This window comes from Lagenorhynchus albirostris, unplaced genomic scaffold (assembly GCF_949774975.1).
Source record: "Lagenorhynchus albirostris unplaced genomic scaffold, mLagAlb1.1 scaffold_241, whole genome shotgun sequence".
NCBI lineage: Eukaryota > Metazoa > Chordata > Mammalia > Artiodactyla > Delphinidae > Lagenorhynchus > Lagenorhynchus albirostris.
In genome coordinates, this window is record NW_026783374.1 from 67,157 (window position 1) to 139,245 (window position 72,089).

The 72,089-nt window shown below is 42.9% G+C and overlaps 1 protein-coding gene and 1 pseudogene across 9 annotated transcripts; both read left to right on the forward strand.

Moving 5' to 3' along the window:
- Window positions 1-11,391: 11,391 nt before the first annotated feature.
- On the forward strand, window positions 11,392-52,315 carry LOC132514313 (uncharacterized). Of its 9 annotated transcripts, none has more exons than XR_009538739.1 (4): window positions 11,420-11,639; window positions 31,721-31,857; window positions 38,016-38,490; window positions 40,038-40,906. XR_009538739.1 is itself a non-coding variant. In XM_060138929.1 (3 exons), the coding sequence occupies exons 1-3, from the start codon at window positions 11,484-11,486 to the stop codon at window positions 51,790-51,792; spliced, it is 375 nt and encodes a 124-aa protein (XP_059994912.1). In that variant the 5' UTR covers window positions 11,421-11,483; the 3' UTR covers window positions 51,793-52,315. The 9 variants fall into 9 exon arrangements, 5 of the variants coding, with proteins under 5 accessions (XP_059994910.1, XP_059994912.1, XP_059994911.1 ...); XR_009538740.1 differs by having other exon boundaries at window positions 38,016-38,473; window positions 40,063-40,906; XR_009538738.1 differs by lacking the exons at window positions 31,721-31,857; window positions 38,016-38,490; window positions 40,038-40,906 and adding exons at window positions 11,938-12,044; window positions 12,398-12,879 and having other exon boundaries at window positions 11,421-11,639.
- On the forward strand, window positions 34,253-34,975 carry LOC132514314 (NOP protein chaperone 1-like; annotated as a pseudogene).
- Window positions 52,316-72,089: the final 19,774 nt, after the last annotated feature.

A 72,089-nucleotide genomic window follows, 5' to 3' on the forward strand; every position in this document is an offset into this window, starting at 1 on the left:
TCATTTTTATTTTATCTGCACATTGCACAAGAACTTTTAACCGTGTACATCACTGCTTTTTAGAAGACAAATTTCTTTCATTATAGGATCCCTTTTTTTAATAAATAAATTTATTTATTTTATTCATATTTTTAAGAAAAGAATAATTTATTGATAGAAAACTATCAGGAGTTAATGATTTCTAATTTACACTTGGGAGTAAAGCAAACTCTAAAAATGGTCACATTGATGAAATAATAAATACATAATTTAATATGCTACTGAAAACTTAAGAAAAATAACCAAAGTCTAGAACTACATAATTTTCGGTTATTAAATACAAAAGCATTTTCATGCAACTTCCAGAGATTCTTGCATGTCATATAACATTTCTTTCTTAAAAGTGCATTCTTGCATAATAATAACAGAAAAAATACATTTTGTTTTTTCATTATGTATTTATCAATACATTTCATTTCAAATTTATCAATAATGTATATAGCTTATAGCACATTTCAGGAAATGTCTATATGACAATACTGTGTTATTTGGGAGTTTTGGATTCTCTAAAATTAAGCTAAGAGAAAATTAGGAGCCCAAAATAATGATTTAAATAGAGATCCTCTTGTACAGTATTCTTGAAAATGATGCCCCATGGATGTTCAAATAAAATGGCAGATAAATGAATTTTAAGGCACATGTGCAGCAGAGTTTCTATTCTAATAAAAGCCATTATTGATTTTCAAAACTTTATTTTCGAATCCAAACAATTAATTTAAAAAAATACTTATTTCATGATCCAGTAAACAGGAAACCTGGCTCTTAGGAAAAGAAATCTAGCTTTACTCTTTCTAAATCTTGCAGTGCAACTTTACAGAAGTTCAGAATATTAGACAGTATTTTTAATAACCCAGCCTTTCTGAAAATATACAGCCTAGTCAAGGATCCAGAACTGACAATGTTTTAAATGTCAACTTTACTTTGTAAAGTGCCAACTTTTCTTTGTAAACTAGTAGCAAAATTTTGGAATTATACAATGGGTAAACCCTTATTTACATTTAATTTTTAATATCAGTAGTTTTATTTTGCAGGGTAATTTAATTTACTGTATTAAGAAGAAGTGTATGAAAGTAAGGCCATAGTATTATTTACCTTTCAATCCTCATACCAGTTCAAATTCTGAAATATTGGAGGGTCTCAGAAAATAGTTGTTAATAAATGAAAATTTGATTAAGGAATGAATAAGGTGATTTAGATGATCTTTCTCCTGAATGACACATTTATGTGGTTGATTCCAGAGTCATATTTTCCCATAGGATCAGATGGATGCTATAGTCTCTCCTGTGTGTTTGTGTGTGTATGCTTTAATTTTTATTTTTAGCACCAGTGGAAGTCCTACAACTTGCTATTTCCATTGAACAGTCCATCATCGACATCTTTCCAAGTCAACATCTTTACACCTATAGATTTACTTCATGTAAAAATATCAAAAACTAAATACAAATTAGTAATATTGCATTGTGTAGACATACTAGAATTTCCTTACCTGATCCCTCTTAATGGCTATGTTTACTGAATGTTCCGTTTTTATATTAAATAATTCTGATATCAGTAATCTTATTACACATGTATTTGCACAAATGTTGCTCACACACCGGTTTCTTATCATTGGACTTTGCTTGTGGAATATGTAAAGATGAATTTGTGGTCAAGTTTATCATTCATTTCTTGGATGATTTTTGGACTTCTAAAAAACATGCAAAAAAAATGCTTTACAAGGACTCCATTTTGAAACCACAGAATAAAAATCATTCATACATATTTTCTACGTGTACTTTCATGGTTTCAGTTTTAGAGTCCACGCAGCCCAAGTCCCCGCAAAATCCCTAAGTGCTCCCAGGAGCAGGGACCCGCCCTAGCGCTGTGGGCCACTAGTACGCCAGCCCGGCCGGGAATCGCGTGGGGAGCTCTTCTCCGCGGCAGCCTCCCGGCGACCTCTTCCCAGTCCCCCGCCCTCTTCTTCTGTGGCCGGGGTCGCTTCCCGCGGTACTGATACAGGAGCTAGCGCCGAGACGGACGCCCCGGGACGAACTCGGGCATTTGGGCGGCCTGCGCTGTACCCTCGCCGTCCGGCAATCGGGCTACATGCCTCAGACTTTCCCGCCGCTTGTCGGGCGCCAAGTGGCGGCCACTTTGAGACCGTCCCTTCCATCCGGAGCTTCAGTGCCCATTGCGAGGGCTGGGACTCAGCCGCCGTGCCCGAGGCAGAGTTCCGGGAGTCCGGCGACGCTGGCGGCGACTGTTCCGGTGGCGCCGGGACGTGGGCGGTTCATGTTGTCGCCGGAGATTGGTCTAGCAGGTCTATAGCTTCTGAGGCTGGCGCTGAGCTGTAGGGAGGTTTGGGTATACTGGATGGGTCGACCAGCACGCCGTGGTTCCCCTCGGGTAACGGGGACCACGGGGCTGTTTTGTGTGACCAGGAGAGTGTGTCTGTGCCTGGCGTCCTCCTCCGTGTGTCCCGTTGGTCGTACATTCTCATATTTTCCAACTCGCCTGGAGGTTGGGAGCAACACGGATGTACGTAGACATCACCAACACTAACCCTAACCCTAACCCTAACCCTAACCCTCACCCTCCCTTTTTGACCTTCAATGAGCCTTTCTGCATGTGTGTATTTGGGAAGGTTTCCTTGACTTCGAGAATGAGGAATATGTGCTCTTTTATCTCTTATCTGGGCAGGGCCCAGCCTCCTCTCTCCTGTTATTTTGGAGTATCTGTCCACAGGGGAGAAACTCCAACTGTTCACCCTGGGACCCATCTATCCCCTCCCTCATAGGGATGGTGCAGGGGTTTAGACCACAGACTTCAATCCTGAAATCTGTTACATTGGAAGTGGCAGTTCCAGGACTCTGGAGAGGTACTCTGCTGGACCTCCAATGGCAGACCCTGGTCACTTTCATACAGTGCTACACCACCCAGGCCCTCTCTTGGGCCATCATGCCCAGGTCTCTGAGGCAGGTGGTGATGACGCACTTGGCCACACTGTTGAACTGGGTGACAGTGGCATGGATGGTTGGTGCCATGTGCTCATTTCCAAATGTGTTTTCTGGGACCAGATGGAGCCCAGGCACTGAGCGGGAGCCACCTTCTTGAACACGTCCTGGGGAGCAGGGGGAACGTCACATGGGTCTGACACACCCCGTCTTTGCATGCCCGGCAGGGGCATCACTGACAGTGGGAGTTCAGAAGTGGAGAATGTAGCCAAGCCTTCCCATCTCCACTAACTGCCAGCTCCACAAGGCAGCTCAATTCTGCTCAACCCAAGGGATCATCTTCCACCCACCCCGGTCACCCTTCTGCTCTAATTCCTTGTTCAAATGCACATTCCTCTGTGCAGCTACAACCAGGGGCTTTGTCTGTTTCTGTCCCTTGAGGTTAAGTGCACTTCAGATGTGTAATAGGTGCTGAGGCTGCTGAGTCTCTGGGCAGATTGGGGGGTGACCCGGTTACCTGGCTGTACACAGTGATCTCTCCTCCCACAAGCAATGAACCAGGCTCTGCCTGATGTTCTCTCTGTTCTACCTCTTTTAATCTGCACAGCCACTGTGTGGGAAGTCCTCTCATTGTCCATCTCTACTGATCTCAGGTGGACAGTGAACTTGCCCAGGTTATGTGGTTGATAAGTGGTGGAGCTGGGGATCTGCACCCTGATCATAGGAGTCCAGGCCATGGAAAGGCAGGTGTGGGGCCCCAGGCCCACCATGAGGGCCCACATACTCTGCACGCCCATCGGAAACAACGGTCCTGGTGCAGCTGTCTCTAGCACTGCGTTGACCCTTCTTCTGACCCTTCAGCAAGCAAGAACATTGGAGCTCGCACTAGAGCAGGATAAAGAGAAAGGTTCACCCACATAACTGACTTTCCCTGTGCCTTCCCCCAAACAGAAACATCTACTGTCTTTAAAAGGAATACCCACCCCCTAAACCCTAATGCAGAGGATCTTCCCTGCCTGCAGTCCCGCTTACCCTCTGGCTTTGCCTCAGTGGACTCTAAAATCTCCTTCTGGACCAGGAAAATGGGGCATGGTGTTTCATGTCTGAGGCAGGCAAATTGACCTGCATGTATGCCAACTTTAGCCTAAAAAAGGGGCAGAGCAGGGGCTGCCAGGTAAGCTGCAGGTACTAACACAACCAGGTGCCTAGGATGAGAGACAGAGCGTGGGGGGAGTCACGTGTATAACAGAGCTGGATGCCTGGCCTCACTCAATGCTGTGCACCCGAAGCACCCTCCTTTGGCTCTTGGACCCAGATGATGGCCTCAGCCCACTTCCAACCCCACTGTGGTTATCCTTGTACTGGAAGGCCTGAGCCCAACAGAGATTGTGTGAGTCTGGTCTTCTTACTGACACTCTTCTCTCCAAGGTCATGGACACAGCATACTCCATCATCCATGCACATGAGCAACAGGACTGAGCTTGAGACAGCTTTGTGAACATGTTGCTCGCCTCACCTCCTCTTCTGGTCCCCAGTTATGGGTGCCAGAGGAGGTAGATGTAGGGAGGGCAGGTGGAGTGAGATGGGGCTATGGAGGGGATGAGTATCTCAGGGACTAACCCAACCCCTCTGATTCCAGGGAGGCTGGGACCCTATCCACAGCTTTCTGACTCATTTGCTTCTTCGGGGGAAACCCCCAGACATAAGCGTTCCCATGGGAACTGAAAGGTGTGTGGGCTCCAGTGTTCTGCCTGTCCTTGCCCAGCACAGCCTCCAGACTCCCACTCTGTGCTGAGGCCTAGCACAGTGGTATTTGAGTCGACAGAGGAGCCTGTGAGCCCAAGACCACTCAGAGTTTTAGTTGGTCCTGTGGTTCATATTTGTGTTGTAATATGGGAGGAGCACCCGTATCCAGAGGCAGCCATGAGGGCATCACTTCTCATGCACTCTGGACATGACTACTTAAGATGTCTAGAGAGATGATCTGAAACTCAGTTTATAATTTAGCCCCAGGGATTGTGTCTGTTTTATTCTTTAAATTTAGTGTCTAGGAAAATGCCTGCATGTACTGGGTACTTTATATTGCTGAATGAGTGAATGTCAACCATAACCATCCCAGGTATCTGGGTGGACCTTGAGCTCCTCTGCCTGCTCCCAGAAATTCCTAATCTGTCCACACCAAGGACTAGGTCCAGAACAAGCTGGATGCAAACACAAAGCTTCTTTGCAAATAGGAAATCAGAGTGATTTTCATATGCTTTTCCAAACTCACAAAGACCACAGACCGGTGCTGGATGAGGCAGAGAGTTTCTTCACTGGGGAGAGAGAAATATATATGTGAAGACACACAGCATGGCCAGCAGCCTTCTCTTCAGAGCCAGCCACCAGGCAAGCATCTACCGTGACTTGCTACAGTAACACTAGGAGGTTCATACTTTTATCCACCTACTTGTGAGAAGAGCAAAGTGAATCTCAGAGAGGTGCGGTGACATTCCAAAGACACACAGATAAATGTGGGGCACTCCCCACCATGCTGTGGCTGGGCCAGCCCTCGCCTATGAAACTGATCATGTAGGACCTGCTGGGCAGTAGTGAAGGCCTGATCGGAGCACAGGAACAGCGTGGTGTAGGTGATGTTTCTACCTGGGAAAGCTGGTACCAGGGACTCTCTCTGATTCTTCCTTGTGCCTGTTTTGAGGGGCAGCATTATTCAGGCATCATCTGGGGACAGGGTTGTCTCTTTTCACACCGTGTAGACAAGGAAGGACATATACACAATGGCAACACCATAAATCACCAGTAGGATAAGGATCTGGAGTTTAGACCAGAAACTCCTAGTATCTCAGGAACTGGTGCAAGAGGAGGAGCTGAGTGCCCACCCCGAAAAAGGTTCTATGTTTAAAAGTACAATTTAAGTGGAGGTGGGTAATAGACCGTTGACGCCTTCAAGGCATTCTATTATCTGAGGAACACCAGCACCTCCCTGTTTTAACTGCATCATCCCAGTTAGTCATCAGTAAACACCATTGTAGACTTGAGAAAATAGAGGGTTAGGAATTACAAACAAGTACTCAAGATCATGCAGGTCAAACAGGGAACTGCCCAAAGCACGGGCTGCATGACATTCCCTCTAAGGTGCCTGAGGCTTGGTCTGCTCTTGATGTGGAACTGAAGGCCCTGGAAAACCACATTCCTCAGAGGACCCCAGGCACTTGCCAGATTCATGTTTGGGTTCTAGGCCAACTCTGATCACCTGTAAGTCTTGGGATTTGAGACTCCTCTGCACCTGTTCTCACTGAAGACCAGAATTTGATGTTGTTGGCGGCCTGCCCCTTGCCTCGAAACGTGGAAGAGTTGAACCCATTGACAAGCTCCACAAAGATCTCTGGGTGGAACTCTGCAAAGAACTGTCTGGTAGGTGGGCCAGGATTGATCAGGAGCCTACCTGAACATTGCCACAGGGAGAGTCCCCATGAGAATTTCTGTTCCTCAGTTCAGGAACAGAGAGGCATCTGTCAAGTCCCCCAGCCAGGGGGGAGAGCAGATGAAAGCTCTACGGATCAGGTTTAACATGTGCGCAGATGATCTTGGTCTCGAGCTCTCACCTCTCATCCTGCCAGCCACGAACTGGGGTTTGGGCATGACAGACACCCCAGGCTTCCGACACTTGACAACACGCTCCTGCCCAGGAAGGACGTACCCCTCATCCCCTGGCCCCACCACCCCCTTCACACACAAACAATGCTGGGCTGCCCTCTGTTACCTTTTGGTGCCTCCTGCCAAATGGCCAGAGGTATCGGTGATGAGGGCTGAGCAATGTCCACAGCAACCAAAAAGTCCCTCAGCCCAGAGCCTCTGAAAAGTGGGGAACAACAGGAGAATAGATTGTTCTCTTGAGAGTGTCCAGTCGAGTGAGCTCTTGGGGGGCTCTCCCTATAATGTGGTTTCCTTGTTACCAGTGTTTAAGTTCTGTTGGGGCCACTCACCAAGGAAGTGAGGTCACTTATTCAAGATTTTATTACCTGGGATCCTCCCTTCAGTCAAATCTACCCAAATCCGCTTCTATGCTGTTAACTGCTCCACCCCCCCATGTCATCCTCTTTTTTGTACACGATGAGGTGACACAACCCTGGCCACAGCTGTCTGGAAATGTAACTAGGGTCCTAACTTTCAGGAGATAGAGCTGAAATCACTCCCTTTTCTCACCAGTTCTGTGTCCTGGAAAACACCCTGCTCCTCTCTGCTGTTCCTCAGTCTTCCAACCTGCACAGTGGAGATCAGGCTAGAATGTCCTTTCTAGGAGCATCACCATGTGCATTGAGATAATATCTATAACAGCTGTGGCTAGTGTCACGTGTGTCTAAGGCACAAAGGAGAGACTGGAAAATTACAAGAAGGGGTGGGACACAGCATAAAATAACTCAAAAGACATCTGAGTTTCAGGAAGGTGATATTGGAACTGTCACTTCCTCTCTTGGCCTCATTTTTAGGTCAGCGGCATGAGGGGGTTGAAATTAATGGAAATTCACACGTTGTCACCCTTTGGAGTAAAACTGTTCAGTTGTTTCCTGTTGTAATTTGAATGAGACCCAAGTGACTCAAATTGGCCTGTGTGGTGGACAGGCTCCACATGGCACCCAGTGACCCCACCTTTCCTATACATAGCCCTGTGTAACTACTAAGCGGTTAGCAAATACCCCAATCAGTAGATTTTAGCCGAAGTGATGGAATGTCATGTGTACGCTTTAATTTCAAAAATCGCTCACCTTCCTTTTATTCACTCTTTAATTTTCCACTTCCCTTTCTCTTATCCCTGAATTGAGGAATCAAACACAGATGTTTTGAGCTGTCATATAAAGAGCCCCACAAAGGAGAGAATCGAGGCATTGCCCAAGTCAACACACAGAAAGAAACTCAAACTCCAAATCCAACCTGCATCCTGAACCCTGTGAGTAAAGTTGGGACCAAATTCTCTGTCACTTGAGTCTCAGTTGAGGCTGCAATCCCAGCCTGTGAGACACCTTGATGCAGAGGAGTCCATTAAGCTCTGCCCGTATTTATTACCCACAAAAATTGCGAGCTATTAAATATATGTAATTTTAAATGCAAGGTTTGGAGTAAATGTTGTTAGAAAGAAACAGATACCTAACAGTCTAGCAGACCCCAGGATATGGCCCTGACTTCCTGACTCCCCCTAACCCCCACAGTTTTTTCTCCAGTTCTACTCATCACTTTCTAACATCTCTGACCCACTCATCTCTGCACACAGGTGCCTGCAACAGTGGTGACTTCTCCCTGACATGTTGCTCCCAGATGTGTGAGGGTTGGTTCGCTGTTGTCATTCTGGTCCCCGTAACTGTCACTCCAGTGAGGCCTCTGAGACCCTCCTACCCAGGCACTCCCCAAACCTCCCTCAGAGCACAGTCTTTATTTCCAGTCTCACACTTGCTCTTTTCTTTCATATGTCTTGCTCTTGTACTTTTGGCCATCTCTGCTCCAGGCTGTGAGCTCCTGGAAACTAGGGAACTCTTGGTCATTTTGTGCCCCACACAAGGGCACCTGGCAGAGAAGGAGTGCATGGTGCATAGTTGCTGAAGGAATATGTGTGACTGTCATGGCGCCCTCCTCCCTTTTAAGCAGCTGGACTGTGGAGGTGAATGCTACTGACAAGAGTTTAAAGTTGTATGTGTAACAGGGGGGACCACAAAGCCCTCTATGTGGCCCTCAGTGGGCATCAGTGATGCAAAAGCCTGTCTGCTCCTAGGTGACCAGCACTACAACTGTGGTCCTGGGCCTGCATACCCCTCAAAAACTGGTACCTTTATTTGGGTGTCCTCAACACAGAAGCTCTTCAGAGTCACAGGGGCATAGAGTAGAACATACAGGCTCCAGGGCAGCGCAGTGAAAGTGGCCCCAGAAGCTTCCTTTTCCCCACCGTTTTGTCCATCACTGTGGTGTCTCTTTGCTTGTGAGGGATGACCTCAGCCAAAACAATGATATCCCCACTTCCAAATGAGGACAACGAGGTCCCAACTAAGACTGGTCTTCTTCCTAGAACCCTGTCTCTGGGTCTGAGGCTCTGCCCGCTTGTGCTCACAAAGCCTCGTTTCCCCAGCTAATCCCTCCTCTGCGGGACCTCCGTGAAGTGGAAAGCATTTTGCCAAACTCTCAGAACACAGTGGTCAGTGGTGGAGAACCAAGCTTCTCAGCAGTCTTTCCAAGCATGCAGAACACTTGCAATCTGCCACGGCACTCACACAATTTGTAGGGAAAGAAAGCCCTTCTCCCCTGCAGCACTGTCTACACTGGGGCATGGAGTGTGTGCTCAGCCTGGGTCTAGAAGATCAGAATGGTAAGACCCGAGGCCCTGTCCGCTGGAGAACACTACGGAGATGGCCCACGCCCAGGCAGGACTATGGGAACTTGGAGAATCCCCCTCATTCTTTCGACCTCTGGACACACTGCCAGGGAGGTGGACGCCCTTGCTCCATGGCAGAGCTGTCTCCAACATTTTCTTGCTCTCCTCAACACTTACATATTGTTTTCTCTTCCTTAACCAACTTTGCATCATCCCCAGCTGTTAACCCTATTTCTATTTGTACATACATGTGTCTGCATGGAGATGCGGAGAGAGTAATGGCCCAAACTGCGCCGGTTTGGCAGGAATTCACCAGGATCTTAAGGACTCTTATTTCAAAACCAAACATGATGGGAGGAACTGAGTACTGGCTTAGGGAGCTGGATTCCTCACTTTTATTCTGACCTCTGCTCACATATGGTGTCCTAGACAAGTCCCTGCCTCTTTCTGGGCGTCAGTTTTCAAATTATATAAAGAGGGCTTCGATGCAGAGATGCATAGGCATGTGCACAGCCAGAAAGGTTCTCAGGCTCCAGCAACAGTAGATGGGTTGTTGGCGTGAGTGAGCTCAGGCAGGCACAGGTACACAGGCCTCCTAACTTGGGCAGATGCAGGCGGACATGTAGCAGGACTGACCAGGATACGTGTCGATGTCCTAGCACAAGCAAGAGACAGGGCGCCTGTACCCCACTTCCCTGCACCAACATGACCACTGGAAGAAGGGCTCTCCTCAAAGGTGAGCTCTGTCTGATGCCCCCACCTGCTTTGTCTAAAAGGTCCACATTCTCTGGAGCCGTAAGGACGAAGATCATTCACAGTGGAGTGGTTCCCAGCAAGTAAATTGGGGATGGAAGTGATATTTTCTTTGTAGAGGCTCTGGCCCTGGAAACACGCTCCCTGATTTGCCATACATTTTCCCTTTACAACTGAGTGGAATAAACCCAAGGAACATACCCGTAGTTGAAAGCACATGTTGTTGTTGAACAATCCACAAATCGAAGGTTGCTGGGTCCCTGAATCTCTTACTGGAAGAAAATCAACAAGCAGAATCATTTGCTATTTCAAAGCCTTTGTTGAGCTGTTATATGATGTGAGTGTAAGTTTATGAAAGGTTCAAACAACTGATATTTTCATGTATGTCTGCTAAGCAGCTAACTTTAAAGTCTGTAACAAAAGTATGTTCTGAAGACATTTTTTCAAGAAAAATTACATTCCAAAGTCTGAAAACAGAAAATCTCACATGAAGTTCTGAAAGGATAAGTTTTAAAATGTAATTCATGAGTTTGTTTATTTAAGAAACTGATTATGAATTTTGTAAATAATTTTGGATATTAGAAATGTGTATCTTAAATACATTATCATTTTTTTCCCTGATATTTTATATTTAACGTATTTTACATTACTTTCTTGTGCATAAAAATATAATTGAATAAAGGTGGTCATAAGTAGAATGTTTTTTCTTGTTTCCTTAATTTTTGAGAGGATTTGCTAAATGAGGGAAAACACAGTTTGATTCCCTCCCTGACAAGCTCCAAGGTATGTCAGCTGTATTCCACTGCTTCAGATAGCTAACGATTTCTTGGAATTAACTGTGGACTCCTATTCTCAAATGAGGAAAAGTCCATAGATTTTCTACTCTCATCTTCTGTTTCAGTTATTTGTGTTTGTGATCAACTCTGTATATTACTATAGAGAATTTTATTCCAAGCAGAGCAGCTGTCCTCTGTGTCTAACAGGTTGAAGATCCAGTGGAGAATCTGATGGTGGAAATTGGTGGCTCTTTTCTAGGGACCTGAAATAGATACTGTCATTGTGGCATAGAATAGAGGTTATTATCATTTTTGGGGGGATGACCTAAAAACCAGATGGCATGGCTCCAAAGAGTGGGGCACACCCCAGGCAAGAGAGCGGGCATGGCTGGATCAGAGCATCACCAGTGCCATCAGCACAGAGGCTGGGGCACTGAGATTTTGAGTAACTTAGCATCCTGGCTGGGAGGGGCCCCATGTTCTCCAGTGAGTTCGAGCATCCTACACTTCCCCCAAGGGTCTGCAGGGGGGGCACGAAGCCACTATGTCACAGGCGATAGGGCGCATGCGCAACTGCAACCGCACTTGATGGGCGGTCTTCCCTGAGGACGGAGTGGAGGCGCCATGGCGGTTGCGGGCCAGCGTGTGGGGCTGGCTGGTCTGCGGGAGGAAGACGTTTCCCGCCCGCGCCCCGGCCGGTGCAAAGGGGCTGTGCTCTCTCCTCGAGGTTCCGCGTCTTCCTTTCCGGCCGCCCCGCACGGTGTATCCCCACCTTCTCAGGTAACGTTCGATGTCGCTTGTTGTCCCTCGGATCCGGTCTCCGAGGGGCCGGCGGCGTGGAGGCTGTTCCCGGCGGGGCGTCTGTTCCGGACGCGGGGCGGTTGGCGGGAGGAGCTCCGCCCGAGTCGGAGCGCGGGAAGCGCGTGTCCTCGTGGGAGGCGCGGCTGGGCCCCAGACCCTCGGGCCGCGGGGAAGGAGCTGGGGCGCGGCCGACCGGGAGAGTTCACCGTCGCGGAGTGACTCTGCTGCGTTTCCTCAGACGCTCCCGGAAGGTTGTAAAAATGTCCCTTTTTTTTAGTGGCCAAGAGAAATGTTTCCGCCCCTTGTCCTCAACCGCACGGAATTATCCACTTATTCCTTTGTTCAAAGACCTTAACTAACAGACTATACACGGATGATGTGCAGGTAACGTGGATCTAGTTGAAAACGTATTGAAAGACTAAAAAAACAGGGCTTCTCTGGTGGCGCAGTGGTTGAGACTCTGCCTGCCGATGCAGGGGACACGTGTTCGTGCCCCGGTCCGGGAAGATCCCACGTGCCGCGGAGCGGCTGGGCCCGTGAGCCATGGCCCTGAGCCTGCGCGTCCGGAGCCTGTGCTCCGCAAATGGAGAGGCCACAAACGTGAGAGGCCCGCATAGCGCAAAAAAAAAAAAAAAAAAGTAAAAAAGAACAGTGTAGTAAAACACACTATGTTAAGTTTTATAGTTTAAACATGTCAGAATCAGAATTTATTGTACTTTTACTTTTCCGTCTTAAAGGAATAAAATTATTTGGAGCGTATTGTCAGCTATGGATCGGCACTTGCTGTCTACCTCGACAAGGATTAAATCAGGTGCTGGTGCAGCTGCTGCAGCCGCTGACCTTCAACACCCCCTGAACGGAGTTCAGGGTGGAGAGCGGAAATGACGTGCTCTGTGCTCGGGGGAATCTGGCAGGACAGCTCTTCAGAGAGTTAGATACTTTCAGGAGCTGATTTTATGAGCCCAGTTCTTGTATCTCCTCGTGTCTAGAGAAGCATTGAAATCCTTCATGGTGACGTCAGTAGCCGGAGCCTGCATGAGACGAGCAGAAACCTTCTGCAAAAATTATATATGCTCGATTGCGTGTACTCCCCCTTCACCAAAATTACATATACACTGACCTTCCCCATGCTTCTTTGGAACAGTTTCTTGGAGCTATCTGAGATTCTGTCTCCCAGGATATAGTCTTTATTTTTCCCCCAATAAAACTTAACTCACAACTTTCATGTTGTGCTATTTTCTTTACGTCACCAATATTTATTATTTATTTATTTTTACCAATAATTCTTTTTTAAATTTATTTAATTTATTTGATTTTTGACTTCATTGGGTCTTCGTTGTTGCATGGGCTTTCTCTAGTTGTGGCGAGCGGGGGCTACTCTTTGTTGTGGCGTGCGGCTTCTCATTGCGGTGGCTTCTCTTGTTGCAGAGCACGGACTCTAGGTGCGTGGGCTTCAGTAGTTGTGACTCGCAGGCTGTAGAGCGCAGGCTCAGTAGTTGTGGCTCACAGGCATAGTTGTTCCGCTGTATGTGGGATCTACCCGGACCCGGGCTCAAACCCGTGTCCTCTGCATTGGGGGGTGGGTTCTTAACCACTGCACCACCAGGGAAGCCCCACAATGAGCAATATTTAAGATGTAGTTCTTAGCTTTTTTCTCATTTTCAAGTCAAAATATTGCTGTGTTTGAAATTTTCTCATAATACAGTGACAGTCTTAAATATTTATACACATAAGCTCATTGAAAAATCTTCTGCAATATTCCAATGTGACTCATATTATTAAAAATCATAATATTCATGTCAATACCAAAGTTTTATAAGAATGTAATTTAAAAAATCGTGAATCACTTTTAGAAGTTCCAGGCACAGTGACGATTTTAAAATACCAACCATTGCATACTTCATAAGACCATTTAAGATGAAATATATTAAAACTTAAAACTTCAACAGAATACTTAAAAGGTAAGACAAGGGCTGCTTTTTGTAAATTAAATAGATTCATAGCAAAAAATTTTCTGCTAATAGAGAATATGAAGGTTTTTAGCTTAATGTATAGCTCCATTCAAAAGGTGAAATTAGGATATCTATAATCTCCTTATTACTTATTTTAAGCCTCTTTCCCATAAGAATTGATATTTCTATCTGTAGAATCTTCGTAGCTTATTCATTTTGGTTTATTTTCTACAACAGAAAGAGTATTCCTATGTCTTGTTAAAGTTTTTATTCTCCTAACCTAGTTCAAGGTTACTTTCTAACATTGGTTGTAAACAAGGAGAGAGACCTTATAATAAGCATGCGATTTTTCCTATAGTCAAGATGTTTTTCTTGGACGACTTTCTTTACAATCTCCACTTTGGTCACAATATTATCCCATTGTGACAACTGCATAAAAATTTGTAATCTATTTATACCTAGATGCTTCTTATTTCACCACAGTGCATTTGTTAATATGATTTTACATTAAATATTAATATAACATAGTTGATTTTATTCATACATGCTAACATGTTTTATATAGGTGCACACATGTATGAATATTTGCTACATGCCATTCATTTGCATAGAATGATAGCTGATTGTATCTGATCTTTCTGACTGACAATTGGATAGACTTATGTGTGTTTAAAGTACTACTTAGAACAGACATTAAAATATCACATCGCCTCATTATACAGTATTTTAAAGGTCATATTTTAAATTGTGGGAGCAGAAATTTTGTCCATTATGGTTAAGAAATGATCAGGTCACAATTTTGGCATCGTCACGCTCAGTGGAGGAACATGGCTTCTACGTCTTCGTACATGTGCCACAGTTACACCTGTATAATATCTGTGAGCATGAGCAATTTTATGTCAGCATTACCTTTTCCCAATATACTCATAATTACCTGAGGTATATCATATCTAGTTTCTCCTTTTACTTCAGTACAATCAATAAAGCTTTCTTTTGCAGTGATGGCATTTTTTCTTTTTTCACATGAAGGTACCTTGTCATCTGACATATTTGTACATGATGAGCTACTGCTCTTGTACAAAGCAAAGAACTTTCATTTCATATTTTCATCTGTATTCCAGATCTAACCTGATTTCTTAGGAGCATTATATACTTTTTTAAACTGTACTAAACACATAAGAACAGATCACTTTTTATCTTTACCTACCTCATGAGCTAAATGGATATAGACATTATAATAACATGTAAGTCTGACAAGATTGGGAAGCATTCCAGGCTTTGAGCTTCAAGTAATGTTATGGAATCTTCTAAGAGGTGATTTATTTCTGGCACATTGTATGGCAACATCTACAATCACTTGCAATTTGTGTGCCATTTGGGCTTTCTGATACTGTCACTTTCAGCTATCCCCTAGGAAGGGAGTTTCAATTTTTTTTTTTCTTTTTGCGGTACGCGGGCCTCTCACGTTTGTGGCCTCTCCCGTTGCGGAGTACAGCCTCCGGAAGAGCATGCTCAGCGGCCATGGCTCTCGGGTCCAGCCGCTCCGTGGCATGTGGGATCCTCCCGGACCGGGGCACGAACACGTGTCCCCTGCATCGGCAGGCAGACTCTCAACCACTGCGCCACCAGGGAAGCCCTGAATATTTTAAAAAACACTTCTGATTAGAAAATATCAGGATGAAACATTGAATTTTTGTGGTCACAACTCAGTTCTCATTATTCTAATGTAATATTTGAGTTGGCACATAATTTGATTTTGTTCCATTAGTAGGAAATGTAAGCATGGAAACAAAATTTTTTAAAAGCATTCTTGGAATAAATGAACCAGTCACAATGAATTATTAGTTATTTTCTTTTTATTTTATAAATGGGCTGTTTGAATATGTTCAGCCATGAAGTGACATGTAGACTCACTTCTGAGTCCTGACAGACATCTCTGGTGAGTGACTTCTTAGAAAGTGACTCAGGATAGAGCCATACCAGTAAAATGACTGCAGCCAAAAGAAAAAAAAACAAAAACTCCCAAATAACATAATATATAATAAATGATTATACACATATGCATTCTTAATTTAACATAAAATATGTAAAATTGGTGTTATTGGAAATTTTCTACTATCATGGGTAATTTACTTCTCTCTGTTATAAATTCTATTTAACAAGATGAAACAGTACAACTAGGTGACAGGGGAAATTAATAGTAATTACTGGTAGGACAATTTAAAAATAATATGTGTTAGAAAAAAATAAAAATTTGTTTAATACATTTTCATTTTAAAATTTTTTCAGATTTATAGAAAATTTGCAAGAATAGTGCAGGATTTCACAAATAGCCCAGACTCAGTTTCCTCTCTTATTACAGTTTCATGTCATTAGGGTACATTTTTACAGTTAATGAACTAGTGTTGACACCTGATTATTAACTATAACCCACACTTTTTTCAAATTTTCTTAGACTTACCTTTTTCTCTTCTAGGATTGCATTCAGGATATCTCATCCTCATTCCATTTAGCTGCCATTTCTCTTTAGGACACTGTTAGTTGTTATAGTTTCTGAGACATTTCTTGTTTTTGATGACCTTGACAGTCTCGAATTGGGATTTACCTGCTGTTTCCCTCGTGATTAGCCTGGGGTTATGTGTTTCACTTCGTATCAAGGGCACATGCTCTGCAGATGACTTACTACTGTTGATGTTGCCCTTGATCACCTGGCTGAGGTGGAGTTTGTCAAGTTCCTCACTGTAACATCAAACTTTTCTCCCTTCCATTCAGTGTGTACCGTTTAGAAGGATGTCACTGCGTGCAGGACACATTTAGGGAGTTGGGAAGTTATGCTCCACCTTTCTGATAATTAAACATCTGTATCTATTATTTGGGATTTTGCCTGAGCGATTCCTACACTCCCATATTTATGTATCTGTTTTTTCCAGAAAAAATAACCAGTAAGTTTATGAAATGATGCTCCATCTCAGAAGGATCAGAGAGATGCTGGGTCCAAACATCTGTGCCTTGAATACTGTCCAGCACATAGTCTTGCTCAGTAAATACCTGTGAATAAGACTTAAAAGATATGAGGGAGGGCATACATAGTGTGCATAGGTGGCAAAAGCAGATTCCAGGCAGAGGGGAGAGCAAGGTAAAATGCTGTAAAGAAGGAACATGGCTGGCATGTTTGAGGAAAGTTGGGAATGCTGGGTGGTTGAAGTTAAGTGAGCAAGGGATAGAGCCCTTGGTGTTGTCAACAGATTGTCGGCCATTTAAAGGACATTGGCTTTTACTCTGTGTGAAATAAAGGACCAGTGATTGGTTGTAAGCAGAGGAGGGCTATCATCTGACTTACTCTGGCTGCTGTCCTACCAAATGACTGAAGGGGCAAAAGCAGAATTGGGGCGCCAATTAGGAGACTGCTGTAGTAACCAAGGTGGGAGCTCAGGCACGTTGTTAGCCCTGGTGATGGGGACCAGTGGTCAGATTTTCCTTGTGGTTTTGCAGGTAGAACTGGGGCCAGCTACATGGATATGACACAAGGTTCTTCACTCAGAAACGCTCATGCTTGGTTTCATGCTCTTGTGTCCATCTTGAAATTCTTATTTTTTTTTCTCCTCTAGACTTATTGAGACATAATTGATATACAGCACTGTGTAAGTTTAAGATGTACAGTGTGGTGATTTGATACAGATATATAATGTGAAATGATTACCGCAATAAGGATTCTTCCATAAACTCACATCATTAACTTTTTTGTGTGGTAAAATTTTTGAGATCTACTCCCTTAGTAACTTTCAAATATATAATACAGCGTTGTTAGCTATGGCCACCATAATGTATGTTAAAGTTCCCAGAACTTACTCATCTTAAAACTGAAAGTTTATACTCTTTGATGCAACGTATGATTTGTAGATATTGTCTCCTAATCTGTATGTAGACTATATATATATATGTATGTATATATATATATATATATATATATATATATATAAAGCTTTTTAGTTTGATATAATCCCATCTGTTGGTTTTTACTTTTCTGGCTTATGCTTTTGGGATCATATCCTCAAATTATTGCCCAAACCAGTGTTAAGTAGATTCTTCTTTATGTTTTCTTTTGGAGTTTTATAGTATCTGGTCTTATGTTTCAGTCTTCAAATTAATATTTGTGAGTGGTAGAAGATAGGTGTCCAGTTTCATTTTTCTGTATGTGGTTTTCCAGTTTTGCCAACAGAATTTGGTGAAGACACTATCCTTTCCCCATTCAAAATTGCATTAAAATGAATAAATATTTAGAAATAAACTTAACGAAGGAAATGAAAAATTTGTCCTTTGAAAACTACAAGACTTTGATCAAAACAAATTGAAGAAGACAAAACAAATGGAAAGATATACAGTACTGTGTTCTGTGATCAGAAGAATTATTGTTGTTAAAATGTCCGTACTACCCAAAGGCATCTATAGGTTCAATGCAATCTCTATCAGAATTCCAACAGCATCGTTTACAGATATAGAGAAATCAATTTTAAAATTTTGTACGTGACCACAGGAGACCGCAAATAACCAGAGCAATCCTGAGAAGAAAAAATTGGGAGTCATCACACTTCCTGATTTAAAATTATATTACAGGGTCTTCCCTGGTGGTGCAGTGGTTAGGAATCCGCCTGCCAATACAGGGGACACAATTTCAAGCCCTGGTCTGGGAGGATCCCACATACCACGGAGCAACTAAGCCAGTGCACCACAATTACTGAGACTGTGCTCTAGACACCACGAACCACAACTACTTAACCCACGTGCCACAACTACTGAAGCCCGCGTGCCTAGACCCCATGCTCTGCAACAAGAGAAGCCACCACAATGAGAAGCCCGTACACCACACTGAAGAGTAGTCCCCACTCGCTGAAACTAGAGAAAGCCTGCGCGAAACAGCAAAGGCCCAGCACAACCAAAAATAAGTGAATAAATAAATAAATTTATTTTAAACAAAAAGAAACAATATTAAAATCCTGTAGTTACACGACACTATGATATTGGCACTAAAATACACACATAGACTAAAGGAACAGAATAGAGAGCCCAGAAGTAAACCCCAGTGTATAAGTAACTAATATTTGAGATGGGAATAAATCACACTCACTGGGCAGGATAGTCTCTTCAACAAATGGTACTGGAACAACTGGATACTACTTATAATTTTGGGGGTAACCTCCATACTCTTTTTCATAGTGGCTGTATTAATTTACATCTCTAGCAACAATGCACAAGGATTTTCTTTTCTCCATGTTCTTTCAAACACTTGTAATCTCTTGTGTTTTGGCTGTAGCCATTCTAACAGGAGTGAGATGATCTCGTGATTTTGATTTTCATTTCCCTGATGATTAAAGACATTGAACACTTTTTCATATATCTGTTGGACATTTGTATGTCTTCTTTGGAAAATACATCTATTCAGATCCTTTCTACATTTTTAACCAGTTGTTTTTTGTTTTGTTTTGCTTTTGTGTGTGGTTTTATTTTTTTCTATACAGAAGGTTTTTTAGGTTTTCTTAGTCCCAGTTTATTTTTGCTTTTGCTTTGTTGCCTGTCCTTTGGGGTCATAACCAGAAAATCACTATTCCCAAGACCAAGGTCAAGGAGATTTTCCCCAGGATTTTTTTAGGTGTTTTATGGTTTCAAGTCATACATGTTTGTCTTTAATCTCTTTTGAGTTAATTTTTGTGAGTAGTGTGAGATAGGGGTCCAATTGAATTCTTTTACATTCATTAGACTGTACCAGTTTACATTTCCACCAAATATGCACACAAGTTGCGTTTTCTTCACATTCTCACAAACATTTGTTTTTTCTTCTCATTTTTAGAATAGCCATTCTAACAGGTGTGAGCTGATGTATCATTGTGGTTTTGATGATTATTGATGTTGAGCATCTGTTCATGTACCTGTTGGCCATCTGTATGTCTTTTTTGGGGAAAAATGTCTTTCAAGTCCTTTAGCCCATTTTTTATTTAATTTTTGACTGCTATTATTTTATGTTACTTCTTTATATTTTGAATATTAGCCCCTTATCAAAAAAATGGTTTGCACATATGTTCTCCAGTTCTATAGATGCTTTTTAGTTTGCTGATTGTTCATTTTGCTATGCAAAGATTTTCGTTTGTTTGCTGTTCCACTTTTTTTTCTTTTTTTTTTTTTTTTTTTTTTTTTGCTTTTGTGGCTCTCACATTTGGTATTATATCCGAAAAATATTTGCCAAAACTATATTGAGGAACTTGTTCTTTATGCTTTCTTCAAGTAGTTTTACAGCTTTAGGTCTTATATTTAAGCCTTCAGTCCACTTTGAGTTAATTTTTGTGAGTGGTACAAGAAAGGGATCCAATTGTATTCTTCTGTAGGTTGTTATCCAGTTTTTTTCCAGCACCATTTATCGAAGAGACTGTATTTCCCCTACTGCATCTCCTTGGCTCCCTTGTCAAATATTTGTTAACAGTAAATGACTAGTTTTATTTCAGTGCTCTTGATTCTGTTTCATTGGATTAAGTCTCTATTTTTTGCCAGAATCTATTGTTTTGATTACTATAGCTTTGTAATAAAGTTTGAAGTTAGGAATTGTGATGCCATTAGATTTGTTCTTCTTTGACCAGGTTGATTTGGCTATTAGTGGTGTTTTGTGGTTCCATACAAATTTTAGGGTTGTTTTCTCTTTCTGTGAAAAAATCATTGGAATATTGACAGAGATTGCACTGAATTTATAGACAGCTTTGGGTAGTATAGATATTTTTACAATATTCTTCTGTTTCATAACCATGGAAATGTTCTTCATTTATTTGTAGCTTCAGTTTTTTCATCAGTGTTTTGTCATTTTCAGTGTATGGATATTTTATCTACTTGCTTTAATTTATTCCTAAATGTTTTATTTATTTCTGATGCCATTTTAAATATGATTGCTTTTTACATTTCTTTTTCAAATTGTTGTTAGTATATAGAAGTACAATTGCTCTTCACATGTTGATTTTGTATCTTGCAACTTGACTGAATTTGTCTATAATTAGTAATACATTTGTTTGGAATCTTTGGGATTTTCTCTATATAAGATTATATTAAATGCAAACAGAAATAGCTTTACTTCATCCTTTTCAATTTGTATTTCTTTTATTTATTTTTCTTGCCTAATTGCTCTGGCTATGAATTCCAGTATTATGCCAAAAAGGAGTGGTGAGAGTGCACAAAACTTATTTTGTTTATATTTTTAGCAGAAAACCTTTCAAACTTTCACCATTGATTTTAATGTCTGCTGTGAATTTGTTCAATATGACTTTTATTGTGCTGAGGTACATTCTACGTATAGCAATTTGTTGAGTATTTTTTATCATGGAAGGTTCTTTAATTATTTCACATTCTCTTTCTGTATCTATTGAGATAACCATATGATTTTCATATTTCATTCTCTTAATGTGGTGCATCACATGTTTGAATTACATAGGTTGAATTACCCCTGCATTCTAGGGATAAATTCCACTTGATCATGGTGTATGATCCTTTCAATATACTGTTGAATTTTGTTTGCTAGTATTTCACTGAGAATTTTTGCATCTATATTAGTAATACTTGACAATTGTTTTTTTTTTTTCTTGTAATGTTCTTATCTAGCTTTGGTATCAGGATAATGCTGGACTCATCAAATGAGTTTGGGAATGTACCTCAAAGTTTTTTTAGAAAACTTTGACATGGAGTTGTTTTAATTCGATTTAAATGTTTGGTTGAATTTCCCAATGGAAATTGGAAATTTTCCATCTGGTCCTAGCTTGGTTTTTTTTTGTTTTTTGTTTTTTTTTTTTTTTGTAAATCTTTTATTACTGATACAATCTTTTCACTCATCATTGGTCTGTTTGGTTTGTCTATTTCCTCATGATTCAGTTTTGGTAGTTTTTATGTTGCTAGGAATTCATTTCTTCTAGGGTATCAAACTTGATGGTATATATGTGTTGATGGTCACCTCTCATGAGCTGTTGTATTTTTGTTGCATCAGTTGTAATGTCTCCTTTTTCATTTCTGATTTTATTTGAGTATTCTCTTTTATTCTTCATTAGTATAGCTAAAAGGTTAATTTTGTTTTCATTTCAAAAACCACCTCTTGCATTGATGTTTTCTATTGTTTGCATGGTCTCTGTTTTATTTCTGTTCTCATATCTCTTATTTCATTGCTCTGCTACTTGTGAGCTTAGTGGTTTTTCCTTTGTCTGCTAGTCCCGTGAGAAGTAAGGTTGTTTACTTGTGATCTTTCTTTTTTCTTATTGTAGGCATTTGTTTCAATAAACTCTCTTATCACTGTTTTTCTTGCAGCCCATAAGTTTTAGCAAGTTGTGTTTCAATTTCCTTTTAAGATTCTTTTTAAATTTCAAAGACATTATTGTAAAGCTGTTGTAATTTTCCCTCCAGTTTTATTGAGATATAATTGAACACAGTACTATTTAAGTTGAAAATGCACATTATAATGATATCACTTCCATATATTGTGAAATTGTTATTGCAGTAAGATTAGTTAACATACGTCGTCTCATATAGATGCAAGAAAAGAAAAATAAGGAAAATATATTTTCCTGTGATGAGAACTCTTAAGATCTACTTGCTTAACAATGTTCAAATATACCATATGGCAGTGTTAACTCTATTCATCATGTTGTATATAATATTCTCAATACTTATTTATCTTATAACTGCAAGTTGGTACTTTTGAACTTCATCAAATTCTGCCTCTTCTCACCTCCCTCCTCTGGTAACCAAAAATCTGACCTTTTTCTATGAGTTTTGTGTGTGTGTGTGTGTGTGTGTGTGTGTGTGTGTTTTTCACATATAAGCTTGGTCTGACTTCTCTCACTTAGTATAACGCCCTCAAGGTCCATCCATATTGTCACCAATGGCGGGATTTCCTTCTTTCTTATGGCTGAATATTACTCCTTTTTCTAAATATATCACAAGGTTTATATCCACTCATCTGTTGATAGACACACGTTTTTTCCATGTCTTGGCTATTGTAAACACTGCTGCTATGAACATGGAGGTGCAGATATCTCTTCAACATAGTGTTTGTAATTCTTTTAATATATTCCCATAGTTTAAAATGCTGGACCATATGGTAGCCCTATTAAATTTTGAGGGTCTTCTCTAGTGTTTTCCATAGAGGCTGAACCAATTTATAAGACAACCAAAAGCACACAAATCATCCATTTTCTCCACATCTTTGCTAGCATTTGCTAGCAGATCTCTTGTCTCTTTGATGAATTCCATTCTAACAGTCCTGAGGTGATATCTCATTGTGGTTTTGATTTAATTTCCCTGATGTGTAGTGACGTTGAACACATTTTCATGTATTTGTTGTACATTCACATATCTTCTTTGGAAAAATGTCTGTTGGGGTCTTTGGCACAGGTTTTAATTGGCTTAATTATTTTGTGCTACTGAGTTCTATGATGTATTTTGGATATCAACTCCTTATTTGTTGTAAGGTTTGCAAATATTATTTTTGATTACATAGGCTCTTTTCATCTTGTTGATTATTTATTTTGCTGTGTAGCAGACTTTTAGTTTGATATAGTTCCACTTGTTAATTTTTTAAATTGTTGCTTGTGCTTAAGGTATCATCAAAAATAATATTAAAGACCTGTGTTAAAAAGATTTTTACTGTTTTCCTCCAGGAAGAAAAGCCTCCCATCTTACAGTTGTCTTTACCTTATCTTATTTCTATTAAATTGTCATGAGTGGTGTTAGACAGGAGTCTAGATTTATTCTTTTGCATATAACTATGCAGTTTTCCAAGCACTGTTTAATGAATAGATTTTCTCTCCACCGAGTGTTCCTGACTGTCTTATCAAATATTAGTTGAACTTATATGCATGGGTTTATATCTGGATTCTCAGTTCTATTCCATTGTTGTGTATGCCTTTCTACATGACAATACCATACTATTTACATTACTATAGCTTTATAATACAGTTTGATATCATGCAATGTGATACCTCCAGGTTTGCTGTTCTTTCTCATAGTCGCATTTCATATACAAGTTCTTTTGTGATTCCTCATACATTTCTCTGTTGATTTTTTCTACTTTAAAAAATGCCATTGGGTTTTGATAGGAATTGCATTATATCCATAGATGGCTTTGGGTGGTATGGACATTTTTAAAATATTAATTCTTCCAATCATGAACAAGGGATAACTTTACGTTTATTTCTGTCTTCTCTAATTTTTTTCATCAGTGTATTGTAGCTTGTATTGTAGATACCTTTCATCTCCTTAGATAAATTTACTCATTATTTTATTAGTTTGGATGCTCTTATAAATAGAATGGTTTTCTTTTTTCAGATCATTGTTCGTATATAGAAATATGACTGATTTTTGAATTTTAAGTTTTTATTCTGCAACTTTACTCATTATGTTGATTAGTTTTAACAGGATTTTGGTGAAGTTTTTCAGAGTTTCTATATATAAAATCATGTTATCTTAAAATAGACACATTTTTACCTCTTAATTTCCAGTTCTGATGCCTTTATTTCTCTTCCTTGACTGATTGCCCTGGCTAGGACTTCCATTTCTATGCTGAATGAGTGGTGAGAGTGGACTCCCTTGTTTTGTTTCTGATATTAGAGAAAAAGTTTCACACTTTCACTCTTGAGTGTGCTTTGAACTGTGACTTGTCATATTTGGCCTTTTAAAAATATTATTTACTTTTGGTTACATTGGGTCTTTGTTGCTGCATGCGGGCTTTCTCTAATTGCAGTAGGTGGGGGCTACTCTTCGTTGTGGTGCGTGGGCTTCTCATTGCAGTGGCTTCTCTTGTTGCAGAGCATGCACTCTAGGCATATGGGCTTCAGTAGTTGTGGCACACAGGCTCAGTATTTGTGGCTCATGGGCTCTAGAGCACAGGCTTAGTAGTTGTGGTGCACAGGCTTAGTTCTCCTTGGCATGTGGGATCTCCCTGGACCAGGGCTTGAACCCATGTCCCCTGCATTTCCTGGCAGATTCTTAACCACTGCGCCACCAGGGAAGTCCCAATATTTAGCCTTTATTATGTTGAGTTACATTCATTTTATACCTAAGTTATTAAATGCTTTTTCTGTGCCTATTGATATTATATTTTCCTTTTGTTCTATTAATATGATGCATCCCATTTATTTGATTTGCTAGTATTTATTCAGAATTTTTAAACCTATATTCATCAGTGTTATTGGCCTGTAATTGGCAGTGTCCATTTCAGATTATTATATCAAAGTAATGCTGGCCTTTTAAAATGAGTTTGGGAGATACTCCTCCTCATTCATTTTTTCTCTTTCTTTTTTGAAGACTTTTCGGATTGGCATTAATGCATTAAATATTTGGTAAAATTTACCAATGAAGCCATTTGATCTTAAGTTTTTCTTCATTTGAAGAGTTTTGATTACTGATTTAATTTCCATACTACTAATTGCTTCATTTAGATTTTCTCTTTCTTCCTAATTCACTTTTGGTAGGTTGTATGTTTCTAAGAATTTTTTCCATTTATCTAGGTTGCCCAGCTTGTTAGCATGTAGTTGTTCAAAGTAACATGTTATCCTTCTTATTGCTGCAGTAGAGTTGTAATGTTTTCTCTTTTATTTATAATTTTGTTGATTTGGGTCTTCTCTCCTTTTCCTTGGTTAGTCTAGCAAAAGGTTCGAAATTTTATCTTTTAATGAACCAACTCTTAGTATCACTAATCTTTTCTGTTGTTTTCCTCTTCTCTATGACATTGATTTCTGCTGTAATCTTTAAAATTTTCTTGCTTTGCTAATTTTGGGCTCAGTTTGTTCTTTTTCCAGGTCCTTGAACAGAAGAGTTAGGTGTTTTATTCGAGATATTTCTTAACTCGTAAGGTAGGCATTTGTTGCAATAAACCTTTCTCTTAACGCTCCTTTTGCTGCATCCCATAGCCTTTAGTATACTGTGTTTCCATTTCACTTTGTCTCAAAATACTGTCTTGTTTCTTCTTAAATTTATTCTTTGATAAATTAGTTGGTCAGGAGAGTGTTGATTAATTTTTTGTATTCATTAGTGTTCCAGTTTTCATCCTGTTATTGATTTCTAGTTTAATAATATGCTCAGACAATATACTTGGTATAATTTAAGTCTTCCTGAGTTTTCTAAGATTTGATATGTGGTCTATCATGTGGTCTTTTCTAGAAAATATTTTTTCTGCACTTGAGAAGACTGTGTATTCAGCATATGTTGGATAGAATGCTCTCTATATGACTCTTAGGATCATTTGGCCTTTAGTGTTGTTCACATCAACTGATTTTTTTTAATTGAAATATAGTTGAGTTACAATGTTGTATTAATTTTTGCTGTATAGCAAAGTGTCTCAGTTATACACATATATACATCTGTTTTATATTCTTGTCCATTATGGTTGATCTCAGGATATTGAATATCCTGTTCCCTGTGCTATACAGTAGGACATTGTTTTTTATCCATTCTATATGCAATAGTTTGCAGCTACTATCCCCAAACTCTCAGTCCATCCTTCCCCAACCCCCTCCCGCTTGGTAACCACAAGTCTGTTCTCCATCTCTGTGAGTCTGTTTTGTTTCGTAGATAGGTTCATTTGTGTCATATTTTAGATTTCACATATAAGTAATACCATATAGCATTTGTCTTTCTCTTTATGGCTTACTTCACTTACTATGCTAATCTCTAGTTGCATCCATGTTGCTGCAAATGGCATTATTTCATTCTGTTTTATGGCTGAGTAATATTCCATTGTATATATGTACCACATCTTCTGTATCCATTCATCTGTTGATGGACATTTATGTTGCTTCTATGTCTTAGCTATTATAAATAGTGCTACTACGAACATTGGGGTGCATGTATCTTTTCGAATTATGGTTCTCTCTGGATATAAGCCCAGGAGTGGGATTGCAGGATCATATGACAACTCTATTTTTAGCAACCTCCATACTGTTCTCCATAGTGGCTGTGTCAATTTATATTCCCACCAACAGTGTAGGAGGGTTCCCTTTTCTCCACACCCCCTCCTGCATTTGTTATTTGCCGACTTTTGATGATGGCCATTCTGACTGGTGTGAGGTGGTACCTCATTGTAGTTTTAATTTGCATTTCTCTAATAATTAATGATGATGGGCAACCTTTCGTGTGCCTATTGGCCATCTGTATGTCTTCTTGGGAGAAATGTCTGTTTCAGTCTTCTGCCCATTTTTTGATTGGTTTGTTCGGTTTTTTGTTATTGAGTTGTATGAGCTGTTTGTATATTTTGGAAATTAAGCCCTTGTTGGTTGCATCATTTGGAAATATTTTCTCCTAGTCGGTATGTTGTCTTTTCATTTTGTTTATGGTTTCTTTTGCTGTGAGAAAACTTATAAGTTTGAGTGGGTCCCGTTTATTTATTTTTGCTTTTATTTCTATTGCCTTGGGAGACTGACCTAAGAAAACACTGGTACAGTTTATATCAGAGAATGTTTTGCCTATGTTCCCTTTTAGGAGTTTTATGGTGTTATGTGTTATATTTAAGCCATTTTGAGTTTATTTTTGTGTATGGTGGGAGAGTGTTCTAACTTTATTGATTTGCATGAACCAACTTTTCCACCACCTCTTGCTGAAGAGACCATCTTTTCCCCCATTCTCTATTCTTCATCAGAGATGAATTGACCATGGGTCTGTGGATTTATTTCTGGGCTCTCTATTCTGTTCCATTGACCCATATGTCTGTTTTTGTTCCAATACCAGGCTGTTTTGATTAGCATTGTAGCATCGTCTGAAGTCTGGGAGGGTTATGCCTCCTGCTTTGTGCTTTTTCCTCAGGATTGCTTTGGCAATTCTGGGTCTTTTATGGTTCCATATACATTTTAGGGTTATCTCTTCTACTTCTGTGAAAAAATGTCGTGTGTAATTTGATAGTGATCACATTAAACCTGTAGACTGCTTTGGGTAGTACGGACACTGTCACTTTAAACAACTGCAGCCTGTTCTCACTGTCAGTGGAACCAGCTCCCCTCTGGAAGCAGGTGTCCATGCAGGGCTCTTAGAAATAAGACAGACTACACCACCCACATGGACTCTTCATACACACCTCTGACCACTGTGCCTTTGCTTTCTAGAAGTAACCTCCTTAATCAAGTGGGTGGCATCTGGGGATGCGGCAGCTATCACCCTCCAGGAATAGTCGGTGCCCCTCCTACCACTGAGGAATGAGTGGTCCTGTGCCTCATTCACACCAAGGGTTCCAGTTTCAGGAGTTTGGGGAGCTTTTGTTTTGCTGCTTTAGTGGTTGAAAAATGACACATAACCCGTTGTCTTCTTTTCACTTCTCTTCTGATGATTGAGGCTGGACTTTTGTCACTTTCAGTTATTTCCAGAATGCAGCCACTTTTCCCAGTTCTGGGGGAGACCACTGAACATGCCTTCCTGGGTGTTCCCAGCCACAGACTGTGATCCACATGCAGAGAGGAAACGCCACTCTTTGTGTAAGTACTAAGTAGCTAGTGACTTGCTGCTGACCAACAGAATATAACAAATCAGGGGAGGTCAGTGTTAAGATTCATTGACAGAACCTCTGTCACTTACATCTCACTTGCTGCATCCTGTGTTCTCTCTCTGTTTCTGTCTGTCTCTCTCTTTTATCCCTGGACCTGGGGAAGCCTGCATGGCTGTTACTATCTGCCATATGGAGAGGCCCACATAGGAGAGAACACAGGGAGGTCCCAGGCCTCCAGACAGAGGCACTAGGCTCTCGGCTCAGACTGCATTCTGCCAGTACCCATCTGAGTGAGTCTGGGAGAAAATCCTCCCCTGTGGCGCGACAGCTGAGACCTCAGCCTCAGCTTCATAGAGACCTTGAGTCGAGGGCACCCAGCTAAGTGCTGTGGGAGCTCAGGAGTAACTAGGTGTATGTATTTTGTATGTTGGGAAACCCTCCATAATGATCTGCAGTAAATCAGACAATCTTTAGCATAGAGCAGGTCTACTCAATGTTACGTAAAAACAACCACAAAGACAATGCATATTAATAAAGGTAATAAAATGGACTAAAAAGAATAATAGTGAGAATTATGATGATATTACCATTACTACTGTTAAAGAGAAAAATAAACATAGAAAGATGGCAGATTTGCGTACAGACTCCTCTAAGTAAATTTCAGGATACCTATATCAGATGTCCTCTGGGATATTTTAGAGTCAGAATGCTAGGTTTGTACAAAGAAATGTGTTCTGAGAGGAGAAAACAAGCAGGTGATCCTGAGTCAGCAGGGAGGATGATATGTTGGCACAAAGAGTGCAGGGCCTTCCTGGGGGACTTAGAAAAAGAAATGGTTACTTGAACAGGCACGTCACCATCTCTATGTCTGCCAGTGCTGCACCAGCTTTTCCTGGACCCCTGAGTGAATTTAAAACATGTCCCCACGTTCAGGCATGCCAAGGATACTCTCCTTACTTCTCACTTGTCACAATGTCAGCTCCTGGGCTGACTTTTCTCATTCGGAGGACTGGACTCCAGGAGCGACACCTTCTCCAGCCTTCCCAGGAGACATGATATTAGTTCCTGGCACAGAGTTGAGGTGGAAAATCCTGTGCTGAGTCTGGCAGGACAAGGGTGTCTTCCAGGGCTCTTGCACTGGCACCACTTTCTGGTCACTTAAGAGGACTTAAACATTGTTCTAGAGGCTCAATAATGTCGAGTGTCCTCCCTGGGGTTCACTTACCAGTAACAGCTGTCTCTTCCTCCACTGGGTAAGTCTGAATATCTCAGGAGGCTCTCTGACCCACAAGTACCCATAAGTACAGCAGGAACCAGGAAGCACCATGTGTATGTAAGTCTGTTGAAAACCCTCCACAATACTCTTCAGTAAATTGGATACATTCATGAGCAGAGAAACTTAATAAGAAATGCAATAACAGCAACAGTGATAAATAATAATATCAATAGTGATTACAATCATAAAGATATTAATTGTACTAGTACCAATCATAATACTAATAAACTTAAGGACTGAGGGATTATAGACTTTCCTAATTGAATGACAAGTTTCCTGGGGTATTTTGGAGTCAGAGTCCTAGGTTAGCAGCCAAAGTTGTAGGTTTGCATAGTGAAGGTATAAATAGAGCAAAACTAAATAGCAGCAGGTAACAGAAATCCATGGGAGGGCGTGGGCTGACTTAAGTCTCATATTCCAAGCCCAGAGGAGAGAACTATGTAGAAGAGCAAAGTTGATCCTGGGCTTTCCTGACACATGGAGCCAGCAAAGCTCATGAGTTCTGACGACTGGTGTCTGCGGCTCTAACCCGGGAAAGAAAAGCAGGACTCCAGATACACGTTCAATACGTGAAAAAAACACGTAAAATGTACATGGAGCTTCAGCTCTATCTCTACCCCCACTGCCTGACAATTGAAAAAGTGGCAGATCAGGGCTATTGATTGCCTTTTGATGCACCTACAGACTTACTTGGAATTGGGAGGAGAATATTACTTATGAATTTGCATGTAAAATTTTTATAATAACCTATCTGGAAGTTGAATTACCACTTTCTTGGGAAATTGATAGGTTATTTTACACAACACCTCATATGTTTCCTTTAGTAACATTTCTTCACAGTATATATTTTTCTGAATATGTATGAACGGCACATGCCATATCAGCCCAGAGGAGCCATTGACAGGGCTTTAGAGATCAGTGACCTTTGAGAACGTGTTTGTAGAACTCACTCATAAAGAGTAGGAACTGCTGGACATATTGCAGACAAAGATGTACACAGATGTGGTGCTGGAGGACGCCCGTTGTTTCATCTTCTGGGTGCGTCTCTCAATACTTATTTACTTCCTTATGCATGTCTTCTTGAGATAGGCTCTGCAGCTTCCACATATGCTGCTGCACTCTTGTCCCTGACTCATGATCTGTAGCACTTAGAGCAACCTGGAACGAATGTGTTCCTTTACTTATCACAGCACATTTGTCCCTGCATGGAGATAAAATCTCCATTACCACAATCTCACGTATACATTACTAGTCTGCCACCAGCACGCAGAATAATACTGGACACAGATGAGGGCTATTTTATCTAACAGACAAGTGACTTTATGTTGCTAAGTAATTCTTCTGCTCGGGGGACTACTATGAGGTTTGAACACAGCAAAAAACACATAACAGCTTGTATCGCCCTTTCTACATGAACTCCAAGTAATAATCTCATGGGTCCTATGTTTACTGGATTGTGTTAGGAAACAGTGTTAACCACATTATGAAAACGTTGCTTCCTTCCTGGCTGAGACGTCTAGGCAGCCTGCATCCTGTCTTTCCTCTTGGGCAAGAAGAGCAGCAACCAGAGATTTTACTGTCTTTGAGTGAAGTGTCGGGTGACAACCTTCAGTGTTTCCCCCCTTCAGTGTGCTCGAACTTGGGCTGCCATTGATGCCCGCACACTTGAACCTTGGCATGTTGTCCTGCACTTGCATTGCATGCACTGTTCTCAGCACAGAACTTTAAATCCATCTAGCATTTCCCACACGTACCAGGGCATCCGCCCTGCAAACCAGATGTAATTTCCCAGTTGGAGCAAGAAGAGTAGGTGTGGAGGGAAGAGGAGGGTTTCCCCAGGCTGGGGTCCAAGTCAGCTCCAGACACATGTGCTCTGTGTGGGGAGGGAGCAGGACACTTGGAATGTCAACTGGAGGTTGGCTCGACTAATGGATATTTTTAGAAATGTATGTGAAGCCATTGAGTCAAATTATCCAGATTCTGTCATTATGCATCACACATCAATTTCTCTTCACGTTTCCCCCTGTACTTTTCACCTCAGAGAAGCAAAATTCCTGTCCACGTGGGAGTTAAAATTTCATGCTTTTGTCTTTGCCACCATCTCTTTAATAATTTTTCCTCTTATATTCCCTGTAGCGTCTGAATTTATTTTATTTTTCTTTTACCTAAACACTGAACATCTTATTAACATTTTTCTAAACCATGTTTCTATTCACTGGTGTATTCCTCAAATTCATGTTCTTTCCCCTGTAATGTACTTTTCAACAATTTAATCCCCCAATGTCACATGTGTCATTTCTTATTTATTTATTTAATTTAATTATTATTTTTGTCTTATTTCAAGCAAAAACTGTGACCATTAAAAGCAAGAAATGATATCCAGGCAAGTTATTTTCCTGGTGGAACAATGTAGCTGTAAGAAAATAGTAAATTTCTTCAGGTGTGAACCCTGGTCATCCACATGTGAAACCTGGGAATGAGGTAAGTTAGGAATTCAGCAGACTCATAGAACTCAGTTACAGTGCAGTGTAAACACCACACCAGCATAAAGTGTTCACTTTATGGACTAAATTAGACTGAATTTTGATGATAGCTACTAGAAATGCTACAAAGGGGGGATGTCCATGCAGAAGATTTACATACTATGTGTATGTAACTGACATGGAGATCATTTTAACTGGAGAATATCATTCAATAGACTTACATACACATGAGTTTTCACAGCATAGAAAACACTTTTACTGTAATGAATGAAGGAGAGCCCTGAGGGATTTTTAATTCCTTAGTCAACATTGAATTCTCACACTGGATCTATCAATGCTAAAATCAACCTGAAAAGCCGGAGTTCATATCAAAATTCTCAGACATGGAAAAACTCTTATCAAGAATGTTTTACCACACATTTCAGCTATGAATTCATAATTTTGGCTAATAACCTCTTATTTTATAAATAAGTAGAATAAAAATATAGATTTGTTAAGTAATCTTAGAATGATAAATACAAAATTTTGAAACAATAAGTACTTTTGTAAATAGGTTAGCATTAAGAAATATATATAAACAAAGTTATATGTGACAATTATTATGACCCACTTAATTGTGATTGTCAGTAAGATTATCAGTTGCTTTCTCATCAGAAATTTTGCAGGCCAGAAGAGAGTGAAATGGTATGCTTAAAGCATGGCGGGAACTACCTACCAACAATTCTATATCTTACAATATTATTCTTCAAAAATGAGGAACATGAGAGACAGTCTCAGACAAAAGCTGAAGGAGTTCAGTACCATAATATCTATCCTTCAAGAAATGCTAAAGGGAGTACTTCAAGTTCAAATGAAAGGACACCAGTAACTTGAGGCCATATGAAAATATATATGTCTCTGATAAAGGAAAATAAATGGACAAATAGAGAAAACACTATAATTTTGACTTTTGGCTATACCTTTTATTATTCTAGGATATTTTTTAAACCAAAATATTAAAATAATTATAAATTTATTGCTATTGCGTGATTTTTTCCCCCAAAATTCATATGTTAAAAATACAACCTCCAAATGTGTTGGTATTAGGATGTAGGGTCTTTGGGGGGTGCTTAGGTTATGAGGACAGAGCCACCATGAATATAATGTGTGTGCTTCTATTTATTTTAAAATATGTATGTATTTACTTATCTGGCTACATTCACTCTTAGTTGCAGCACGTGGGATCTTTGTTGTGATGCACAGGCTTCATATCTAGCTGTGATATGGGGGCTTGGTAAGTGCAGCACACAGGCTCTCTAGTTGTGGCAGACAGGCTGTAGAGCCAGCATACAGGCTCAATAGTTGTGGTGCATGGGCTTAGTTGCCCTTTGGCATGTGTGATCTTAGTTCTCTGACCAAAGATCGAACTCATGTCCCCTGCATTGGAAGACGGATTCTTAACCACTGGCCTACCAGGGAAGTCTCTTGTGTGCTTTTAAAAGAGACCTCAGAGAACTCTCTAGCCCCTTCCTCCAGGTGATGATATAATGAAAAGTCTATGACTCAGAAAAAGACCTTTACCTAACCACCTTGATCTCACACTTCAGCCTCCAGAACCATGAGAAATAAACTTCTGTTTATAAGCTACCCAAGCTGTGGCATTTTGTTATAGCATCCCCAAATAACGAATTCTTACATCTACATTAACAGAAAACAATGTATACATATGTGACTTGTGACATTAATAACGTAATTAATGTGTAAATATGTGATTTGTGACATTAATAACATGTAATTAATGTGTGATGTAATTGGAGATGTAATAGAGATTTTGCGTGTGATTAAAATTATGTTGATATCAGTTTAAGCTAGTTTGATAGGATTTTATATGTAACCTCCATGGTATCCACAAATTCATTATCTATAGAATATACACAGAAGGAAATTAAAAGTAAGTCAAGTCAGGGGACTTCCCTGGTGGTCCAGTGGCGAAGACTCCACGCTCTCAATGCAGAGGGCCTGGGCTCAATCCCTGGTCAGGGAACTAGATCCCACATGCCACAACTAAGAGTTCGCATGCTGCAAAGAAGGTCAAAGGCCCCCCATGCCACAACTAAGACCTGGCACAGCCAAAGAAATTAATTTTGAAAATGAGTACAAAAAGTAAGAACAAAGGGCGTCAGTATGTGAGAAAATGTGGGACAGAAAAGCTATATGACATTACAGAAAACAAATTGGCAATTAAATATCATTCCATATCAGTAATTTATATATATATATATATATATATAATATATATATATATATATATATGGTTTAAACTCATCAGTTAAAAAACAAAGATGTCCCCAGCCTTTTTCCGGCATCTGGGCCTGGAGGGGCTGCTCTGAAAACGGGCGAGCAGCAGGGAGGCCCATGGCAAATCCCAGCCCAATGCGAGCTGTTCGTCGTTTTCCCGGGAGAGCTCCAGGGTCTTGGTGTCCAGAGAGCTGCTGATGGAGGGCAGGGGCGGCCGCGGAGGTATATGGGACAGGTTGCTCATCAACTCCAAGCGTAATTCCAGAAAGAATTCCACTCTTCAAACAGGATAGAGAGGAGTCCCCTATTGGACCAAGTACAGAGCTTTCTCCCACAGATGGCTCAGGCAGACGAAAAGCTAAGGAAAGAAATGGCAGCTGCACCACCTGGTCATTTCAATATTGAAAATATTGACACTCTCGGAAAAGTTATGCAAATGGATATGACCTTGTTTGAGATGAATCAGTCTGATTCAAAAGAAGATGACAGTTCACAAGAGAATTCACAAGACAGTTCAGAGGACAGTTCAGAATTTGAGGATGAAGATGATAGCACCTCTTTTGAAGGTGAAGTCACCATCGATACAATTAAGCTTCCTCATTCAGAAGATGGAAAAGGCAAAATAGAGGTTCTGGACCGTCCTGCCAGTGAAAAAAAAGAAAACAGGGACATAAACAATCTGAGAAACAGGTGATAGTTCCCATTAATTCTGTGAAAAAGAATGTGGCTTGCTGGTTATTTTGCATTTCAGATACCTATAGTGTTTGTTTGCAAAAATGAATGTCTTTTGCTTCTTGGAGAAACAGAAGCTAGCTTTTAAAGAGTTGGAAGAGATAGCATTTGGGGAATCTTCTAAGAGCAGACTGTTTTTGATCTCATGCTAAAGAGATTTAGTTTAGAAAGCTTAACTTTATGTACGGAGATGAGTGAATTTGTTGGCATCCTCTTTCATCAGCATAGACTTCAGAAATCTCAAACTTATTTTAAAGTAAAAATACAAGTTACCCGTTTGTTTTTGTTTTAAATTGGCCTCTTGGGGCTTCCCTGGTGGTGCAGTGGTTGAGAGTCCGCCTGCCAATGCAGGGAACAGGGGTTCATTCCCCGGTCCAGGAGGATCCCATATGCACGGAGCGGCTGGGCCCGTGAGCCATGGCCGCTGAGCCTGCGCATCCGGAGCCTGTGCTCCGCAACGGGAGAGGCCACAGCAGTGAGAGACCCGCATACTGACAAAACAAAACAAACAAAAACTTAGGTTGGCTTTTTTTTTAGGTTATTATAAAGTCATATTTATTTGTTACCATCAAAATGGGTTCATTGAGGGAGAACTTTTTTTTTAAAACACCTTTTTTGGAGTATACTTTCTTCACAATGTGTTGGTTTCTGGTCTGTAACAGAGTGAATCAGCTATATGTATACATGTGTGCCCATGTCCCCTCCCTCTTGCGTCTCCCTTCCACCCTCCCTATCCGACCCCGAGGGAGAAATTTTTTACAAAGAATTACTTATATTTAGATGTCCTCAGACATATCTACTTTAATTTAAAAACAAATCCTTTCCAGTTTGAGCTGGAAAACTGGTGCTCTGTGGTTTAATCACTGTCAGTGACTCTGTAGCCTCTCAATGCATGTAAAATTTGCTGGTTGGAAAATTTTGTGTTTTTTTGGTTTTCATTTTTCTTTTTCTCATAAAGGAATTTTTTGTTTGTTTCAGCTATTAAAATTATTCCTTCCAGTTGCCCACAGTTTTGAAACCTATTAATTGTAGAGAATAGGGACACCCCAGGAAAACAGGTCACAGTACATAAAATGGTAGTAACAGGTTTTCCCTTTCAAAAGGCAAAATGATCCTGCATTGGAGTTGCCTTTCTGCCACATTCTTGATCTTATTTAACTTGTTTGGGACCTCATCTGCCATGGGCCTGGCTTTGCTCAGGATATAGACCTGAGAATTTAAAGGACTGTCTCCAAGTGCATTGAGCTGATGGGATTTTGTTGCCTAATACTTTAGGGGTTTGTTTTAATTATTTTTTCCTACTCCTCTCATTAGCTTATAACATCTTGTAAATACTCTGAAGATAATTCTCCAAGTTCCTTCTGGTATTTTTCATTGGGAATTGGAAATCGGCTGTGCACTCAAAGTATGCAGAAGTGAACAGATCTGGAAACGAGACTTCTCAGCTGCAAAGGGTATACTTTGTAGCACCAAACACAGCTGTGATGGATTATTGGTGTGAATATTTAAGGATTGTCTTCTACCAGATAATATTCATGCCACATTGTGGGAAGAGTTGTATTTTTCTGGTTCACTCCTTAGCTTGGTGCATGGTACACAGTAGGCACCGAATGATGTCGATAAATGAATTTACAGGTATATTGAGGATGTATGGGGCATTTTAAGCCATGGTATCCATGCGGATATGAAAGTGTAACTTCACTGGAAATACAAAGCCAAGTAGAAATAGTCTGATGGTCAGTGAGAGAGACTAGTCAGTCTAGAATACATACTAGTGTGTAGAATTAGAATTATATTTCTCTCCTGCTATGGCCTTCTCATATAATATGACTAGGTATCCTATACAGTTAAAGAAGTCAACTAAATTCAGTTCCTCTGGACATTCTTATGACATAGGAGGAAAAGGAAAAACAAAAATTTAATATGTGATAGGGATGTCGTTTTAAGTAAGTGTAAAATGGTTGAATTATTTAATATACAGAGTCAGGGCTGGCTGCTTTTAAACCAATTTGGATGCTAAGATAAATTATGTAGGTCTTAAAGATTTAAATATAAAGAAATAAAATTATGTTTCATACTAAAATATAGGTGAATATTTAATAACATTAAAAAAACAAAGATGGACAAGATAGACATAAAGGGTCCAACTATATGTTGTCTACAAGAGACTCACTCAGAAGTAAGGACATTCATATGCTGAAAGTGAAAATATTGGAAGAGATATTGCATGAGAACACTAAGCAAAGAGAAGAGGAGTGGCTCTTCTGCTTCTGCAGCTGAGGCTGTGGCCCCTACTTTTCAGGGAGTAAACAGAGGCAGGGGCTGGGGCACCCCTCCCACCCTCTGCACCCTGAGCCAGGGAAGTCAGAGGGACTTGGTCCCCCTCCCGAGTTCCATTCTTCCTCCAATGAGAATGGTGCTAATCAATGAGGACCAGGCTATAGAGCTGATTCACTTTGTTATAAAGCAGAAATTAACACACCAGTGTAAAGCAATTATACTCCAATAAAGATGTTAAAAATAAAGAAAAATAAAGACCTGGGGAAAAGAGACGGTCCTCGTGGAGAATGCCTATGTCCTAAGTTTATCTGCTGTCGGGTTGGCTTGAGAGAGGGCAGGAGCTACATGATGTGTTCTCTCCCTTCAAATCCATTAACTTTTTCTTTCTTGATGTATGCACACACCCACACACACAAAACGAGTATAAAGCCCATATATATAGAAGGCTAAAGGGTTGGTCTATGAGCTTGAAAAGAGGGAAATAGAACACTTGAGGCCGACTGCAGCAATGTGTTTGTGTCTGTGCATGTGCATTACTAGGTGGAGGGTCCACAGTATCCATCAGATACTTAAGGGAGAACATATCTCGCAAGTGTTCTGGATTTTGTAAATTATCATAGGACAAGACTCTTCAAGAAAAATCAGGTAGCTCTCTCCCACACCACACATTAAAGTAACAAATATTTATTGAGAGTCTCCAGGATTCCAGCATGTGGAATTTTCTGGAGACTAAGAGGTGAAACGTATAACATAGCCACCTTCACCAAGTTTATAGCTCAGTGGAGGCAATAAGAATTAATATCTCACAGTTTTTCTATTTAAGTAGGACTCAGGGTTTAAGGTAATTTTTCTGCATCATGTCCACAGTGTCCCAGGACTGACGCCTTCCTCAAGCTCAGCACCTAGAACATAGATCTGATTGAGCTAAACTGGTGATGCACCTGCTTCCCAGCAAGGTTGTGGCCTCTAATGGCTGTCTCCTGCTCCTGTGTCCGTGGCCTGCTCAGGATATGGGAGACACTTAGGCTGATTCCTCAGTGCCTTGTGTACTTCCAAGGCCGAGAACTTGCTGAGCAAAACATAACTTCTTTACTTTTGTGAACACCTGGCCTCCAAAAGGCAGAAATATTTAGTGACAATGTACTGAGGACATAATTCCTTAGTCATTCCCTGACCTCCACTCTCTGTCACAGAGACATGCGAAACCACGGTATCAGGCTTATGGGTCATGAATTGGCTGTGTCAAGAAGTTCTAGGCCATGTGGGAAGACTCCTCTCTCCTCTGAGATTTCTGCTTCAACCAACGGGGAGCGGCTTTCCTTCAGGTCTGAACTGAAACCCTGTAAGTTCATATATTGAAGTTCAGACCCTTCTACCTCAGAATGTGACTGTATTTGGGAATAGGGCCTTAGGAGAGATGATGAAGTTAAAGTGGGTCATATTGGTGAGCCCTAATCCAGAGCTATGCCCCTATGAGAAGATTAGGACACAGCCATGCACACTCAGCTCATACAGTTATGTCCATCTGAGGATGCAGCAAGAATGCAGCCACCTCCGATCAAGGGAGAGAGGCCTCAGAAGAAAATGAACCTGTAGACACCTTGATCTTGAACTCAAAGCCTCCAGAGCTGTGAGAAAATTAAGCCTCCCAGTCTACACTATCTTGGTCTGGCAACCGTAGCAAAACCCTAATACAGCTTTATTTCTCCTCTATCCTCTTTCTTGCAAATAAAACTTATGAAAATAGCACCAAAAAACACAGTGTATAAAGTATTTGAAAGAAAAACGCAGGGGAGCCACTGCAGGGGCTGATGAACTACACAACCGTTGATTCCCCTGGTTTTCTTTGTCTGCTACCAAAGTAAGGGAAAATAGTCAAAATCACCATGGAAGGCTTGAGTAGACATTTTAGAGAAGGCATAGCTCCATGGTGAAACAAACTTGACATGTACTCGGTAGAAATAGTAAATGAATTTTAATCCTTGGAGGTTTAAAAAATTCAATTTCTTGGATTTCTAGAGAGGTTGTAATACATGTACATGGTTGAAGGTCCTGAAAATTGCATTACATTGTGCCCTGCACCGCCTCCCCCCCCTTTGCTCAGGAGCCCCTGCCCTCCACAGGTAGCCATGTATCTGGTTTCCCACGGCAAACTTCCAGAGTGTCTTTATGTGCATACAAGCAAATATGAATATACATTTCTCCTTGGCACCCTAATTAAAAACACAAATAGTAGAACACTAGGCACGGTGCTGTTATAGCTTGCTTTTATTCATTTGACAGTATCTTGCAAATTATCCTCTATCAAGACATCGTTTCCTGCAGGACACTGCACTGAATGGATGACGTACTATAATGCACTTTGCCAATCCACGTTGGGATGCATGCTGATATTCAATAATCTGTTTATATTACAAACTGCAGCAATGCATAATTCTGCTGCTAGCAAATGTGTAGGGTATGTTTCTAAAGGATTTATAAACTGCAGTGTTAACAGAGCATTTGATAAGATACTCAGTTACTGAACCCTTTGTGGAGACTAGCAATGAGCCTTTCTCTTTCTGTAAACTGCAACTTACCAGATCTGTCCCCCCACATATCTTTAAGAATGCTTTCCAGCCTCTTGTACCATTCAGAAACCCTCCATAATCTGCTCAACACCTCTCTTTATTCTCACACCCGTCACAGCCTTACCTGGCACATACCTGCTGTCTCCACCTTGCCCTCTGCCCATTTAGCAGGATTTAGAAATACTGAAAACCCCCTTTTGATCATCCCCAATTAGTCAGCTACTGTGTGACTCAACCTTACTCAGTTTTATCACTAATTACAAACAATGGTAATTACAATGCTGTTGAGTAACGACAATAGTAATTTTCAATTCTGTAGATCTCAGAATTTCTCACTTCGCCAGTGTCTACACTAGTGGATCTCAGAACAAATTCTCAAGTCACTGAAATTGTTTCTTGCCACGACAACGCTGTATGGTCATCTAGTCGTCCTTGCAGCAGCGGACGCCAGGTAACAACCAAATGGAGGAAAAACCACCGGGACAGATCTGCATGGCACGGAAGAGAAGGTGCGCCTCCACCCGTCCGAACTCATGCCCTCTGGCCCACCGCAGGTACCACTTCTCTCCACGGGTTGTCTCCTCGTCCACACGCGCGTTCAGAGGCCATTCCGGTACGAGATTCTCACGAGGAGCCTCTGACAACCGCGCCCACCCAGGACCGCGCATCGCCTCGTGCCTTCTCACGACCATCACCAGACGCCCCAGGCAGCTCCCCATTTCCACATTTGTTAGGCTTCTCCGACCACCAAGCCACAAGCGGAACCGTGGCTGCGCCTGGAGCGCCCTCCCCTCTCGCCCGCGACTGTCCTTGCTGTCACCTGTGGTGAGAGACCTGGTCCACACAAGCGCTTCGCCGACGAAGCCAGCAGAAGTGGGGACGCCGGGCGCTCCCCCTTAGACGCACTTCGGCCTGCAGGGGAATACCGTCTGCGGAGCCGCATGACCGCTTTTCGCGGATTTCGGAGAAAGTAGCCGCATGGGAGGAGCTCCACCACGGCGACGGGAGCGGGACGCACCGTTTTCCCAAGGCGGCCAAGAAGCAGCACCGGGCGTCCTATTGGACGGGGCGTGGCGGTCCCGTGGGAAGGAGGACGTGAAGGCCGGGGTCGCACTTCCAGTGCCTCCTCGTTACGCCATTCGGGCCCTACCCACTGCGGAGAAAAACAAATTTGGGAATAAGGGCGAAGGGGATCGAGAGAGAAGACCGCCGGAAACTTGGCGGCGTCCACGTCCGTAGGAGACTTAGAACCTCTCAGGCGACACTTGGCAAGCGGAAGTACGACCACCGGGCCACACGGACGACTCCGGGGATGGATACCCCCTCTTAACCACGTGCTTCAATGTGGGCGTTTCACGCGCAAGGGACACAAGGGAGTGCCGGTCGAACCGCCCAGACCCACCACTCAACGACTTTAAGGGAGCGCAGCGCCGTCCTCACAATAGGCATGTCTGCCCGTCCAAACCCCCGAAAGAAGCATGCGCCCATGCCCCGGAGACCGGGACCCAAGCGCGCCAGACAACAAGCACATCGGGCCCTCCAGCGGCCTCAACGCCCGTGCCCGGTGCGTTCCCCACGTCCGGAGTGGGACGCTCGTGGACCGAAGTGGTAGAAAATGAACGCTCCTAAAGTGACTCAGAAGGACGGACCATCGAGCCTCAGGCGCTCCGGAGGGCTCGCAAGAACCTCTCCCTACACAACGCGGCGGGCGACCCAGGTAGGGTCGAGTCCGCTTAGTTCTCGTGGCTGGAGGAGAAGAGGCGGTTGCTGGTCGACCAAGCTAGGCAGCCCTCACATCTTACTGGGGAGCGAGGCAACGATCACAACCTCGTAAACCTACACACCCAATCTCCAGCGAACGCAGGAGGAGCCCATGCCCCGGGAACACCGGGACAGTCGCCACAGGCGTAGCCGGGCTCCCGGAACGCTGCCTCGCGCCCGGCGTCCGAATGTCAGCCCTCGCGAAGATCGCCGAAGCTCCGGAGACAAGGGACGATATAAAAGCGGCCGCCAGGTGGCGCCCGACCACCGGCTCGAACGTCCCTGGGCCGGATCCCGATCGCCGAAAGGCGAGGGTGCAGTGCCGGCCGCCCAAACGTCCGAGCTCGTCTCGGGGAGTCCGCCTCGGAGCTAGCGACCGGCTCGGCACGACACGGCGCGACCCCGGCAGCAGACGGGAGACGAGGAGCTGGGAGGATGGTGCCGGGAGGCTGCCGCGAAAGAGACGTGCTCTTCACGCAATTCCTGGGCCGCCGGCCGCTGTAAACAAGGAAAATTCTGCAGGGGGATGGACTGCGTGAACTGTAAGCTGAAACCATGAACGTACCAATAGAAAACACGGACGACATTTTATTCTGTAATTGCAGAGTGGAGATGTTACTAAAACATCAAAACCAGGGCCCAGAAGCCATAAAGGAAACGATTGATAACTTGACCACCTAATTGATCTTTACATATTTCACAAGCAAAGTCAAATGACAAGAAGTGGGTAGGTGGGAACATTTGTGCAAATACATGTGTACTAAGAACATTGATATCAGTATTACTTAAGAACAGAACATTTAGAAAACAGCCAATGAGAGGGACCAGGTAAGTAAATTTCAAGTACATTCAGACAATACAGTACTATCACTTTGTGCTTTGGTTTATTGATTTTTTTAAAAAAAATGAGCTAGATGTATAGGTATTGACTTGGAAAAAATGTTGATGACAAGCTGTTTAATGAAAATAGCGAGTTTATATATATCTTTTGAAAAGAGTAAATGGAAAAGTAGAGGATTGGAATAGGTAAAGCAACTTTGCAAAACAAGAGTAAATTCCTCCTTACAGCCTGGGGTCAAGAACCAGAACGATGAGTGTGTCAGAAACAAACATGAGCCACACTTTCTGCTTTTCTGCCCCCTCCTTCTGCAGTCCTGGGACAGGCAGCTGGCATCTCAGTCCCTCAATGTCTCTCCTCCACCCACACCCAGAGCTACCTACAGGCAAGAAGAACTTTCACTCTGCAGGCCTGGCCTCCCTATGTCCTCAGCCTCTTTCCTCATATCAGGAACCCTTAGAAATTCACTTGGTTTGCCCAGTCGTCCATGCCGAAGGTTGCTGGCCCCAACCTACACCAGTGCAGCCTTTCTCTCCAAAAGCTTTGAGCTGATTTCCCAAGGGAAGAACATTCCCCTGACATAGCAGGTATGAGCCAAGAGGACAACTGGAAGTTCGCGCCTGGATCCATCATACAAATTTTGTGTGCACTCAACTCCCAAAGACACAAGAGCGACGGAGGGTCCACTGTATTGTTAGCGCAACATGGCTGTTGCTTTCTTAAAACACGCAGGCTCAATCAGCAAGTCCAGCTGTGGCATCAAGAAAAAAGAAACACACACGCACACACACATATCGGCAGGTAATCCGTACTCCTGCCAGGTCAGAGAGTGGTGGGAGCAGAAAAGAGATCATTGTTGCCACTTCTTGGGTCCCCTGTGCTGACAAACCCTGGTGGCTGTATTGATGTTACTGGCGGGGAGTGAGGGCTTCGAACTCCCTAATGTGTCATTTCCTGTCCAGTGCCCTACATTTCATTCTGTCTATCATACACTTTCTCCTCAATACACAGTTACAATTAAGAAAAGAATAATCTGCATATGTTACATTCAATTTTCAAGTTTGAACAAAGGTGAAGAACACATAGGGAGGGACTTCCCTGGTGGCGCAGTGGTTGAGAGTCCACCTGCCAATGCAGGAAACATGGGTTTGATCTCTGGTCTGGGAGGATCCCACGTGCCACGGAACGACCAAGCCCGTGAGCCACAACTACTGAGCATGCGCGCCTGGAGCCCGTGCTCAGCAATAAGAGAAGACACGGCAATGAGGAATCCGTGCCCCTCAACGAAGAGTAGCCCCCACTCGCAGCAAGTAGAGAAAGCCTGTGCTCAGAAACAAAGACCCAACACAGCCAAAAATAAATAATAAATAAATAAATAGGAAACTCTTTAAAAAGAAAAGTACACATAGGATAATTGAGTTATTGTGAAGGAAGGAAATTTTATTTATCTTCTTTTGTAGACTTAAAAATGTTCAAATATAGTCTATAAAAAGCTTAATATTTTAAAAATTAGAAATAGTAAACAATTCCTCATTACTCTTTATTGTCCAGCATCCACCTCCACCCCAGCACCTTTAATATCTGCTCCACCCCCCCACCCCCCCACCCCCACCCTGGGTCTACAAACTTGTTTCTCTCATTACTATCACCTGTGTTCACCACACACCTAAGGCTGTTGTAGTCATTCACATGGTAATTAGGGAATTTTTCTTTACTGAGGCTAAGGGCTGTATTTATTGTTTTTAGTGAAAATCTCTCCCATGTGTTCTGTGACGTCACAGCATTAATGGAGTCTGGAACAAGTGGGTGTGAATGACGGAAGGAGATTATTTCCACATCAGTCTCCCTAACAGGGTGGTGAACATAACTGGCATTTCATGGGTGTACTTAGAAGATCCAGGCCAAAAGGAGAAACCTGACCATTTGGCAAAAGACGGACCAATTCAAGAATAAAAATAAGTCTCTTCTCACCTGTTGTTTCATTGTAAGGAACTCAGCCAACACTTGTCCGCCTCTGCATACTTATGCAGGGCCAGATGAAAAACTGAGCAGGTAAAGATGAGGAAAGGGAAAGCAACCAAGAGAATCCAGGCATTTAAAGCATTGTTAGGCATTCCAGGCATGAATCCCCAGCCACTCACCTGGGAATGAGCTCTACCACCTAACCCCCGGGCATGTGTAGATATGGTGAACCCCCTCTCTCCAGGGTCAACAATAAGGCAGTGTAGGCTACTGCACATAATCAAGAGTGTAATATTTTCATTTACACATAAAACATGAAAATCCTTGGGTGTTGTACTTTTATTAGAGCTACTTTTTCAGAGTTATTTCATTAATGTTCAGTTCCTAGGAGTTACACCAAACTGCAGGAAACCCGCACAATGATCAGTTGGGGAATGTTGACTCCACAGAAAGAACACCACTCTCAAATGTTTCATGAAATAATTCTTGATCAAACGTACCAGGATTTTTTCTCCAACACCCGCCCCAGTGCTTCAGAGGCCCCACCCTCCCTGCTGTGCCCTCTCCCCACACCCCGGATGCCCTTGCCCTCAGTCACCTTGATTCCTCCCCATGTGGGAATCAAGCAACATGAGGGCCTCAACCCTATTGCTGCCCTCCATGGCCTTGGACCATGTGGCCAGGCCACTTTGGGTCTACTTCATAGTGGGGAAAACAATCCAGGGACTCATGTCTTGTTGGAAGGTCTTGTCACACAAATCAGGGCTAAAAACCCCTTGCACAGGAAAGCAGCAGGAGTACGTACATTATAAGCCCACTGTTGGGTACCACAATCCACACAGGGCAGACATGCTCATCAAATATAGAGTGAAGTTTAATTTGGAGTGAAATTTAGTCGACACCTTCAGATACATTAGTGAAAGAGTAGGTGGAGTTCTGTCCTACTAAATGTCATGGGGAGAAACATTCTTCATCTCATAATTTTTCTATAGGAAAGTATGTGTCAACTGTCAAGTGCTACCTAAGTCAATGTTAATCATTAACTACTGCATAGACAAATACTGATAATGCGTCAGGAAGAGGGGTGGATCACAACCCTGAGATCCTGAAAAGAGAAAACATTCCTTTTGAGACCCTGTGATTGAGATTTACCTACGTTTGCTCATTTATCTTTAGTACAACCCTGTTACTTATAGATTAGTTACCTTTTAACAAGTAACATAAGCTAGGTTCTGAAATTTTGCTTATGTGAGAAGATCATGCAGCTAGAAAATGACAGAGCTAGAATTCAAACGTAGCTCAGGCTGTTTCTGCATCTCAAATTCCTAAATATGCTGGTGTTGAGGTATGGATCCCAGATTCAAGTTTCACCTGGATATGTCACCTATCAAATCAGTGGTTGGAATCCTCCCCGTTATCATAACACTTCCCCTCCAGTCTGTTCACACAATGACTACCGTGCTTAGGTTCTCCCAACACAGGAATCCTCCAGTGCATTGACCCAGCCTCCCGATCCTTCCCATGTCTCCTGAGTTTTATGGAACAATTCTCAGGTCCCTCTGACCTCTCAGCACAGCTGATGATCAAGACCCCAATGAGAGATGACAAAAAGACTCCGCTTCCTATGGCTGCATCTATCATACGTATCTCCCAATGAGTTTTATAAATATCTGCATCCTACCAGGACGTGATCATAAACCATTCTCCCATGTTTTGCACACACTTCGAATGTTCCCCTTGTTTTTTTGAATCCCTGAAATTCTCACCTTCTCTCATTTTCAACAGTGTGCTCACCTCCTACCATGCAGATGAAGTAGAATATTCGAAGAAATGTGTCAGCTCACTGTCATGAAGTCAACACCTATTCCTGAATTTTCACCCATTGGCGATGCCGCTCCTGTTTAAACTGAAAGTCATTTCTACGCCTGGATAAGCCCATTTTTCTCAAATGTATCCCCTTCTCTCCTGCTCTCTGGAGGATATTTTATTATTGTAAACTGAAGCTCTTCTACCAGCGAACACCCATCTCTTCCCAGTCCATTCCCTTTCATCTTTTTCAGTTTCTTCATTCTTGAAACAAAATCTCTCAACCAATTTATCTCTAGTTCCTGCCCAATGAATTTCCTCCTTCCAAAGTAAACTGAAAGAGTAGTGCAGGATTAGTGACAATCTCTGGGCACCCCTCCCACAGTTTGATTTACTAGGGGTGATCTCCCTGTTACTGTTGACTTGCGTATACATAAACCTTTATAACATTATAGTTATCTCTCCGTGATTAAATCCAATGAATGTTTCTCGTATTTTACTTGGACCCAAGCAGACTTGGACTATGACCTCCGTCAGGAAATTTATATTTCCAAGGTCCTCTGACATCACAAACTCCCCACTGCCTTTAAACTAGTCAGTTCCTGCCAGTGTACTGTGCACAGTTCTCCTCAAACAATATTATTTCAACATCTCAAAACTCCATTGTAGCCCTCTTCTCTCTTTTTACTATATACACCATCTTCGAAAACTGTTATAATTATTCAGTCTTCTCCTGTTACCACTATGATAATAATGCGTAAAAACGAATGCTAGATTTCATTTCTGAGGTCTCATCCATAATTGCATGGGAAGCAGACACCTACAATGAAATGTATATCAGACAGAAGCCAGGAACTTCCTTCCCAAATAAAAACTACTACTCCTCTAGTCTGCAGTTTCAGATAGCAGCTTCACTAATTATTTGGGGCTCAGTCATTGACATAACGTCCCAGAACCACACAAACAGAACCAAGCATCGATTTTATCTCTACAATGAGCGCTCTCGTCTCTGTTCATCTCCTCCCTGATATACACATACATAGTTCCAGCTACACTTATACTGCTTCACTTTCAGGTTAAATGGCAGTGCCTCAGAGATTCCTTCTTTAAATTACTAGCTAAGTAACTCTCCTCTCTCTGTTGTCTTGAATAGAACCTACAGGCAACACCCGTAATATTTCACGATATCTCTACTCATCATTTTTTTTTCTTTTCTTTTTTTCCTGTTTTCCTCTCTGGACAAATTGCAGAAAAGGAAACGTACAGTCATAAAGCAAGTTTCTCTTGACTATTACATAAGAATTGTAAATGCACAGAAATTCCATGTACACAGTAACCTAATCTACTCTCAGATGTCCTGTGACCAATGTTCTTTGATCAAATTAAATATTTATCTTTAAATTAATAAGTCTTTGAATAATAAATGACTTTGATTCCTCCTGGGGAAAATTTTATTTAGTAATCACCAGAAACAAAATGTGTGGGAAAACTGTGTTTGTGTCTTTACTTAAGTATGCAACTACCACAACTACCTTAGTCTCTTTCTATAGAATCAGGCATAGAATTGTCTGTGGGTTCCTGTTAATAGATCTGATAACCTCATATATTGTATAATCATAAAGAAAGAAATCCTTTAATCTGGATGCCAATCAGGATAAATCTAATCAAGGAACAACTTCCCTAACACAAACTTTTCCTTCTCAACACGTTAACCACTTAGATACATGTAAGGAAAGTATAAGAGATTCCTTTAATTGGCTAATATTCTAAAAACCTCCAAAACCAGTCTTGATGCCTTGGCCGGAGGTCTCACTGTTTTGTGAATTGTGGCCAGTTCTGGGAAGAGAATTGCAGCTGGAGGATTAGTCTTTATATAAATATGTTTAACCTACAAACAGTCCATCAGGCTGTGGGTTTTGTGTGGCTTTATATAAGGACTGGTGTTGTTTGATGATATCAAACATTCAAGGAAGATATTTTTAGGGTTTTATAGCATTTGTATTTTAATACCAAGGTAAATAATAATTAAATTATAATCAATTACATGAAGTTTCCAGGGAGGCAGGAGAGAAAAGAATACAATTGGAGAAATTGGGCTTGGCCAAGGAAGAGATGATTCTTCAATTCTTACTATGGGCTTGGGAATAAACCGTGAGCAATATTTGTAGATTTTGTGACAGTGAGCTGAAGAATTTCCTCAAATTATCTGATTAAGCTGTCTAGTAGAAGGTGGTCCCTTTTGTGGAAAGTGGCGAAAGTACTGAGAATGATTAAAAATCAAAAGATATGGAGAAGGTCTGAAATATTTGTGAGGCATAGAATAAGACTGAATCATCTAGATATAGTACAATGTCCAGGGATATTTGAAAGATGTTGGGAGATTTGCGAACCCCACCAGATTTAATATCCTAGTTAGATTCAGTCATGGAAGAAGCAGGTACTTGGAGCCCTCCAAGATTGGAATCTTGACCAGCAAATGTGATGAATTTGGAAGGAATATGGAAAGAGGAATATGGAAATTGTTGGTCTTCATAACTATATGTTGAAATTACTTGATTTGATTAATTTGGAATAAAAATGAAGACGATTGGCACACATGTTAGGAGACTGGGGTCAGTGCACTGGAGGTTCTCCTAGCATTTGGGGCGAGGGAGGAAACTGACTAATAACTTGGAATATCATGGGTTAATTACCTTTAAAAACTCTTTGATTTTTATTTCCTAATAAATAAATTTGGGAAACTAATATTTCCCTTATGAGAAGCAGTAGCCAAAGCCGTCTTAGTTTGACCGTGGGAAACAAGATTACTCCTCTTTTCTCATAGGCCAGTTCACATTTGCAGGTGGGGTGGTTGTTCACTCCCAGGTAAAGGCTTATGGTTTCATGACTGTTAGGTCTAAAAACTCTAGATAGGATTCAAGTCTCATGGCTTTCTTCTCTTTTCTTGGATTTTCCCGCTTAGAGTAAACAGTGTCTCTGCGAGAGAATACTAGCAGCTGAGTTCTTGGCAATGTGTCCCCAGGTGATTGGGGACTTGCTCTTTCTCCTGAAGTGGTAACTCTCTTTCCAGTGGATAGAAAGGTGTCACCACTTGGACTGAGTTCTCTAAGTGTATCCTCGTGCGGGTCAAGGCTCTGAGCACTAGTCCTGTCGTCTGGCATCTCTGTGACGATCATGGAGTACGGCAAGGGCTAATACAGCAACCGTCTCCTTTCCAACATTTATACTGACGTGCTCCAGACTCCATGAAGTCTGTGTTGGTAAAGAGGGCACATGAGAGGTTGTATTTCTCTCCGCTCAGTCATGGGTTTGACGGGGGTGTGACTCACTCCATAAGCGAGTCTGCAATGCAGTGAGCTCTGTCATGTGATGGACGCAAGTGGAGGGATGAGCAAGAGCAGAAGTTCAAGGTCTGGAAGGGGAGGAGGTGTGTGCACAGGTGAGATGAATACGTCCAGGGTCAGAGATGCTGGCTAGACGGCTATGCAGGGCTGAGGGGACAGGAGAAAGAGAAGAAGCCCTTCAGCAGGACTGGCCCAGAGAGGACAGTGGAGCCAATTTTGCTTTTTCTTTCTTTGTTTTTCCGATTTTTAATCTATTTTCTGAGAATACAATTGACTATTTTGAGAACTCTAAAAAGTCACAACAAAATATGCCCTTTCATTCTTGTTCCAAACCAGCCATTTCCCCCCTGTTTAGGTACCTTTGTTCAGAAACTGGAAGCACTTTACAGAAAGCATTTTTTCCTTAATTGGTACATTGAGTAGGATATAGTAGGTAGAAGAACACTTAGAAAACTGTGGCGATATGTGAAGCCCTGGAGAGGCCTGAACCATCGAGAGTCTCCGATTAGTCTCTGAACAGGGAAGACAGGAGGAAGCTACAGGAGAGACAATGATAGTCAAAGTGGTGAGGTCCCAGGAAACGAGGAGAGAAAGAGGGACCTCAACCCACAGGAAAGGTCAGTTGGGGATCATCTTAGAGTTTGACAACTCCGGGACCGCTGGCTTGTAAAGTTGAGCCTGTCTGTCCTCCTATCTGGTGATGAATGCATGCTCTGTGTTGAGGTTAGGTAGGCAGCAACTGCGGACCCCAAGTTGTATATACAGTCTGTTCACTCACACAAAATGGTGGACATTGCATCAATGCTCTCTGACTTTTTAGCGACTAATTCACCTGTAGCTTTTATTTATTGGGTTTTGTTATGTTCAAACATGTCATGTCAGCTCATTTAATCACTCAACTCTCTTGAGAGGTTATTAAGGTATTTCCCACATGTGAACAGTGAAGTTTGAATTGGGGAATACTTTGCCTGTCATCACTGCTGATAAGTGGTGGAACATATATATTGCCTGTCTTGTGCTAAGTCTGTAGATTTAACTGAAAGTAGTGGGGAGCAGGGATATTTATGAATTCCCAAGTACACGTTTTTTAATTGCCAGTCAGCTCACAATTAACATTCTGTTGTGGACTGTACAGGTTATTTCACACCACCCCTCATGTGATGCTCCTTTACATGAAAGTCACTCTGTATTCAGGGTGTGCCTATCTCTGTGATGCACCTGAAAGGCATACGCCAAGTCAGCCCAGAGGAACATTGGACTTGACGTCAAACAGGTTTGAGCTTTTGAAACACACAGCTGACTTTTCTCAGTACTATCACCCTCGACCATCACCTCTGGACATTTGGGGAAAGTGGGCAGCCTGAACCAGAATGTCCTGCATGTTTTTAGGAATCAGTGACTTTCAAGACATGTGACTGTGAACTTCTTCCAGAACTGGTGTAATGTCAATTGCAGGTTTCTTTGAGTGAAATGTCTCTGCAATATTGTTGAAGTCAATGTAGAGAAGTCCCTCTGATAGTGTCACAATTCTGTGAACGTATCAATCTTATTAATCTAACCTTCTGCATATTCCTTGGCCTTAGAGGAAAGGATGGCTCTGTGGCTACTGGTGCTAAACGTCAACGCAGCACCCATTGTTTCAGTCCCTCCCTTTCGGTGCTTTTCCTAATCTTTATCTCACCAACATCCCACCCATTTTATTTTTCGTTTGTTTTACCCTTCAAGATATATTCTAATTGTCAATATCCTATAATATGTTTCCAATTTTTTATATATTGCTCCATTTCATACCTTTTCTCTGTGTTAAAGATCAGCATTTTAAAAATGTTCACAGACAATAGCTTCAGGAAGAAGCCATTTACCTGAAGGTCAATAGTAAGTTTATGGGGATAAACCCCACTGTCCTCATTAGAGACATGACCTTAGGGTAAGAGGAATTCAGCCCAACCATCTGACTGAAAGTGGACTTAAACGCTGGCCCGGCAGAGGCTTTTGAATAGTTTTCATTTGGAACCATTTTTCCCCAAAAACAAACTGTACCTTGAGTTTCAAAAGGGCAGTTGCTTAAATGTAGTTCATGTATATAGTGTTTGAAAAATAAAGAAGACTGAAAAGTTAATCAGAAAACGATGGCAGTGAGAGGCTACAAGTTAGAAAAATCTATATGAATTCAGCAAAGTGAGACTCTATGTGAATATAAGTAACATGGTGGTGTTGGTAGTTATTGGAGACCATCACTGAGGGAGCAGCCTAGAATTCACGTGTAGAGAACTAAAGAAATGAATTTTATGTGAGCAAACTTTTAACAGTCTTTCCTTTCTTTATCAATAGCAGAGACTTCACACTGGAGAAGAGCCCACTGAATGTAACAAATATGAGGAGATTTCACATAGACCACAACTATCACGCCACATGAGTGACCTCTCACAGGACAGAAACCCTATGCTTGCAATCAATTTGGAAGAGCCTTCAGCCTTTATTCATCATCGAACTAACATAAGATAATTTATACTGGAGTGAAACCATGCAGGTCTCATTAATGTAGGAAGGCTTGTAGACAAAGCTGTAACCTTAGATGACATGAGAAACTCACCCTGTAGTTAACCCCTATATATGTTATAAACATGGAGGATAGTTTAGCTGCAGCCTCATATTTAAATACACCAGAAACTCACACTGAAGAGAACCGTTAATGTAATAAATGGGGGACACACTTCAGCAGAGCCTTAACTTTTATGCACACTGATGAACTCACAAGGTGAGAATGCCTCTGTCTCAAAACACTGTAAAATCTGGTGCTTCAATTATTCTATTCCATTTATATTTTCTATTAATGTGCCTCTCGTGACGTAAAATTGAATTACAAATAAATTTAATTTTTCACAAGTGTCCTAGTCCTAGAGAATTTGTGGACGCGGCCATGAAAATTCCAAGAATTCAGTCAGGCAGGGGTTTATTCCTGCAACAGAATTTTTTATCCAAAATGTTTTTTCCCCCACCTAGAACAGATAGATATGTCAGAATCAAGAAGGTGGGAGATCATTCCAGAAACACAATATTGTAAAGCAACGATACCCCCAATAAATAAAATAAGGTAAGATAAAATAAAATAAATCATTGCAGACATGGAGAGTTCCATTTGGAGAGGGTAGGGGCTTTCTGATAAGGTCGGGCTCCTCTTCAGATAAATTGCTTTTACTTTGTTGGCCTAAAAACATTTATTATAACTCTAAAGTCCACGGATGTCTAATGGGTGAAAGCATGGTATTGTAGGGGTCTATAAAGCATGGGATGTTGCCTGCAACATTTGTGTGTCTGTGCTCCTGTCTGTGTACATGCACACACACACACACACAAACATGCAAGCAAGGGAGAGAGCATATAGCATCCATCTGATCCTAAAGAGAAAATGTGAGTCTGGAATCAATGGTATAAATGTGTCATCAGGAGAGAGAGCATCCAAGATACCTTAGTCACTAATTTATCAAATTTTCAATTATTAACAAATATTTACTGAAAGCTTCCAGGATTTCAGAACTTGGCTTGTTATGAGGACTAAATTGTAACTAATACAATGTTCCTATCTTCGTAGAACTCTACATTCTAACGCAGTCAATTCAAATACACTGCAATATAAAATTTCTGATATTGAAAATCAAACATACATAAGGGTTTACAAATTGTGTAACTACAAAATGTTTGCTCCTAATTTACAAAGAGAAGTTGCCACTTTATAAAATAAAATTGAGATTTATAACAGTGTCAAGATAGAGCTTTGGAAGGCCAAAAATTGTCAAAAAACTGGGCTTTAAAAAAATATTTTACAAAATTCTGAACCTTTGAAAAGCTATTTTGCAAGATTTGGTAAGAATAAAGATAGATTTCCATTTCTAACAGCCAAGATAATTGTTCAAAATATTATGAAATAAGTATTTAAATTAACTGTTCAATTACAAAATACACTTTTGAAAATCAATAATGTTTTTTATCAGAATACAAAAACTGCTACAAATGCCCAGTAAAATTCCATTTAGCATCCATTTTAATCGAGATTCAATGGGGCACCATTTTATTTATTCATTTATCTTCTTCCAGTTTTACTGAGGTATAACTGACATAGAGCACCGTGTAACTTTACAGTGTATAATGATTTGACTTACATATGTTATGAAATGATTATCACACTAAATTTAGTGAACATTCATCATCTCATATAGATAGAAAATTAGCGAAATAGAAAAATGTGTTTTTCTTGCGATGGGAACACTTATAATTTATTCTCTTAACCAGTTTTATGTGTAGGAGACAGAAGTATTTATTATCTTTATCATGTGCTATATTGCATCCCTGGTACTTCATCTCTCTTTCGGCTGGACGCTTGCAGTTTGGACCACCTTCATCCAGTCCCACCCTTTCCCACGCCCTGCCTCTGTGGACCACTAATTGGACTGTTATTGGATGAGTTTGTTTGCTTGTTGGTTGGCTGTTGAAATATAACTGATCTACAATACTATGTTACTTCTTGTTACACAACAGAGTAATTTGGAATTACTATACATTTCAAAATGAGCACCGGGTCCTCTGGGGAGGGGCCAGGGCACTGGCGCGTCTGAGGCCCTGGGCCCCGCCGCCAAGCTCAGGGACAGGCCCCTGTCTGCGGAGGACGAGGCAGCCTCCGGGTGCCAGAGGATATGCTGGGATCGCGCCCCTTCTCTCCGTCCTCCGACCCCAAGTTCCCTCGGCGACGGGAGAGACAGCGGGCTTGGATGTGCGCCTAGGGAGGGAAGCAGGTGCGGTTCCGGCCACGGGGGCCGATCTCGGCCGGTGAGAAGCCCTCTGCCGGGCCGAGGACCCGCTCTACCGCCCGTGGTGCTCCCATGACTGCCGCTTCCCCTGAGCGCAGAGGAGCGGGACAGTCTCCTGGGCCTGCAGGCCGCCACGCTCCTCTCCTCGCCGCCTCCAGGTCTCCCGCCACGCATCCAGCACCTGCGACGTCAGCGAGGGGGGCGGGAGCTCGTGCGGGGATGGACCCAGCCGCAATCGCCGCCCCAGCCCGGAGCCCTGTCGTGTGCTCCGCCCGACCCGCGGTCGCTCCTTCCCGGACATGCCGGCCGAGCTGACACTGACGCCAGAGGCGCCGTCGGGTTTTCCTGGCCGGTCCCGGGACACCGGGCCGCTTCCACTTCTGGCTACACGTGCTTCCAGGTCTGTAGCTTAAGAGCCAAAGGACGCAGCGCCGGGCCACTTCGCTGGCTGCACGTTGCGCACAGGGTCGGCACTGAAACAACAGCGCAGGGGTCAACTACACAGTGCACCCCGCATGCTACTCTTTGATCTTTTTCTCTGGTGTGAAAGGGCCCAGATTTCCCATCCTGGGCAACAGAAATGTTCTTTATAAATGTTTTGTAGAAGATGTTCTGTCCCCTACCAAAATAAGATATTTGGTGACTTGAAGTGTCAGAGTCATCCGCTGGTGTTGGCCGTGAGGTTGAAAAGCAGGTCACTGCCGCAACCACTTTTGGGTGCACAGAACACACAACAGCTGTCAGACTCTGGCCATTAGCCCTCAGAGAAGGTGGACCCGTAGCGGCTGGACTCCAAGCCATGGGTGGGGCTGCAAAGGCGGCTTTCTGTCCCTCTGGGAGCCACAGAAGTTAGTGGTGAATTGATGGATGAGGATCTCTGCCCAGCAAATAACTATTGCTCGGAACTCTTTGCTTCCATGCATGCGGCCGGACAGAGAGCACAGGGTCGGGACAGTCTCACTCACTGCTGGTGGATGGGGACGCCAACAGGAGGGGACCATACATGAGCGGGGGGGCACCCTAGGGGAGGAATAAGTCCCCTCCCATCTTGGGCAGATTTGGGTAACTTGTTTTTTGTTTTGATTGTAGTTTTCATATTTTCTGGCAGAGGGATAGTACAATCAATTCGTTTTGAAATGCTGGTCTCCAAGGAGGGATGTTTGCACTGTAATTCGAGAGAACAGGCCATGGCATCCTACATCCCATCGGCCAAATTCCACACCCAGCTTGTGCTGGTAGGAACTGCAAGCTAAGAGTGGTTTTTATATATTTAAATGGCTGAAAATAATTCATAAAAAGATTATTTGCAACCCTCGAAAATTATATAGCATTCAAATTTCCTTGTCAATAAATAATGTTTTATTGAAACACAGTTATACTCCTTTATTTACATTTTACTATAGCTGCTTTTTGGCTACAATGACTGAGCTGAGTAGAAATAACAGACATCCTATGACGAATCTCAAATATTTACTCTCTGGTCCTTTACACAAGTTTGCCAACCCCTGCTCCAGAAAAGCGGGAAAAAAATGTGTTTTGAAACTCATATGCTGGGATTTATACTTTTAAAACAGTTAAACTTTTAACGAATTTTCTCCCTGGAAACAAACTTTAGGTAGATGTAAATATGTTAAATTACTCTCAGTAATCTCAGTTAGAATAAACACTAATTCACAATTATTCCTGCACTGAGGAAGGGAATCCACCTGCAGATAATTTTATTTTCATCTCAGAAATAATCACAAATTAGTGTAACTAAAACCTAGCACCCACACAAATTAGCATCAACTGCATAAACTGTTAGATATTTCTGAGCCTCAAAATAGAACATTGCAAGCCATAAAAGTATTTACTTTAAATTTTGGTTTGGCGACATCTCTTGCCTGTGGCAGTGTTTACCAAAGTTAATTGATCACGGAGAATTTCATCAAGAATCATTTTCTAATAGAAAACTATCAAGAGTAAATGCACTATAATTCACACTAGAGTAAAATAAACCAGAAAACAATCACATTGATGAAACAATGAATATGTAATTTACATAAGAATATAAAAATGTATAACAACAACAAAAATCACTTCTTACCTTATTTTCTGTTATTAAATATAAAAACATATTATGCAACTTCCAGGTATTCTTGCATCTGGGAAGCATTTCTTTCTTAAAATGGCATTATTGCATAATGAAACATATAGGTAAATGCATTTTTAGATTTTTATTTTGTATTTAGGAATACATTTAAGTTCAAATTTACCAATAGTGTATATAATCGCATTGGGGCTATATACACTACAGAACACACTGGGAAATTCTAGATTTTATGATAATAATGTGTTATTTTGGAGTGCTTTGGGTTATCAAAAAAATTAGAAAGAAATTAAGAGTCCAATATAAAGAGCAAGATAGCAATCTTCTTGTCTGTTATCCTTTAAAATGGTATCCGGTTGAATTTTGAATAAAATGGATAATGAAAGGAATTTTAACAGGCACATACCGTGAATTTTTATCCTTATAAAAATCGGTACTGATTTTCAAACGTATAGTTTTGAATTGTAACAATTTAAAAAATATTTATTTTGGAATATAGAGAAGAGCAAACCTGGATCTTAAGACAGGAAATCTAGCTTTGCTCTCCCCAATTCACGTAGAGAAGGTTTTCCAAAATTGAGAATTTTGTAAAATATTTTTACGGACCAGTCTTTCTAAAAATATATAACTTTTCAAAGTTCCAGAATTGAGACTGTTTTAAATGTCAATTTTATTTTATGAAGTGCCAACTTTTTATTGTAGACCAGTAGTGATATTTCGTAACTATACAATGTATGAATATGTCTTTTTTTAACGTCAGAAATTTCATTTGGCAAATGATTCTTATTACTTGCATTAGAATATAGAGTTCTATGAAGAGAAAGGCCTTCTGCTATTTACAGTTTAATCATCATAACAATCCAGGTTCTGAAATGTTGGAAGTTCTCTTTAAATATTTAATAATTGAAAAGTTTATAAATGAACGAACAGGGTGATTTATCTTATTTTTCTCCTGCATGAATCCTTTATGCTAATAATTCCTGAATCGCATTTTCCCTTTTGATCAGATGGTTGTTACAGTGTCACTCCCTTGCATGGGTGTGTGTGTGTGCACTCAGATGCACGTACACACAGTAATGTTGCAGCTAACACCATGGGTGTTTTAAAGGAATTTTTTTTATGTTTTCTTTCAAGTGGACCATTTTTAAAGATTTTTATACAATTTGTTACAATATTGTTACTGTTTTATGTTTTCGCTTTTTGGCTGCGAGGCATGTGAGATCTTAGCTCCCCGACCAGGGATCGAACCCACACTCCCTGCATTGCAAGGTGAAGTCTTAACCTCTGGAATGCGAGGAAAGTCCCCATGATGGGCTTTATAGGCCCTAGAATACCATTTCTCAACCCAATAGACTTCAATGGACCTCAGGGCTATAACGAATGTTTTGGCCAACAAAGAAAAAGAAATTGAACTGAAAAAGGTCCAGAACTCATCATGCAGCTTGTACACTCTCCCTAGCTAGCCTTCTTGGAGGTTTAATTGAAAAAATATACATTGTCTTTATGGTGATTTTTCTCCCGGAACATTTTTAGTACCATTTTTCTACATCAAAGAGTAAAGCTTTAAATGTAGACTTACCAATGGCTCTGTGAGGGATCTCCATTGTGTTTACATGATTTAGTATATGCACCCCTCAATGTTCTAATACATTCTTAAAGTAGAACTCTTTTTATGTCTGCAAAGATCTTTCACCTTCTCAGTCCTGAAGATATCTATCTGTTCTTCTTGGACAAAACAAACAAAGAAACCCTTGGCTACAAAATGCTAAGTAAGGATTAAACCACCGTCTGACTCTGAATTCTTGAGTTCTTCCTGTCCATGTACCCACAATTATTCACCTTTCTTTAAATATAATTAATGTATAATTTTTTAAGTCATACGGGGAATAGTAAATGCAAGTTAAGTAATAGAATTAATTGAAGCAGCAGAGGTTAATCACAAAGTATGTGTGTATTTATCCTTGAAGCCATTCATCCTGAATGTGTATACACATATTTGGACGCTAATGTAAGAGTTAACACACATCATACTACGCTTTACATTTTCAGTTAACATTCATCGTTGTTTCCTGACTGATCCCAGTCTTTGTAATTATGATTATAATTTTATAAAGTCAGAAATTGTCTAACTGATCAACAGTGACAGAGTATTAACAGAAAATGGGCCCATTCTTACATATCACAATATTTCATGATTTTGAATGACATATTTGAATGATCTACTGAAGCAGGTTTGCCTCGTTTCTTCTTACTTGATACTGAATATTGCTTGCAGCACTTCTCAAACCCCTTCACCATCTACATCTTTATATTGTATATTTAATAATAAGACAATTGCTGAAGGACTTAATTATTGACTCAATTGCATGCTAACACACTCTTTATAGACTATTTTCCCAGTATGAGTTTTCTGATGTGAATAGCAAGTGAAAGATTTTCCACATTGTCTTTAGAATTGGCATCTCCTCAGTGTGAGCATTTTATTGTTCAGTCAGGAATGATGAATCACTGAAGAATGTTCTTCCTTCATTACACTGAGACTATTTTTTCAGTGTGAACCCTCTCACGTCTAATAACTCCATGACTAATGGAACTCTAGCATTCATTTCATCGGATTTCTTCTACAGCAGTGATTAGATGACTTACACCAAGAGGGTTCTCCTTGTAGTAAACCTTGGGATGTCTTCTCTACTGTGTCAGGGATTCAGCCCACTCTGAGTTCTCTGTGTATTCTGAGGCTGGAGCTCCAACTGAAGCCTCTTCCACCATGATTACAGGGCCAGGGTTTCTCTCCACATGACTTTCCTGGTGGTTTAAAAGGGATAATTTCTGGCTGAAGGCTCAATAACCTTGATTACAGACACAGGGTTTCTACTCAGTATGAATTTGCTGGTGTTTATAAAAGTGGGAGCTCTGGGTAAAGGCTGCACCACATGGATTCCAGACATAGGGTGTCTCTCCTGCGAGCTTTCTAGTGAGTATAAGCGTGAGAGCTGCGTTTAAATGCTTTTCCACATTCATTGCATTTGTAGGGTTTCTCATCAGTGTGAATTCTCCCCCATGACTAAGGTTATGGCTTTGACTAAGTATTTTCTCACGTAAATGATATTAATTGTGGTTTCTCTCCTGTGTGAATGTGCTCATGATATTAAAGAGTTGGATGGTCACTGTAAGCTCTTCCACAGGCATTCCAAATATAGGGCTTCTCTCCCGTGTGAGTTTATTGGTGTGAATAAAAGTCAGCTCTCTGGCTGCATTACCTTGATAAGGTTCGTCTTCTCCAGTGTGAGCTGTTGGTGTATAAATGCGAGGCTTCAGCTGAATTATTTCCCACGTTCAGGACATTTGCAAGAGTCACTCCAGAGTGAAATCTCTCATGTTGTCTAAGGTTGGAGGGTGACTAAAAACCTTCCACATTCTGAGATCTGCATGGTTTCCCTCTAGTATAATTTGCTTATGTTAATTCAGTGATGAATAACGGCTGAAGTCTCTCCCATTCGGGCTGAAAGTGTAACACACGTGGAGTTAAGGTTGTTGTATGTGACATGTCCTCATATTCACTGCATTCAGTGGGCTCTTCTCCAGCATGAAATTCCTGCTACTGACAAGGAAAGAGAGGCTGTTAAAAATTGCTCACATAATAATCATTCAGTCATTTCTCTTCATGTGACTTCTAGGCGGCTTCCTCAGTGATGGCCTTCATTGAAAATCTTCCCATGTTATTTACATTCACAGGTCATGTTACTTTTCTGAATTCACACAGATTTTCTATCTGGTAAACCCTCACTGGTCATAGCTTTCTGATTAGGTTTTAGGTCTTCTTTATGTTTCAAACACTATAGGGAAGAAAAAGCGTTCCTTCTGTCTGCACATGTCTGTGGGTAAGGTGGGAGGAGTCACTCCCAGGTGAGTGGTTGGGGTTGATGCCTGATGTATCTAACAATACTTTGAAAGGCTGGGTTCTCATGGCTGCTTTCTCTTTCCTCAGATTTATCTGCTTGATTTCCGGATTGTCCCTGCATAAGGATGCAGAGGAGGGCAGGTAGTGGCAGAGTTCCTGATAATGAAACAACAGGTGAGAAAAAAAAGCTTACTTTGGTTCCTGTATTGATCCATCTTTTGCCAAATGGTTAGGTTTGTACTTTGGGTCTGGATCTTCTAAGTGCACCCAGGAAATATTAACGCCAGTTATGTTCACCATCCTTTTAGGGATATAGCAGGTCAGGGACCAATGTAGAAACACTCTCTTTCCCAACATTTACTTTCACTTGCTCCAGCCTCCATTAAGGCTGTGACCTCACAGAAGAAGGGAGAGGTTTTTTCCTTCTCTTATTTGAAAGGTCATCCCTTGGGCTCAGTGGCCTCCTTCATCATGTTACTGGCTGCAGTGGACTTAGGAATGCGGTGAACACAGGGGATAGAGAATAACTCAGAACAGAAATCTCTAGGCCAGGGGGGGAGCAGACGTTTCATCAGGTGAGTCCTGTGTTATAAGTGCTGGGGTGATTTGGGGTTTGGTGAGAGATAGCAATAAAGAATCATTTATTTTTCCTAATTTTAAAAAAGATTAACCTTTTACAGACTACTCATAAGCATTTTGATAGCTTCAAAAAAATAAAGGTAAGTTCCTTAGCAAAATTATTCACATAACTCTGTTCCTTTGTGTTCTTAACCTTCATTCAAATTAGAAAGTTGAATGCAATGTCTACAGATTCTTATTTTCTTAATTATTACTGTGTATGGAGGAGAAAGGGCATAGTACACAGAACAAAGTGTAGAGCACTGGACAGCAAATGACAGTCTAGGGAGCTCCAAGACCTCACTCCCCCACAGTGACATCTGTAAAACAACCAGTATCTGCTTGAATGAGCTGGGATTCTAGCCCAGGGAACGCCAGAAGTGGGAACAATGGGCTTTCTGATCCCACCATTGCCAGCCCTGGTAAGTGTTCTTATTAGACCTGGAGATGTGTGTGTGTGCTTGTGTGTGTGCGTGTGTGTGTGTGTTTCTTCTTCCTGACACCCCTGGACTTGCCGAGTGTGCGTCACTGTTTCATGAAAGCTATGCTCATGTGGGGCTAAAGTTATAAGACCCTCTCAGTCTAGTATCTTCCTGCGTTGGATACATAAAATTTCTCTCATAGGTCCAGATGCAAATGTTCAGTTGTCTCCTTGGCTCCTACCTGCAATGGCACGGGGTTGTCTTCCTTGGGAAAGCAGCTCTAGGCTCATGGAGAGAAGAGCTGCACAGGTGTAGGGTGGGCAGAGATAACTGGAGCAACCAAGTGAATTGCTAAGGTCTCCTGATAAGGAGGTAACAGGCTGGGCACTAAGGGAACGCAAGTCTTCAGAGTCAGGGTCCTGACTGCAGAATTCTCCACATTAGCGTGAGGAGCGCATCTCCTTCGCGGCAGCCTCCTGCACAAATCTTCCCAGCCCCGTCCGCTGCTGGGGGCCGTAGCTCCTAGGCGGACGGCCCGAGACGAACTCGAGGGTTTGGGCGGTCCGAGCTGATCCCTCGCCAGCCAGCGATCAGAATCCATCCCGCTGACGTTTGAGCCCGTTGTCGGGAGCCACCTGGCGGCCAATTTTATATTATCCCTTCCCTTCTGAGCTTTGGCGACCTTCGCGAGGGATGTGACTCGACCCCCAGGCGCGGGCCAGATTTCCTTGAGGCCGGCGACGCAGGCGGCGACCATCCCGGTGGTGCGGAGTGATGGGCGCCTCCTGCTCTCACCAGAGATTGAATGTGGAGAGCAGTGTGTTGTGGGGCCGGCGCTGAGCTCCCTCGCAGGTTTTAGGGAGGTCTGCGCCGGTCGACCAGCAGTCTCTGGTGCCCCTTGGCCCGCGGAGACCTCATGTCCTGTTACGCGCGACCACGAGAGGATGTCCGTGACCAGCGTCGTACACCGTGTGTCACGATCCGTCGGTGCCTCCTCGCCGGCTTGGGGGCCCGGGTCCATCCTGGTGCAGTCCTGGCGGTGGGGCTGCTCAACGGGGTCCACTTCAGTTTCTCCGGCTTCCACTCGAGGCGGTCACGGGGGCGGATCTTGCCCTGAGGCAGGGGCACAGGATGCGGGTCAACAGACAGGAGCCACCCGGCAGATTGAACCGACGTCAATGCGGGGAGCTCTCGTCCCCACCTTGGTGGCCTCGTCAGCGTGGCGCTTGCGTTTCGAAACTGTTCAGGTCCCCTCACCTCGGACTTTCGAGGGCAAGCGTGTAGGACGCTCCTGGAGGGGCGGCAGTTCCTCCTAGGCTACGGTGGTCGTAAGTCGTTGTCGTTTCTCTTTGGGAAACAGGGACTGCCCGGGGCATCCGTGATGGTCGGGAGGAGACACGAGCCTGGCCGAGGCCCTGGGTGGGCGCGGTTGTCGGTAGCTTCTCTGAAGAAGCTCTGCAGACAGTGAACGGCCTACAGACGTGCGGGTGCAGGGGAGGACACCCCAGGGCGAGAAAGGGGACCGATGGTGGCCTGGGTCGAGGCCGGTTGTCAGGAGCGTGGCGTTGCGCCTTCGCCCGTGTGCAATCTGGATACTTCCTGTTGAGGTTCACACCAGTTGCAAGTCACTTGGCTTCTGCAGTGGCAAGGTCGACCAGAAGGCCAGATTTCGGTATTGGGTCAAGAAGAAAATTCAATGAAATCTTTTTGTCATGAGATTCACTACAATGTGAACATTAGTGAAATAAGAAATCCTAAGATTTACAGTAAGTCGACATTACTGTAATTATTACTATGGTTTGCAGTCCTTTTCACAAAATGTTTATCTATGAAATTTAAAATATATTTAGTATATATATATATATATATATATATTTTTGTGGTATGCGGGCCTCTCACTGTTGTGGCCTCTCCCATTGCGGAGCACAGGCTCCGGACTCGCAGGCTCAGCGGCCATGGCTCACAGGCCCAGCCGCTCCGCGGCATGTGGGATCCTCCCGGACCGGGGCACGAACCCGTGTCCCCTGCATCGGCAGGCGGACTCTCAACCACTGCGCCACCAGGGAAGCCCAAAAATATATTTAGTATATTTTTTTGTGATACAATTCTGCTAATGAGAAAAATGGAATTGTTTTGCAAGGGGGATGCCATTTAGCTTATTACAGATTCCTATCATCAAAATTTCAGTTGTTAATGCTGACTTATGAGGAGATTTTGCATTGTTTATACACTTCATATTTGAAAATTCTGTTCACACAGATATGTACTACCAAATACTGAAGTCCATGAGTGTGTGATTTTAATTGAGCATATTCATTGTTTGGAAGGAATTTATAAAATTCTGTTTGCTTCTTCTATTGATATTTGCCTTTTAGTATGTCATTACATTGTACATTAGTCATTTTCAATTCTGTTTGCAGTTAATTTTAAAGACATTGATTCAAGTTTCTCTATCCACAGAGTACCTGATTGATTGAAGATGATGAAGGAGGGTTTTGGGATGCAGAATTTTCTAAAACCACCTGGAAGCCTGGGAACCTCTCCCTCCAGCCACAAGGCCCTGCCCCACACCCTGCAGAAACCAATCTGGAAAACCAGACTCCAACCTCTGCAGCAATAGGCCCGAAGGGTCAGCGTTTGGTCAGTGACTCACAGCTTCGTCATTTTCAGTCCTTTCCATGTAGAACCAAATGCGGGGAAAGCCAAATATGTTCCCTTAAGTAATCACTTAGGACGACCCTCTTCCTATCAACTTGTCTCCAGCCTCCTCACATCACAAGCTCTGGGGAGCACATGCCTTCCTTTTTTTGCCACCAGAAAGTGTCCCCACTCTTATGTGCCCTGAGTCTCAGCCTGATGTGAGTGGTGGTGGCTGACTCCCATGCTCTATAGACAAGTTCTCAGTAAATAGTGCTTGTTCTCATTTGGGGTGTGTGTGTGTCTTTTTTCATATCTATAGAGCTTAGGATGGCAGGAAGCAAATAAAACTCATGATAATATTCCCCGTGTTATTTTAAAAATCACATTTATTAATCACCATTTTTTAAGTTGAGACATAATTCACATACCATAAAATTCACCCTTTGAAAAGTGCAGAATTTAGTGACTTATAATCTATTCACAAAGTTGTGCAACCATTGGCACTAATACCAGAACACTTAATCACCTCAAAAAGAAACCCCATCCCCATTAGTCTCTTCTATTCCACCTATGCTCAGGCCACGGCCACCACAAATGTGCTTTCTGTCTCTACGGATATGCCTATTCTCAATATTTCATGTGACTGGAATCATACAATATGTGCCCTTTATGTCTGGCTTCTTATACTGAATATCATACTTTTGAGGCTCATGTTTTAGAATGTATCAGTAATGTACTCCTTCGTTTGGCCTAAGAATTTTTCTTTTTAAGCCATAAGATTTTATGTACATGCACATGCCACCAGGGTTTTTGGAGGGTTTTTTTAATTGTAAAACATATATTTTCCATTTTAACCATTTAAAGTCTACAGTTGACTAACATTGAGTACTGTTTCCCTGCCTGGCCCCAACTTACCCCACTCACCTGGAGCTGCCAGTAGGCCCAGAGGACACAAGCCCAGCCATGCTGCCCTTCCTTGGAATCCCCAACATCATCCAACATGACCATGACCCCACTATTAGTGTCCCTCATTGTAGCAAAAAGAACTCCGGACACTGAGAGACTCTAGTGAGGAGGGCAGCTGCCCCCAGGCAAGTTGTTGTGCTTGGGACAAGGAAGCAGTGCCCTGGGACCTGCAGTCACCCTGGGGTCACATGAGGTACAGTGCTGGTCTCCTGATGGCATATTCTGCTGAGGTCACGGCCAGGCCCCTATGGAGGAGAACCAGTGAACACTTAGGGACATCTCTTGTCATTCTTTTCTTCCTTCCTTCCTTCCTTTCTCTTTTTCTCTTTCCACCCGGAAGAGGTAAAGCTTGACAAGAAAAAAGTAAATGGCTTTCTAGACCATCCATATTTCAGGGCTGCCTCATGGACCTGTCCTTATTTTCTCAATAAAAACCCTTTAAGGAACTAAGATGTGCTACATGTTCCATGCACGCTCACCTGTGTGCCTGCCCCGCACAGTCCTCCATCTTCCCTTCCCTCTTCCAACACTTCACTCTTCCTGTGGGGGCTTATACAAGGGCAAAGATTGCTGTGAGTTCCAGCATGGTGTCTGCCTCACCGCCTTCATGACTGTCTTGCTGACTCAATAGCCTGTGTTCTGGTTGCTCGGGAACCCTCGTCTGTCCTCTGCTCAGGGACACTGCTCATCGTTAGCAACACCCACCTGTATTTCTCACTGTTCAGGCCCTGGGAAATCGGCTGTCCTGACCTGGGACAGCTTTAAATATAAGAAATTGCTACCTTCCACCGCTGGGGTCAGAGGCTGGGTGTGTGGTCCAAGGCTCTCGGAGGTGTTTTGCATCCTCCCAGAATCTCCTCTCACCTCCCTAAGAAACTCTACTACCAGGACACCTCCAACCCTCCATTAGGTGCTGAGCTGTCAATATTTCCAGCCCAGAAAGACCACAGCCTGTGCTTTGCAACAGGGAAAACGCTCCCCTCTACCTCCAGTCCATCCAAGTGCCCCCACCGTTCCTCAGCTCGCACAGCCCACAGACGGTTTCTGAGTCTGTACAGCAGGTGAAGTCCCATAGGTGTCAGGTCCTGAGTCTCTTCCAGCTACCTACCATGTTCCACCGAAACCTACATGACGAGTCCACGGTCCTCTGGGAGTGCAGGGGCCCCTCCCATGTGCCTCTTCTGGCACTGTTGCTGGATCTCCTTCCTCCTTAAACCAGGGCAAGAAGCTTGGTTTCTCTGGGCCTGTGAGTGGGGAAGGGTAGGAGGAGACGAGCGGCCTAGAGTCCAGTCTATTCTGCATCCCGTGGGCCCATGACTCTGGTGGGTGGAAGCAAAGGGGTTAATGGGACAGCGAGGTTCTTGGCCTGCTTAGTGGCTCGGGATTTAGGGCATATTCAAGTGCAGGCTGAACCTAGTGGAGAATGTTGGTCAACAAACAATTTCTGCATGTGTAGGAACTGAACCAGTTCACCAAACTCTTTCAAAACTAATAAACATTCTTACTTCTGGCAACAGGGGAAGGGCAGACGATGTTCCAGGAAACTCCTCCCTACCCTCCTGGGAACATTCTGACAGGATCTTTGAATATGCAACAAATGTCTGCTTTGGTTAAGAAGACATTGGATGATTTGAAGGTACATTCTGGTAATGTAGAAAACAAAAGTACTTCAAAATTAAAATCCTATTTTATGATTTAGAATCTACTGTACTTAGATGACTGATAAATTGTTTAATGAAGGCATTGGTAAAAATAAAAGCTGAGAGCTAGAGTTCTTTTTTTTTTTTTTGCGGTACGCGGGCCTCTCACTGTTGTGGCCTCTCCCGTTGTGGAGCACAGGCTCCGGACGCACAGGCTCAGCGACCATGGCTCAGGGGCCTAGCCGCTCCACGGCATGTGGGATCTTCCCGGACCGGGGCACGAACCCGTATCCCCTGCATCGGTAGGCGGACTCTCAACCACTGCGCCACCAGAGAACCTGAGAGCCACAGAGTTTTAACATTACTTTCTTCTTTCATAAAATTTAAATTATAGTCTACAACTGTGGCATGCTTACCTATTTGTCCATCTATCTCTCCTTCTCCCTCTCTCTATAGTTTTAAGATGTTTGTCACTATTTTGAAGGTGCCAATTCTTCTGCAACACGCACACTTCATTGTGTAGGAGAAGTGGTAATGTTTGTTCACAGGAGTGTAAGTGAGGAGGTGATGCGCGGTCGGGCTGGGCCACTGCAATATGGTGAAAGAAGGACAGGCATTGTCCAGGGGGGCTGGCCCCTGGACCCTAGGCTCCTGCTTTTATCCAGACATCTGGGGCTCCCTTATTCACTCTTGACCCAGTAAACAGGGTGCCTAGAAAATCTCTGTGAGCAGCCCTGGCCAGGAGCCCTTCACATACTTCTCTCCATTTACATCGTGGGCATGGAGTTCTCTCAAAGATCTTCAAAGTTCTCAGTTCTTCTGCTTTCTATAGGCTTCACTTTTCTTCTTGCCAAAGATGTCACTAACTAAATCAGCCTATGTATGATTAATATGAACATATATTATTGATATATTAATAAATATTATTATATTAAAATAATATTAGTATATCATATTTAACATTTTATTTACATTATATGTATATATATTTATATAGTATTATTTTATTATAATAAATTAAGTTAATAAATATAAATAAGCTATTAATATGAATATATATTACACCTGTGAGTCAGGATTTGCCTCCAAGGTGCTCAGCTCTGCCCACTGAGCCAGACTGTTTACCTGAAAAAATGACGACTTCAGGGCCAAGTGAAATGTGAGGGGGAGGTGGGCAGAGAAGACCCAACCTGCAGTCACAGTGAAGAATGAGGTGTGTTCTCAAGACCAGCTTGAAGCGCACATTCTTAGTGAGGGGAGTGGATGCAAACACTGTCGCCCACCCCGTGCGCCCTGTCTGGAGTGGAGAGGGGAGGAAGCGTCCTCCAGGTATTTCTTCTCCGGCTCCTCCCACCTGACCCCCTCTCCTCTCCAGTCTCTCCTGTGACACTTGTGTTTTGCCACCTGGAGGTGAATTGACCCCTCCCCCACTGTTCTCCTCCATCCTCTCTCTCTTTTCTTTCCCTTCGTTGAGGCTCTCAGGCCTGCTATCAGCCTGGCTGGGGGCCACAGCCAGCCATAAGCACCTTCCCTGCAGCCAGCGAGCTGTCCTTGCCCCATCTTCCTCCTTTCAGAGCTGTTCCATGGGCCTCGCTCCAGGCTGGTCTGTGCTGATGGCGTGATACATGGTGGGACTTCCTGAGTCCCCTGGGGGCTGGAGGCCAAGGTCAGGCACATGGTGGTCCCCACATTGACGTGACAGACCCCAATAAACCCTGCACTACAGGACTCAGGTGGGTTTCCCTGGGCTGCCACAGCCGAGGGAGCTGGACCCTCCTCATCCCCCTGTCCTCGCTGATTTTAACTTGCATCCTTCGCCATAATAAACCCTGGGTATAACAGATACAGGGAATTCTGGGAGCTAGAAAAAAGAAGCCGCAGAGGGGGTCCCCGACTCTGCAGTTGGGGTCAGAAGTCGGTGGAGAGGATCTTGGGGCCCCGGAATCTGAAGGGCCCCCCTACGAGGGGTGGGATAGGAGACCCTGGGTGGCAGTTAAGCTGAGTCCAAGGCCCTCCTGCATAGGATGCTTCCTAGCCCCGGGGATCCTGAAGAGGCCGGCTCCCTCCTCCCCTCCGCCTGCAGGCCTGGTCCCTGCTCTTGAGAGATTCCCTAGGGTGGGGTCCTGGTGCTGGAGGTGCCCCGATGCTGTGGCCTCCTGAGTCTCCAGTGAGGATAATGGGAGTGGGGGAAGACCTGTTCACAGAAAGGGAGCTTCTGCCGGAACAGAGCCTGGGTCTGCTGCCCCCGACCCCAGGTGCACTGGGGCAGGAATGCGAGAGCTAGAATTTGGCTAGAATGCAACTGTGAGACCCTGAGGGGTCAGGATTGGCTGACCTGGGCAGCCTGACCCTGCCGGCCACCCCTCCCCAGGTGTGCCTACGTTGAGGTCAATATAAACACCGCTCCAGGCAACAAGAGCCCCTGCAGCTGGGCCTGACGCCATATTCTCTGCCCTGTCAGTAGTCTCGGGGCCGGGCTGCTGGGAGGGAGTGAGGGGCCACGGCTCTGTGGGTGGCCCAGTGTGAGTGGGTCTCTGCTGGACTTTCTGCAGGAGTTGCCGGGCTGCCACCTGCTAAAGAAGTGGATGTGTCACCCATACCTTCTGCTGGAATTTCTCCCCGGGCAGAGGTGAGGAAGGAAAAACGCAGTGGGGGTCGGGACAGGAGGGGTACCACAGGCAGGGAAATGGAAAGCTTCCAGAAGAGCGCCCGGGACCGGGACCATCCTGGCTGGCCTGCAGGCACCAACTCGGCCTGCGTGCTGTGTCTGGTGTGACTCCAAGCCTTTCCTCTAGGCTTTCAAGTCCTTGCACACATTCAGGTGTTTTACCTGGGAAGGGTGGGAACAGTTCAGCAGCAGCTGGCCTGGGGCTCAGCTCACGTTTACTCACAGACGCCTCGGCACCATCCCCCAGCCTTGCAATGAGGACACTCCTTGCGGGGGGGGGGCTGCTGGCTGCATGGGAGACGATCCCCGCCTCTGACCAACTTCAGAATTGTTTACCACTGGAGCAAGTGCCCTGATAGGGTTTTCCTCTGTATAACTAGTGGGTTCTTGATTATCAACGTGAAGGGTGACATCATTAGTCCTGAATCAGGATGGAAATACTTATCCCCAACAGGTACAGGCGTAAGAACCTGGGGAGGCTGTGTGTAGCCGGCACCCTTAGGGATGGGCATCCGACTGACCCCTCAACATTCTGGTGTCCAGCCACAGCTTTAGTATTTCTGAGGCCCAATGCTGACCCTAAGGGTTATGTAACCCAGCCTCTGTGGGCCTTTAATGAGGCCCGCACTCCAGGATCCTACAGAGCAGGGTCTGTGTGACCGTTCTGTGGCTTCTGTAACAAATGACCACAAGCTGGGTGGTTCAGAACAACAGGAATTCATCCTCCCCCAGTCCTGGAGACCAGACATCTGAGATCAAGGTGTTGCAGGATAGAAGTCTCTCCAAAGGCTCCAGGATAGGGTTCTTCCTGCTTTTTCCAGCTTTTGGGGGCTCCAGGCATTCCCAGGCTTGCGGCTGCATCCCTCCCGTCTCTGCCTCTGTCTTCACGTGGCTTCTCCTCTGTGTCTGTGTTTCTCCTCTTTTGTGTCTCATAAGGACTTTCTCAATTGGATTGAGGGCCACCCTAACACAAGATGACCTCACCTCGAGATCCTTAACTACATATAGAAAGACCCTTTTCCCAGATATGGTCCCATTCACGTGTTCTGGGGGGGGGACATCTTTCGGGGCCAGCATTCAACCCATTGCCTGTGTATAAAATAACCCTCATTTCAGGAGATTGCCCAGGTCCCCTATAGACTGGCAAAGACAGCAGCCTTGTGGGTGGGGTCTGGGCAGAGTGAGGACCCTGGAATCACCTGGAAAGGATGAAGTCCTGGCTGCATTAGGTGAGCTCTTCTACCACGGGGCACGTGGAAACAGCCACCCCACTCTGTCCGTGGAAAGGGACCCAGTGCCGAGTCCAGAAATGGTTATATTGGAAAGCTGGCTCTCCTGGGAATTCATCATCAATTGTATCATGTAACCAATAACTACGGGCTTGGAATCGGTTTCTGGAACGTGATGACAGCACTGTCTCTTTAGGCTCATCCAGCCTAGAATAGGAATGTTTGAAGGAGAAGAGTTTGGGAGATTGTGAAGCTTGGTTGTCCAGGAAACTGAGAAGGTTTGTCAAGGAAACTTCTCCCTTAAACTGAAGGCAGGGCTGCTAGAGCTGAACTCCAGGGATCTTTTAAAGGGGCTTCTCTGAAGCACCATCCCCTGAGAGGTGGTCTCAGCATGAGCTGGGGTTTGAGAAAAGTGTGATGAGATGAAGCCTGACTTTCTGTGACAGCTGGGGAGGGGTTTGTAAAGCACATTGGGTTTTAAGGTAAAGTTTGTTGCTGGAACAAAGTGTCTCCCAAAACTGGGCTGTAGCTCCAGATGTGTCTGTCCCCTTCTTGTGAGAGTCCAGGGCAGGCGAGTGTCAGGTCCCAAGCTTGGGCCCCCTTGTTTCTCCTCCCTGCTTCCAGGTGAGGTCTCCAACCAGCAGGGTGGGGTGAACAGCTGGGCTTCATGCCCTCTGTTGTAGGATGCAGGCTGGCCAAGGCCCTCACCAACTTCACCTGTTTCCCTTGGTAACAGGAGGCACTATGCTCCAGCTGGAAGGGATGGGAAGGCTGGGAGGTGCAGGGTAGCTGTGAACAGGAAAAAGGGAAATGGGTTCTGATGGCCAGCTGCGCGGCCCTGTTGTGACGGTCACCTGGACGGTAGCGCACAGACATTGGGTCCTGTGAAGCTTCAGTGCTTTGTGGTTCTGGAAATCCTATAGGAGACGGTCCACAGCAGGTGCAGCTAATGCTCTCAGTGGAGCTGGTGAAGCCAAAGATCTGCAGTTGAGACTGAAGGTGCCGATGTACATACAGGACAAAACCGTCTCGTGTGATTGGACTTCAGGCGCGTTTAACATGAATGCAGCCATGTTAATGCCTGGCATCTTCTATCTTGTGCCTCCCCTCAGGGACCCCCTCCTCAGTTCCTGGGGTTCCTGTAACCCACGTACAGGGGGATGGAGAGTGGGCTCTGTCCAGTCTGAGCCCTGAGTTAACCCTGCGTGTGAGTCTGCTCAGGACCGCCGTAACAAATAGCACAGACAGGGCAGCTTGGATAACAGACCTGTCTCCCAGTCCTGGATGCTGTCGGAGATCAAGGTGTGTGCACGCTGGCTTCTCCTGAGGCCTCTCTCCTTGGTGCTTAGACAGCCATCTTCTCCCCAGTTCCTCACATGTTCTCCCCCTGTGCTTATCTGTGTCCTAATCTCTTCTTGTAGGACATCAATCCTATTGGATTAGGATCCACCCTGGTGACCTCATTTTTACCTTGATCACCTCTTTAAAAATCCCATCTCCAAATACAGCCACGTCCTGGGGTCCTGGGGGTTAGGGATTCAGCATGTGAATTTGGAGGGATGTGACTGAGCCTATACCATCCTCCTTAGGAACCAAGTGTGCTTCAGTCCTTCCTTCCGTCAAGTCACACGAGTTGATGTAATGGCTCAAGGAGTGGCCACTTGTGCAGAGTTTGCGTCCCA

Excerpts from the sequence above, each read along its gene's own strand:
- LOC132514313 (XM_060138927.1), top strand. The coding sequence starts at position 11,484 with ATGGCGGTTGCGGGCCAGCGTGTGGGGCTGGCTGGTCTGCGGGAGGAA. Across the intron at positions 11,640-40,037 it reads GTGTATCCCCACCTTCTCAG|ATCTCAGAATTTCTCACTTC; the intron begins GTAACGTTCGAT and ends TCAATTCTGTAG.